A 72089-nucleotide genomic window follows, 5' to 3' on the forward strand; every position below is an offset into this window, starting at 1 on the left:
ATAGTAGAACGAAACAAAAATGTCCCAGCACTGAATTGCAGCACAGCTTCCCTATTTGTACCCATAGTTAATTACTTGCAGCTGGTGGCCAATCAGGAGAAGCTGCTGGGAGGGAGGCCCAGAGTTCCTGCCTGCCCTCCAAAATAAAACCCCATCCTGACATTCACAGCAAAAATCCTGTAGTAGACACTCACAGAAATTGACTTCAGTCTGCACGCTTTAGGCAATAAATATCACATCAAAAGAAATTAACGATCAAAACGCTTTAAAAAAAAAAGCCTTGAAAATAACTAAATGTTCCTTTTCTGTGTTTTTTATGCCTTCAGCCAATTTCATCTATAATTCATCACATTACTGATTAAATACATTTGTAAAGTTCAAATAACTGTTTACTGTTAAAAGCATGAATGAGGTCTTATTTCCTCCATAGAGCCCCCAGTGATGTGATGTACAGAGGAAATAGAATGACAGAGCAAAGCAGCACGTCCTGTGTGTGTGTGTGTGTGTGTGTGTGTGTGTGTGTGTGTGTGCGTGCGTGCGTGCGTGCGTGCGTGCGTGTGTGCGTACTGGGTGAACCTATGTGCTCCTGCTTGGTAGTAGAGTTGTCTGTGAAAGGAAAACACAAAAGTGGCAATGAAGTGGACTTTTTGGAAATTATTTTTTATATAGTTTAATTTGTTTTGTTTTGATGTGTTCTGAATGTGTTTCTGCTTATGCTTCAATGACAGCTGAGGTTTGTTTGTTACTTTTTTTACAGTCTCAGTCAGATCTTGCTGCTGCTCTACAAATCCACTCACATCTAATCATAGCGTACACTTACGTCAGAATTGATAATTACTGAAGCTTGCGTGAATATGGTCGAACGTACTAACAGTTGATCAATGAGGGCCAATGTGATGAGTGAACTGTGAAGCTGTTTTCAGGATTTAAAGCAGCTTAAAGCTGCAGCATGTACGTTTTTTTTGGCTTCATTTAGTAAAAAACCCAACCTAACCTTTGAGAATTTTGTAATTCAAAGTGTTCTGAGAGGACGCTTGACCTTCTCTTGGCTTTATAAATCCAGGAGCGTGACGCTAGATGTCAGCCAATCAGAGATTTTTCTACAAATAGAGTGCTCCATCAGCTGTTTTGGGCATTACAATTGGCTGCTCGACTGAAGTCTATGCACGTTCACAAACCATCGATAGTAAAAGTTCAATGGCGGATCTTCCTGCAAGAGATGTACCCAATAGTTACGCGGTAAAGCACGCAAAAAAAGCAAGACTGAAGTATGAAGCAACAGTATAGTAAGGGACAAAACATGGAACAAATCTCTGCTAACATGCTAACACAAGTCATATTTATGTGCTTCAGGCCACTACTGCTTTATTCTTTTTTTTTTGCATTGTCTTCCTGTTGTCATTCCCTCTTCCTTTCTTTCACCTGTCACCCGAAGGCGAGCCCGGGTGTTTTGTTCTACTTGAATGACTCAGCGCTACCTGCTGCTACCTGACCTAGTTCAGAGGTCTCCCCTCTGTTCTCCTCCAACGCCACCAGCAAAGTCAGAAGCAGGCGAGTAAAGAAGAAGCTTTGGGTGCGTTGATCCAGACCATAAAATAAACTCCACAGTTTAGCTTTGACCTCCAGTTTTGAACTTGGTTTAAAAGCACCAACCGGTTGTCACAAGTAGAGATGTTTGATTTTAGCTTTTTGACGATATTCCATAAGACGATGATACATGATCCATAGAACCCCTCCCTCCAACCCACTTTAGGTTTACTTATATCCAGTGTAACAGGTTACATCAGCACATGTGTTGAAAACATTGTGCCCACAAAATGCTGCAGGACATATCCTAATCAAAAACCCTGGATTAACTGTGAAGTGCGGTCCATGCTACGTGCCCGCTCCACTGCATTTGCCTCAGGCAACGCTGAGGACTAGAAGAAGGCCAGATATGACCTACGGAGATCCATCAAAGAGGCCAAAAGGCAATACAGACTGAAGCTGGAGGGATTCTATTCCACCACAGATTCCCGGCGAATGTGGCAAGGCCTGCAACACATCACAGGCTACCAGCAGAGGAGCGGGGGGGCCACAACCAGCCAACCCACACTGCCAGACGAGCTGAACGAGTTCTACGCACGCTTCGATGCTCTCAACACCTACCAGCAGAGAGGGACTTCGACCACGGAGCACACACAGGACTCTTCACTCACGGTGACATCAGCAGAGGTGCGCACGGCTCTGAGGAGAATAAACCCCCAGAAGGCGGCCGGCCCAGACAACATCTCCGGGCGTGCCCTCAGGGTCTGCTCATCAGAACTGGCTGAGGTGCTGGCTGACATTTACAACCTGTCGCTGGCACAAGCTTTGGTGCCCACCTGCTTCAAGACAACCACCATCGTGCCCCTCCCAAAGAAAAACACTGTGACCTGCCTGAATGACTATCGTCCCGTCGCACTCACCCCGATAGTGATGAAGTGCTTTGAGAGGATAGTCATGACGCACATCAGGAGGACCATCCCAGACACCTTAGACCCTCTACAGTTTGCGTACCGTGAGAACCTGTCCACGAACGACGCAGTCAACACGGTCATCCACACCACCCTCCACACTTGGAGGGTAAGGACACATATGTCAGACTGCTCTTCATCGACTACAGCTCAGCATTTAATACGGTTATCCCACACAAACTCTCTACAAAACTCCTCACTCTTGGACTGACACCTGCTCTCTGTAACTGGGTACTGGACTTTCTATCAGACAGACCTCAGTCAGTCAGAGTTGGAAAACACACATCAGGCACAAGAACCGTAAGCACAGGGACCCCCCAGGGCTGCGTGCTGAGTCCCCTGCTGTACACCCTCTTCACATACGACTGTGTGGCCTCCCAGAATAACACCAGCATCGTCAAGTTTGCGGACGACACAACAGTCATCGGACTGATCACCGGGGGGGGCTGAGGCGGCGTACAGAAGAGAGGTGGCGGATCTGGTGGCATGGTGTCAGGACAATAATCTCTCCCTGAACGCAGACAAAACCAAGGAGATGATTATTGATCCACGAAAGAGGAGTGTGCAGCACACACCACTATTCATAGATGAGACAGAGGTGGAAAGGGTGAAAACCTTTAAATTCCTCGGAACCCACATTAGTGAGGATCTCACCTGGTCTCACAACACACATCAGAACATTAAAAAAGCCCAGCAGCGACTGTACTTCTTAAGAAGGCTGGGGAAATTTGGCATGTCATCCAAAATCCTCAGCAACTTCTATAGATGTACAGTGGGTTTAAAAGCACCAACCGGTTGTCACAAGTAGAGATGTTTGATTTTAGCTTTTTGACGATATTCCATAAGACGATGATACATGATCCATAGAACCCCTCCCTCCAACCCACTTTTAGGTTATATACTGTATATCTCCATGTTAAGCCAACTTTTAGTGCGATGTCCAACCAATAAAAATCACCTGTACAAAATAAGAAGTCGTAATGGTGCCGAACTATTTGTTTGATGTTAAATATGTACAAAACAGGGAATAATGATTTGTATTCCTGTTATTGGGTCACGTCACTGGAGTAAATTTGGGTAGAACTGGGCAATATGAACCAAAACTCATATCTCAATATTTTTTCTCATCATGGGGACATACAACATGAATATTTTTAACTCAATCAGAATCAGAAATACTTTATTTATCCCAGGGGGAAATTACGTTGGTACAGAGGCTTGAGAAATATAATAAATGAAAACAACAAACACTAAACAAACTATTAATGATTATACTTACCTTTATAGGCAAGGCAAGGCAAATTTATTTGTATAGCGCATTTCATACTCAAGGCAACTCAATGTGCTTTACATGATAAAACATTCAATTGTTTAAAATCAATAAGAACATTTAAAATCATCAGTAAAATCAATTAAAATCATCAGTAAAATCATCATGACATCAACAACATGACCAAAAATGTCTCTCAATCATACGCAGTAGAGAAAAAAAGTGCCTTTAACTTTGATTTAAAAATGTTCACATGTTTGTTCCACTTCTTTGCAGCATAACAACTAAAAGCAGCATCACCATGTTTACTGTGAGCTCTGGGCTCCACTATCTGACCTGTGTCCATAGATCTGAGAGACCTGCTGGGTTCATACCTGACTAACATGTCACTGATGTATTCTGGACCAAACCCATTCACAGATTTATACACCAGCAGCAGAACTTTAAAGTCTATTCTGAGGCTGACTGGGAGCCAGTGTAAATATTTAGAGGTTAAGATTATAATATTATGAGTAAAGATTATAGGTGTTATTGTAGTTTTATATTTCGCCAAAATAGAAATTGTGATATATCTTGAATCTCGATATATTGCCCAGGCTGGGTTTTGACAGGAAATGTCCCATATTGACAGGTCAGGATGAGAAACTCAATAGATAAACTTTTCTACCACTAGTTGGCGCCGTAACATTATTAACAAAATGTAAAACAAGTTAATTCATAAAACATTGGTTTTTCAATATCAGTGGAAGAAACAATCCTGGTGTTATTGTCCGATAGTATCAGTGGACCGATAACATTGTATCATAACAGTGGTTGATGGTTTCCACGACTAGATCAGCAACATTGTGTACAGACAGTTTTCTGAAAAACAATGAGAAACATAAGATCCTTTGACCTTCATGGAACCGGCTGTGGGTTGTTCGTTGTTCCACTTCTTGCCTTTGTTTGACCTTTCAGTTTTTAAACTGCACTTTTAAAAGGCGAGAGCACAATTGAATCCTATTTATAACACTACAAACTCCATTCTTTGTTTTCCTCCCATTCACAGGAAACCCATTTAAGGAGGAAAGAAATCTGTCATGTCATTATAATAACCCTCAGCAAATGAGACCATTGCTCAGACGACAGGCACTCGCTTTTCTAAAAGGGCCTCGCTGTTATTTTAGTTATTTTGAAAGCTCTGGCTTCATCCTCAATCTTCATTATATTACGAGGTGTTTTTTCCACATCAGGTGACCCGGTCAGAGTGATTTTGTGACCCTGTAATCAAAAAGCTGTTAGTGGTGTGGTTAGCATTAGTGATCCCAGCGCTGTCATCCAAACAAAGATATTAGGAATGCATTTGTCTCTTCAAAAGAGAAAGAAATAGCTCAGGAGAAGCTGTGACTGAAGCTGTTCATTAAAAAACACACAAAGCTCTCAAACGGGCAAAAACAATAAAAATCAATACAAAATCTAACTCTCATCATATGAGTGTACAACCCTTTAAGGTCAGGTTTAAAGTAACACAATAGTTGTATTTAGAAAAGCTTGATGACATCAAAATACTTCTTCTTCTTCTTCTTCTTCTTCTTCTAGCAGAGTTACTGTGTTTGAATAGTGTACTTTTCCCTTTCTGGGGCTCTTCACCCTTTGGTGTTTGTTCACGATCAGGTATGCTGTTTTTTGTGTTTTGTGAGTGTGTTTAATCACCCCCGTGCAGGGTTTGGGAGGAATGGCATCTGGCAGCGAGGCTCGTCCCTCCGGACAACCCTGTTACTGTGGAGCAGGTACTCCTGGCAGTTGGTGAGCAAGTGGGACAATAAAAACATCTGTTTTGCGTCCTGGATGAATAAAGTTTTCATTATTTTCCTTAAAACTGAGCAGTGTGTTCATAGTTTAGTGGAGAAGGGAGTATTTTGTCAGTGACACTTTTGTGCAGTTGTCACAGCAGAGTGCACCCTCGACATGGATCACCGTCTCCTGTGTTCCACCTTTTATTTCCAGTGAGCTGCTGAAAAAAGAACTGCGCAGGTTTGGGAAGTTGGCCAGTGGATTTAAAGTAATCACCCAGGGTTTCAAAGATGTGAAATGAAAGCATGTACATGTCCTTCAGAGTAAAATACGAGGAAGCTTTGTACATGGTGTATGCTAGCTCTGGTCAATTAAAATGCTTTGAGTGTGGGGATGTTGGACATAAGCGCTATGCTTGTCCTCACAAACGTGTGGCTCAGTCTGCGGAGGCAGCGTAGCAGAGACGGAACCAAGCTCTGTGTCACGACCTGCCCCGGTTTCTGTGGTTGGTCCGTTACGGATCAAGGAACCAGCTCAACTGCTTCTGTAGGATCAACAGGAATAGATGAGACGCCCAGGGAGGAAACTGTGACTGAAACTGTCGCCCACTGTGGGGCTGACGGAGGTCAGGGGAACACAAGGAGAGAAAGTAATGAAAGTTGTAGCCACCACTAGTGGCGATGGCAGGGAGAGAACTGACAGTGTTTGTGAGAATGAGCAGATCATGGAAGATCTCCTCAGTGGTCAGGGAACAGATGGAGGACAGGATGAGGGATCAGACTCTGAGTCTGATGGTGCACCCGTTAGTGAAGAGGTTAAAAATAAGAGCTCAGATCTTTATACTTTAGAAGAGATACATTTTTTTTTTTATCTTACTTTTTACAAATCTGTAAATGTTAGGGATCATTTTGAGGATACTGAAAAGTTTATTTGGACAGCAGAGGTGTTAAAGAAATCAGTTGGTCTGGATTCACTTGATGAACAAAAGCATTTTGTCTAATGAAGAATATTACAGCATTAAGAAAGGTTTCTACACGTAAACAAGTAGAAAGACCAAAAACCAAGATGAGGCAATGCATCACTGGGTGTTGGTCTCTATGTACTGTGTTACACTATTCTCTTTTCTATTGGTCCTCCTTTCCAACCCTCTTATGATGAATAGCGTGTAGGATCCATCAGTATGAGGGGAGGGAGGGATAGAAATAAAAGGGCACTAGTCAAGGAGATCATTTCACAAAAAAAGATTGACATTTTATTTCTACAAGAAACACATAGTGATCAGTCAAATGAGGGGGACTGGGGTTTATGGTGGGAGGGTCTATTTGACACCTGGAGATGAAAACACCCACATGTTCAGCAACATACATGGGTAAAGAGTTGCAGAAACAGGATCAGTGCTGCTAGATTTGCAGTGCTGCAAACCTTAAAGCCAAGTTAGTTGATAGTACAATATCTCTACTCACTTTTACAGATCATCACTTGGTCAGTGCCAATTTACTTATAACATTAGAACAAAGGACATTTTCTTATTGGCACTTTAATAATAAACTGTTGCAGGACAATGTTTTTTGCAAAAGCATGGAAACTTTATGGCAGAATTGGAGAATGAAGAAAAGTAGTTTTAGCTCCTTAAAAATGTGTTCCTTCTGTCAGCAATACACATCACACACCACCACTGCTATTAACACAGCTGTTTGGTCTCTTGAGAAAAGCATCAGTGACACTGAGCTCAGAAGCAGTAGTGATAGAAATCCCAGAGCTGGAGAGCTTCTACGTCAGAAAAAGCTGGAGCTGAGGAACTTTATGAACCATTGGGTGAAGGGGGCTTGGTCAGGTCACGCTTCATCCAATTAAAGAACATGGTTGCTTTCAGCTCTTTCTTTCTATCTATGGTCTCGAACGAGATGCTGGACACAAAAAACGAACTACTTGCCTTCCACTTCTGGGAGGAAACATCTCCTCGAACCAAAATGAAATGAGGTCTCACACTGTTGACTTTTACTCAAACGTCAAAGCTGAATCCTGTGACGTGGAGAGTCAAAAGCGACTTTTGGCAGGTCTGCCCAGGATTACATTGGAGGAAAAAGCGAGACTTGACTGCGATCTTACCCTTGAAGAGCTGTCGACAGCTGTCAATCACATGGCCTCTGTGCGTGTACCCGGGATTGATGGACTTTCTGTAGATTCTGTATGTGTTAAAGCTGGATCACTTCCCGTTTCCTGCCAGAGAGCAATTTAAGCCTTCTTAAAAACTGGAAACCTGTGGTCCTTCTTTGTACTGATTATAAAGTCATGTCTAGAGCCCTGTCAAACACACTGGGAACTTTGTTGGATCACTTTGTTCATGGAGACCGATCATACAGTGTACCTGGAAGGTCAATGATGGGCAATATGTTTTTCATAAAGGATTTTCTTCACATATGCAAACTGTATAAGGATGACGTTGGGATTGTTTCTTTGGATTTGAAAAAAAAATATTTTAATAGGGTAACAAAGCTCTTCCACAGGACTTACTTCTGAAGATGAAAATCACAGAAGGCGGTATGACTTTAAAGATCCAATATTACAAACACATTTGAAACAATTGTGCTTGTCTGTTGCTGGTGTAAAAGTGTGGCATTCTCAAAAGAAAGATTCTTATTGATTTTTGATTTTCATTGAATGTGTTCATTGTAAAAATGCTTAAATGAATATTACAAAGTGTGTTGGAGGGAACAGCGATAAAGCCATCTAATATTATCTTTGTTAAAAAGGGGGACAGATAAATATAAGAATATTATTCTTCCATCTGCTCCTTTCTGCTCCTTTCCATGTATAAAACACTGAAAGTGTGAACCGTATGTGGCTTGTACAACTATGGGTTTTCATGAAAGGAACAAAAAAAATGAATGATTAGATCACAAGTGCTTGTTTTCTACACTAAAGAGTTTTGGTTTCGGTAAAAGTTTTGTAGCTTGGATTAAACTGTTATACAGTGCATGGTTAAAGTAGGAACAGGATTAAGTCGGCCTGTCCCGGTAAAAAGGGGAATAAGGCAAGGCGGTCCCATTTCAGGGCAACTTTTTTTAGCCTGGCCATTGAACCCTCTTTATTCAAATTAAGAGATAAACTTTCTGTTCATTTCATCTCTGTTACTATTAGTGCTTCTTTTGTTCTGCCTTTAATATCAGCTTATGCAGATTCAATTCAATTCATATTAATTTGTATAGTGCAAATTACAACAAAGTCATCTCAATGAGTTTATCAAAATCTAAAATTCATAATAAGAAAGAAAAAACCCAACAAGATCCACATGAACAAGCATTTAGCGACAGTGGAAAGAAACAACTCCCTTTTAACAGCAAGAAATCTCCATTAGAACCAGGTTCAGAGGTGGCAGCCATCTGCGTCTACTGGTTGGGGTTAGTGGACAGAAGGACCAACTCTGTCTTCCTGTCTGATTAATGGATAAAATACCTTTAAAAACTGTACACACATGCCTCTAAAATTAAGCTTTTACTGCTGGGAAACAAAACACAAAGTCAAAACAAAAATAAAATGTCCTGTAACGGCTTTCAGAAAAATGTTTGCACTGCTAAAATACAGCTGAGTGGAAATACAACATCCAGCTTGTTCTACAGAAGAGAGAACAGGAAACAAGGGTTCAAATTAGGTTAACCTTTGTGATAAACCAATTACAAGGAACTGAGCATGACAACATGTTCTGTCTCAACCACACGTTCTGCTGCTTCTGCAGTCTACAACAGGGCTCTTTATATTTACGTTTATCTGCTCGCTGTTGTGGCTGAAAAATGTGCTAAACGCCCTCGATTGTAACAAAAATCCTGAGTCTTTGAGGTTTACTTTGATTTCTTGCAAGAAAAGCGAAGGAAGGAAATTCACAGGTAGTTACGATGTAATGAAATGTCTGACATGGGAATCTCTCCTCTAGACTTTATACACAAACAACGCATTCACAAATAATGTACAATAACCAGCATTATCAGTGTTTTCATGAATGAGACACACAGTGTGTTTGCAGTTATTAGTTTAACTGTGATAGATTTTATTTTGTACGACTCTGCATTCATATTTGGAATATTTCTATGTCCTTACAGTTATACATCAGGCTACAATCTCACTTTTTTAATTAAATGTTTCATGAATATATATTTTTCTTTTTAATAATGAATGAATGAATAAATGTGGGGGGCTAACCTTAGATAGCAGACATGAAAACATGGCTCTAGGACGTCTAAATGACTTAAACACTTAACACACTAAAACATTTCTAGTGTAATAGGGGAAGATGCTCATTACAAGTAAAAAAACTAATATTTTTGGGGATTTCAAGAGACTGTAACCCAAGAACTAATGAATATATGTAACTAATCATTAGTGATGTGAACAGTCTATGTTCATAGCTCAAAGCTGATCTAATTACAGGGAGCTGAGACATATGCTAAGTAGTTTACTGAAGGCCCAAACATGTTCCAGACCCAGACAAACACTAACTTTTTTCCAATTTTGAGGAGCTGTCATGTCCACCACATAGGATGTATAGCAGATATGTTTCTATATTCTGAGAGAGTAGGTGGAGCTGTATTAGAGTTATTGAAAGCTGAAAATGGAAGAAAAATAAGGACGCATGAAAAACGACACATACCTCCTTCACTAAATTGGCCATATCTCAAAAAGTATTCATCCAGTCAAACTAAAAATGTACAGTGTGACTATTGAATAATCACAGGACAATTGGTAAAAAAAAAAAAAAACAGTGCGTGGGATGTCCTGAAAATGTGTTGAGATGACATGGAATGACCAAGTGCCACATAAACTGTTCTTCTCTGGTGTTTCAAAAAGTACTCAACCATTACCAGCTCTCTTTGTCTATTAAAATATTTATAGAGTTTGGTGTTCTTCCTCACTGTGTAAGAACTTATTTCTACAGAGTTTGGCAAACACTCTGGTATGGAGAACATTTGGTGTGTGCATGCTGTGAAACAGTGGAGAAGATGCTCCGATGAGTTGGCGGTGGTGGAATGTCCTTTATCCCTCTCTCTACAATCTCTCTCTCTCTCCTCTCTCTCTCTCCTCCTCTCTCCTATCTCTCTCTCTCCTCTCTCTATGTCGTGCTGCTGCTGTTCTGCTTGTTCCTCTGACACCTGAGGAAGTCAAAGGGCCATGTGAGCCTGATAGAATGCAGAGGAGGAACGCTTTGCTGCAAATTGAAAACATATTGATTCTCCTCATGCTTTTCAGGGTGAGGGGTGAGAGGTTAGAAGAAGAAGAAGAAGAAGAAGAGAAGAAGAAGAAGAAGAGAGAAGAGAGAAGGAAAGAAGAAGAAGAAGAAGAAGAAGCAGCAAGAAGAAGAAGAAGAAGAAGGAAGTAAGAAGAAGAGAAGAAAAGAAGAAGAAGAAGCAGAAGAAGAAGAAGAGAAGAAGAAGAAGAAGAAGATCTTGGTGTATTTTCTTTTCTTTAATGAAATCAGATATCATAAGTGTGGACATGTATTTTTGTTCCTGTACAATCCAGGATGGTTATTGATTTACAAGAATACTTTTAGTAAAGGCATTAGATAAATGACAATGGCCACGTTTACATTACAGCTTTTAATTTCCTCTTACTTCAGAATAAAAGTTTGTTCTTCAGATACTCGGCCAGTTGCGATGATGCGCTGGTGACAACATAATCCAAAATGGCGGCCCTGACGAGAGCTATTTATTTAATCAGACATCGGCAAACGGAACAGGCTTCATCGGAGGGGTGAGACTAAAACCTGGAGATGGAATATTTTCTGCCCCGTACTGCATCACAGGTTGTAATATCAACAAGTTTATTATTGTACCTGTTGTTAGAGCTACTATCTTTATCAGGGATCAAATATTTATTCCTGTTTATTGTTTTCTGGAGTTTTCCTGGGCTTTATTTAACAGTGATTAGTTCTCCTGCTCAGCTGACCAAAGTGAAACCGTGTATTATTGTCGAGCTGTTGCCTCAAAACTACAATCAAAATAATGATGAAAACAGTTCTCATGAGGTCATCTATGTTGTAGCTGACAATAAAAGTTTTGTTGTGTGTTTTTTTCCCGATAGACGTAAATACGTCACATGTCCAATCCGACCCTGCCCAACCCTCAGACCTAAAGCAGAATTAAAAAATAAATAATAAACCTGTTTTCCATGTAAACCTCGATTCAGAATGACTATTTCCATGTAAACATGGAGTAGAACACTTTATTTCTGAAAAGTTTAGTTCGAAATAACTAATTCCATATTTAAAAAAAACATCATGTAACTGTGACTATTGTGACGTTCTTTTAGTTTCATTTTTGTTCAGGAAATTTGTTGTTTTTTCACCACGGCAGATGTCACTAATCTTCACCGCCGTCTGATTATTGTCACCAAGTGGAAGTGCGTTTGATTGTCTAAACAACTGGATGGTCTTTCCCTAACTCCTTTAGGAAGTCTCCTAACACTGTGGATGGGTTAAGGAAAAGTGGATAGGAAAGGAGATCAGAGGGAGCGACTTAGCCTTAGCCTTAGTAGCTGCGTTTACATTCCCTTTGGAAATGCACAAAATCTAAATAGCGTAATAAAAACAGATGAACACTTGAATTTCGAAAAACACTCAAATATTGCTCAAATGTTTTTACGCTTTAATGAGGAGGTTTTTCAGACCTTTTGATATTGAAATGTGTCGCAAAAAAACATGGAAACACTTTTTCCGCAAATACACGTCACAAGACGTGACGTACCTGGTCACATGACCACTTCTTTCCGTGAAATTTTGTAAACGGAAGAAGAGACAGGGACATTATACTTTACCATTATTAGTGCCACATGAGACGTACAACAACAAAGGAATGCAGAGTGTTATAAGGAGGTTCTGAGCATCCATCTTTCTGCAGAGAAGTCTTGCGGGATGAGATTTCACGAGTTACGAGGCTTTTGCCCAAAACAACATTCAATGGAAACACATTCAATGCACAATTATACTTTGTCGACATTTAGAAATATCGCTTTTGCTAAAATCTGTAATGGAAACCCAGCTCGTGTCTGTGAGTGGTTTTGGCTTCCTGGTCTTTGCAGGTTTTTACTGTTTTTCTGACATACAGTAGGTGTCGCAAAGACAATGATTGACTGTGAAAGGTCGCTAGTAATATAGAATAAAACAGGAAATGGAACAGACTAGAGACACATGGACACACGCTGCTGTGTCCGGCCACGGCGCAGGAGAGGCCGCAGGATGCCAACAAGAGAGGACAGCTGCACACAACACGTACAAATGTGCTGACTGCACAGTTTCCATGGGAACAAGCCCCCTTTCCAACTATAACCCCCCCATCCTCGTCCTCCCCACATAGCTCCTCATTGCTCTCACTTTGCCTTTGTGTGTGTGTGTGTGTGTGTGTGTGTGTGTGTATGCCTCTGGTGTCAGCCATAACTCCATCTTGGCTCTGAGCATGTTTTTGGTACATTAGCATGTGTGGGTACATTAGCATGTGTTAGCATGTGTGGTACATTAGCATGTGTGGGACCATTAGCATGTGTGTTAGCATGTGTGGTACATTAGTATGTGCATTAGCATGTGTGGTACATTAGCAAGTGTGTTAGCATGTGTGGTACATTAGTATGTGTATTAGCATGTGTGGTACAATAGCAAGTGTGTTAGCATGTGTGGTATATTAGCATGTGCGACACGCTTGTCTCATCCTTTAATCATGGATGAAGGTGAAGACAGAGTGGCTTCCTCTTTGATGGAATGAAACGCACACAAGGACTGATTTACTGTACGTGCATGTGTGTGTGTGTGTGTGTGTGTGTGTGTGTGTGTGTTAATAAAAAGAAATTAGCTCTTGTATTTATCAAAGCTGCCATCTTATGGTTGAAGTAGCAACTGCACTCCTGGCATGCTCACGCACACACACACACACACACACACACAACCTGTTTATACAAATGTGTAACTACCACTTTTCAAGGTAACTATTTTACCAAATAATACGAGAACTATCACTAATAAAACACTGCAGTGTGTGACATTTAAATGTGAAACTACACATTTTTTTCAACTGATATTGTGTGAGTGCAAATTTATTGATCCATTGGATGCTGACATTGGTGTAACTTAGAAATAATTCTACATTTACTTCTTTATAATCAGCTGGATTTGGAAAATGAGCTTAGATTTCTCATCCTATGACGTTTCATTGGAGGCTATTCTTGATAAATGAAAATGTTGGTAAGCAACTCAGAGGAAGACCCAAGACACACTGGAGAGACGATGGCTATTTGCTGGACTGGGAATGCCTCGGGATCCCTCGAGAATAATTGAACGAAGTGGCCGGGGTGAGGGAAGTCTGGGCCTTGCTGCTAAGGATGCTGCCTCCGCGACTCGAGCACAAATAAACGGCAGAAAATGAACGTAATCAACTTATTCATCCATGTTGTTTTTTTTAACAGCATGGACGATTTTCCTGATGATTTTAATAAAAAGCAATAATGTACAGATTATTTCATTCCTGGGGAGAATTATGTCAAATCTAAATCTAGATTTTCTTTATAAAGTGAGTTATCTGATCTGCTAGTTTGTCTGACTTTTAACTAACACTAAATTTTGACTTAATGCCCTTTTTGTTCAGTGTTTCATCTCAGTGTTAAATTCTCTTACATTGACACTGAATCACATTAAAAGAAAAACTCACACCCTGCACTGCTGCAGATACTTTTTTATTGTGTGATTTCTTGTATTTTTCTTTTTTCTTCTCATATCTTAGATTGCTTTTGTAAAAAAAAGTAATTTGTACTATTTGTTAATGTATATAAACAAGGTGACATTATGGTATCTAATAATAATAATAATAATAATAATAATAATAATAATAATAATAATAATAGATTTTATTTGTATAGCACTTTACATTAAAGAAATCTCAAAGTGCTACAAAAAAAAGCCTCAGACCTATAATGAACATAACCAGGCAAGGCAAGGCAAATTTATTTGTATAGAGCATTTGATACTCAAGGCAACTCAATGTGCTTTACATGATAAAACATTCAATTGTTTAAAATCAATAAGAACATTTAAAATCATCAGTAAAATCAATTAAAATCATCAGTAAAATCAATTAAAATCATCAACAAACACATTACATCAACAACATGACCAAAAATCTCTCTCTCATATGCAGTAGAGAAAAAAGTGCCTTTAATTTTGTTCACATTAGATGCTGACTTCAGCTCTGCTGCAGTTTGTTCCATTTCTTTGCAGCATAACAACTAAAAGCAGCATCACCATGTTTATTGTGAGCTCTGGGCTCCACTATCTGACCTGTGTCCATAGATCTGAGAGACCTGCTGAGTTCATACCTGACTAACATGTCACTGATGTATTCTGGACCAAACCCATTCACAGATTTATACACCAGCAGCAGAACTTTAAAGTCTATTCTGAGGCTGACTGGGAGCCAGTGTAAAGACTTTAAAACTGGAGTAATGTGCTCTGACCTCTTTGTTCTGGTTCAGACCCGAGCTGCAGCGTTCTGAACCAGCTGTAGATGTTTGATGCTCTTTTGGGGGATTCCTGTCAGAAGACCATTACAATAGTCCAGTCTGCTGGAGATAAAAGCATGGACCAGTTTCTCCTGATCTTTCTGAGTCATTAAACCTTTCACTCTGGAGATGTTCTTTAGGTGGTAGAAGATGTTTTTGTGATAGATTTGATCTGACTGCTGAATGTCAGATCTGAGTCAATCAGAACACCTAGGTTTTTGACTTGGTCTTTAGCTTTTAAAGATCCAGACTCAAGATAATTGCTGACAGCAGTCCTCTTTTCCTTGTTACCAAAGACAATCACCTCCATCTTGTCATGGTTTAGTTGATGGAAGTTTTCACTCATCCAGCAGTTTACTTTTTCTAAGCAGTCACACAACACCTCAATGGGACCATAGTCATCTGGGTTCAGTGATAGATATAGTTGTGTGTCATCTGCGTAGCTCTGATAATCAACCTTACAGTTCTGTAAACAGTAAACAACTAGTAAAACAGTTTAAAAACCAACAACAACGAGGCATAAAAAAGGCTACGGAAAGGCCTTTGTAAAAAGATGTGTCTTTATTCACAGTCTGTGGAGCTCTCAGATGGTCTGGGAGAGCATTCCACAGTCTGGGAGCAGTCGAGCAGAAGGCTCAGTCACCCATGCTGTGCAGCTTGGTTCTGGGGATCTTAAGGAGGAGAGCTTTGCCGGAATGGAGGGTGCGCGAGGAGGTCTGGGAGATAAGAAGTTCCTTTAGGTAGGTCGGGGAATTTACTACACACTGGTGGGTGAGGAGGGAGATCTTATATTTAACTCTTTGTTCCAGAGGGAGCCAGTGCAGTGATTTCAGGATGGGGGTGATATGATCATATTTGCGCACCCCCACCATGATCCTAGCAGCGCTGTTCTGGATGTATTGAAGCTTGTGAATGCTCTTGCTTGGGATCCCGATGAGGAGAGCAAAACAATAGTCTAGCCTGGAGGAGACAAAGGCATGTACCAGTTTTTCAGTGTCGGGCAGAGAGAGTGTGGGGCGGAGTTTGGTGAAGTTCCTCAGGTGGTAGGAGGAGTTCTTTCACAGATGCTTGATGTGTGTGTCAAACATCATGTGAGAATCTATTCTCACACCCAAGTTGGTGAGTGGAATTTCCTGACCAGCAAAGGGGTTAGAAGTTATGGGGGATGTTTGAACCTGATGTGGAGTGCCGACCAGCATGGCTTCGGTTTTGGAACTATTGAGTTGTAGGAAGTTGAGATTCATCCACACCTTAGTCTCCTCCAGACAGGTTGTCAGTGTGGCTAATGATGAAGATGTTGAAAGGGCTGTAGGGGTTGACGGTTCCACCCTGATGTAGAGCTGCGTGTCATCGGCATAGCAATGGAATGACACGCCATGCCTGCTGATTATATGGCCAAGGGGGAGCATGTATAAAGTGACTGGAACCAGCTCAGGGCCATGTCACGAAGACCAATGGTGCTTTTTATACGATCCAGGAGGATGACATGATCTACTGTGTCAAACGCTGCTGATAAGTCAAGGAGGACAAGAAGGGATGGACATCCAACATCCGCCGCCATCAGCAGGTCATTGGTGACCCTTACTAGGGCTGTCTCGGTGCTGTGAGCTGACCGAAACCCAGACTGAAACTTCTTGAAAATGTTGCTGTCTTTGAGGTGGGTTTGGAGTTGTGCAGCAACTACCTTCTCCAGCACCTTGGAGAAGAACGGGAGGTTGGAGATGGGCCTGTAGCTACTGAGGGCTTCTGGGTCCAGAGTTGGTTTCTTCAGGAGGGGAGTGATGATGGCAGTTTTGAGAGCTGACGGAACAAAGCCAGCATGTAAGGAGAGGTTTATGGCACTGGTGATGAGGGGAGCGATGGCACGGATGTTAGCCTTCACCACGGTTGTGGGGAAGGGATCCAGGGCACAGGTAGAGCTCTTCATCCTCCCTATGATGCGCTCAACATCTTGCTGTGTGGTGATACAAAAACCACTGAGAGGCTGGAGGACTTCGAGCTGTGGAACGACAGCTGGTGCAGGGGGAGTAGAAGAGTCATGGAGGAGGGAGCGAATGCCATCAACCTTAGCTCTGAAAAAAGACATGAAGTCATTCCACTGCTTATCTGTAGTTTCTCTGCATGCCTGAGTTTGGGGTTTTAGGAGATTGTGTATAGTTGAGAAGAGCTGTTTGGAATTGCCAGGGCTGCTACTGTTAAGGTTGGACTAGAAACGGGACTGTGCATCCTTAAGTGTTTTGGAGTAGGCCTTTTGGTGTTCTCTGTAGGCTACTCTGTGCACGGTGAGTCCTGATACCAAGAGACGCCGCTCCAGGACACGACCGGCCACCTTCATTTCCCTCAACTCACTGGTAAACCAGGGGGCAGAGCATGAAAACGTTACCGTCCTAGTCTTCATAGGGGCATGGACATCCAGGAGGGCGCTCAGGGTTGTGTTGTAGAAGCCTACTGAGTCACTGGCTGTTGAGAGGGTCGGAGGGGAGAGTTGTTGGAAGTCCAAGACCAATGCATCCTGATTGATGTTCTTAACGTTCCTGAAGCAGATTTGGCGCTTGGTGGTCCGACATGCCCATGTCATACACCAGGAGGTTGGTAATAGGGGCGGCAGAGTCAGTAATGACTAGGTCAAGGGTGTGCCCCTTGGAGTGTGTAGGGACGTCCACATGTTGTGTTAAGTTGACACTGCCCAGCAGTTGTATTAACTCGGATGCAGGGTGACAGGAGGGAGTGTCCACATGAATGTTCAGGTCTCCGAGAGTAACCACGTTTGTGGATGTTGAGCAGAGCATGGTAAGGAGGTCATGTATCTCAGGGATAAAGGCTGGGTTTGGTTTGGGAGGTCGGTAAATAACCAGTATTGTCATGGGGTAGGGTGGTTTGCACTTGTGGCAAGGCACTCGAACGAGGAGAATTTTGGCAGGGGGAGATGGGTCAGTTCCAGATCGGCACGGTGTAAAATGGCCGGACCACCACCACGGCCAGTGCTGCGTGCTTTCTTTTGATAGATGAAACCAGAAGGGCAGGCTTCATTCAAAGCTGAGTAGACCTCAGGTCGATGCCAGGCCTCAATGAGACACATGATATCAATCTCTTTATCTAGAATGTGATCATAAATGAGGCTGGCTTTATGTGTGAGGAATTGTGCATTAAAAAGTTCAATTTTAACAGTGGTTGGGGTTATATGTCTCAGTAGAGGCCGGAGCACTTTGAGATTCGCTTTACTCTGTTGCCGGGTGTCACGAGCTTTCGCGATGTTCCCAGCGCTATTTGGTCTCAGAGAGCGATGCGCTCTGATGATGTGGAAGTAGTGCAACGGTGGGGATTGCACGACCAGGCTGCAGGACCTCATGTTCCGTGTAAACAGCTTTTCTCCGGGAGCTCCTGTGAATATACCGAGGCCTGGGCATGAGGTTTAGTTGTTTGATGGCTGAGAGACACGCTGGAGTGCTGGAGCAAATAAGTCTCAGCAGCTGCAAGAAGGAATATTTCCGCATTTTGGTGGAGGGAGGTCTGGGGGATGATCCTCGATGATGGAGAAGCAGTTGGGACAGCCAATGATCCTCGGCATCGGCTGGTGTACAGAGGACACGGAGGCAGGTAGGAAAAAAACAACCGTCCGTCAGTGTCCAAAAAAGCAGTACAGCAAACCAAACTTAAGGCTAACACAAAATAAATGTAACTCCATATAATAATCAAAAAGTAGAGCAAGCATAATGGACTGGCATCAGTCGGAGCGGCGTCAGTCTCGCCAGCGTCCCCAAGTCAAGACCATCATTAGATGGATCTACAATGCATTGCAAAGCCCCCCCCACCCCCCCCACAAACACACGCCCCACCCACCTCACCTCCTAATGATTGGACAGTACCTACTCTCAGATTGGTTGGGCGACTTTTATCCTAAATTGTTATAATGTGCAGTGCATTATTTATTTATTTTTAATTATTCTTGTTAATTTAGTTTTGGACTATTTTCTATCATATTTGATATATTTTAAGGCAGGCACTGTGTATCAGAATCAGAATCAGAATTGCTTTATTAATCCCAGGGGGAAATTGCTTATGTTACAGCCACAGAAAAGAAATGTTTAACAAACACAAAAGAAAGAAAAAAACTTTAAATAAGTTTATTATTAAGTAAAAGACTGTTAAAAAATAGGGATCAGATACACACACATTACAGAAGTAGAAAATAAAGTAGGATAGATATTTCTAATTATGATAATAATAATATACAAATTATTTACAAATATGTTACAGATATTTACAAAAATATAGATGACCTGAGGCTACTGAGGCACTTGAAAGTGGTCGCTATAGAAACCAACTGCCACTATAAATGTGTGTGTTTCTTAAAACCTGCATTAACAAACCAACTTTTAACTGAAAAGCAGCAAAACATCAGTCTCCAGTGTAGAGAACCATCTTTCTTCTGTTTTTCAGCTTTTAAAGAGAAAATCAGCCTTGATAGTGTCCATCGCTCACTGATATTTAAAATAGTTAATATTTTTTTAAAGCATCAGCAGCAAAACATAAACGTTTCCAGCCAACTCACAGTAAGTGTTTTTAAAGTGAAATAATGTTTCCAAACTTAATGTGACAGTGACCTGATTCATATGGTTTCTACATAATTACCATAAGTGTTATCAAATATACATCATTTATCTATAAATGATCAATACAGAGAAATATGTAATGTAACAGTGATATGAATGAGATTCTTTCATCTCTGCTGTGGTTAACATGTAGTGTGGTGAGTTTTATTATTACACTGCAATAGATCACAGTTAGTGTGTATTAATATTTCTATTTGTATCAGAATAATGTGTTTTAGTAGAAATAACTTTACCATTTGTTACTAATACATGTCACTGATCTGCTCACTGAACCTCTTTCCTCCCTCAGAGTATGGAGGATATTTTATGTCTCAATGATGAGCAGCTGTGGACCGAACTGCAGGAGTTTGTTCAGCTGGTAAGAACCTGGACAAGCCCCCATACTGTTCTTCTGTAGAGTTCTCTACTTAATAATTCATGTTGATGTGTTTCAATGGTTCCTAAAATATGGATGCTTTTCTGCTTTTCAGGAACAAGTTCCTTTTTATTGGCCTGAAGAGCACAGGTACGGGGCCCAACAGAATGGGGGCCAGCAACATCAGGGCCCCACAGCTGATGATTGGTATGGGGCCTCAAACAATGAGGAAGTCAGAAGCTTCACCACCTTGTTGGATGTCGAGGACTGGCCCTCACAAAATCCTGTTCCTTCAACCATTGCCCCCATTCCTAATGTGGTCCCACAATGGATTGACCTCCAAACCATTGACCTCCTGGCTATCACTGTGCCTGCTATGACAGTAAGATCTTTGTTTATCACATGTCTTCATGTATTTCTGTAGATCTTTGTATTAATACCATGCAGGGGTGGGGTCAATTATAATTGTAATCGCGTAATTGATAATTAGTTACAATTATGACATAATTTTAATTGTAATCCTAATTTTAAAAATCTGTTGCTGTTCTAATCATAATTAATTGACTTTGTAATTGTAATTGCCTTGAAAATTCTATAAAAATGATAATTTAAAGCTAAACCTGTGAACTATGTTACAGTTCTATGTACAGTTCTACACATATGTAGTTAATAATTATTGAAATATGTTTCATATCAAGCTTTCACACTTTTTACCATTTAAAACAAAATGTAATCTAGGGGTATACTGACACAAAAAGGCTCAGACGCCCACACTAAAAATATTAAAACCTATATTTTCAATGATTATGAAGCCTAACAAGGAAATACATTAGATGATTGATATTTGTTATTAGTGTATTTTACAGCTGATTTAGGACCTGTTAGCATTAGAGATGCTAACAGAAAGCTAACACGAGGAAGGTTAACTTTTATAAAGTTATTTATTTCAAGCTTTGTAATTGTGATTAATTCTAATTGAACTTTAGTATTTGAGAATGTAATTGTAATTGACTTTCTGATGATAAAAACAATAATTGTAATTTAATTGTAATTGGAAAAAAATGCCGGTAACTGCAATCATAATTGAATTGCAATTGAACATGGTTAATTGAAAATGTAATTGTAACTGAAAAATGTAATTGACCCCAACCCTAATACCATGACAGGGTGTTTAACATTCACATGTTTCTGTGTCTCCAGTTTGATGGAATCCCAGTGCACGCCCCAGGGGGTCATACAGCCCCCGCTTATGGAGTAGAGTAAGTAAAGCCAACAAACAGACGAGATCAAACACTGACGTTAGTTCACATGTGACGTGATTTCTGATCCAGTGTGTGTGTGTGTGTGTGTGTGTGTGTTTGTAGGAATGGGAATGACTTTGTGCCCCCAGTGCAGACAGCGCCCCCAGTGAAGGCCCCAGTCTCACAGTGAGTTGTTTTAATCCTACATGTCTTTCTTGTGTCTGACTCTGGGTCGTGCTCTTACACTGCGTATTTATGTTTCCTTCCTTCAGAAAGGTGAAGAAGCCTCGGCAGAAGAAGGTGGCAGAGGGGCCGTACGTCAAAAAGCCCCTCAACGCCTTCATGCTCTTCCTGAAGGAGAACAGGAAGTCTGCGGAGGAGGAGCTGGGCAAGAGGACGAGCGCTGAGGTCAACAAACTTCTCGGTCAACGGGTGAGTTAGTTTGTTCCTCCATGAATGATCTGTGATCTTTAAACTCTCGTCTTCAGTGTGTGTGAGCGACACTTTTCTTGTTGTCCATCCAGTGGAAATCATTGTCTGCAAAGGACAAAGAGAAGTTTACTGTTGGGGCTGAAATGGAATCTTTACTCCACTCCGTTGAGTTCCCCGACTGGACCAGCAAAACCAACTATGTACGTGTACTCTCTGACATGCTGACACAGCAACCTTATTCACCGTTATGAAAAACAAGTATATTTAAGTGTGCTTAGAGGATACTTGTTTTAAACTGAAAATTATAAAGTATACTTTCAGTTTACATTTCCTGTACTTATCAGAAATACACTTAAAAACACATCACTTTAGTATACTTGCAGTGCACTGAAATATATACAATAAAGTACAAGTAAATTTACTTCATACTTGCATTTAAACTTTTGATATACTTAGTACAAGTATTTAAATTACCTTTAAGTATATTCAGCTTGTGAATGTGCAGATCTTAGTGATTGCAGCCGAATAAATACTTTTCTCCCCACGTCCATAATAGCTTTATAGCAATAAAATGTGAATTAATACTTTTTTATTAAAAAATCAAAACACAGGTCAGTTTACAAGTCTACGAGAAATAAAGTTAAAAGTATATCACACAAGAAGAGCTCATTTAAATGAAAGTGGGTTAAATTCTAGTATAATAATTCTAGTACAGTATTTTTGTACCTATAAGTTTATTTGCAGTATAAAATAAAGCTTTTGATAAACTAAAATTGGGCCAATTTAGTCCCAAGAAGTATTGAATTAGTACATTTTGAAGTATACTGTTAGTATATTAGGTAAGTGTACTTGGTACATAAAAGTATACTGAGCAAAATATACTTAAACTATACTTAAGTATACTTAGTATAATGCACTTTAGGTATACTTCTGTTTGGTAAGGCTAAAGGTGACGGTGAAAGTGTTTTATCATCTGACTCAAAGTTTCATGTGTTTGGTTTTAGGGGAATAAGAGGAAACGAAGTAAAACCAAAGTCTGAACCATGGACACCAACCAACGACACTACACAACATCCTGTTCCTGAACTGTCCTTGGTTTTGGTGGAGTTGATGGTTCATCCCAACTGGTGTCAATATCATGTTTATTGTACATAATGTTAATAAAGTTTGTAAAATTATTATATTCAAGTTCTTTCATTTAAAAATATAAACTTGTGAACACACACACACACGCGCACACACACAGACACGAGATCTATAGAATTTTTTCAAGGTTTTATTATTTTCTTTAAAACTTAAGTTCATCACACACACACATAATCATAACACCAAAATCTGCAGCATGTTTAACAACATTTTGTGATATTGGAACAAAAATGTTGCAATGTTTCAGTGAAAATAATGTATTTAAAGATGATTAGTTTGATACAAAACTTCTTAAGTGCAGCAGAATTGAACGAAGGCACGGTATTTATATATTTGTGAGTTTGTAAATCAGATTTTTGATGACTTCTGGTGCTTGTGATCACTGTGACCCCTGCAGTAGTGCCCCCACTTTACCTAAACTCTAATTAAACACACACCACCTGACAGGCCATGATAACTCCAGAAATAATGCTCGACATGTGACAACGTTTGATAAAGAGGAGCATATTTATTTAGATTTGTTACATACATTTTTTCATAAATGCTCAAATGTTTTAGGTTTTTTTTTTTTAGGTTACAAGACCTTTTCCACCTTATGGTTGACCTGCTTATCTTGAAGCCTCCCTTTGATAATCTGTCATCTAATAGATGTTCAAGACTATGCTAGCAATTGTACGAGGAGCTAAAGTTTCACTTTCGTTTTAGTTTTTTGATTAAAAAAACATGGATTTTTTTTTTCTTATTTTTAATCATGTGGCCTAAAAGCTTGAAGAAGGAAAAAAAAAAAACAAGGTTCTCCATTGTGTTACACATGTTTTTCTTCTCTGTGTTTTATTCTCTGCAAACCAACAGATTATTAATACAGCACCAAATAAAGAAAAAAAAAAAAAGCATTTAGTTACTGAGGTCTACACAAACATTGTTTTGTGCATTATTTCCTTAATATATCCTTTATTTTATTTTAAAGGGGACATCATACTAAATCCACTTTTTTAGACATTTTGCCGTTTTTGTCTTTGAAAAGACTGTATTAAAATGCATTTTGTGATGTTAGCTTGGCGCTAGCGTTAGCTCGGTGCTTGTGTTAGCTCACTTGTTAGGGTTCTGCAGGTTCATCATCTTCATTCTCATCTCGCTCCGCTGGGTCAGACTCTGGCTGGAACATGTAAGGCTGGATGGACAAGTCTTCTGTTGTTGACATTTTGTAAATAACCTCTGAATAAAAAGTTTATGCACCGCTACATAGCCGTATCTCTTCTATCAAACTACAAAAATGGCCGAGCAGGGTGGAGTTGAACCGAGTGTCACCTGAAGAGGGGGCGGGGTATGAAGTGTCTCATTTGCATTTAAAGAGACAGGACCAAAACGAGTTGCTCTCAGAAGCACATCAGAAAAGGGGTAGAAAAGGGGTGGAGCTATAATAATGAGGAATTCAGACCCAAGCGTTGCAGTTCCGCTTTATATAAACCACAACTGTATGATTTATATCTAAAAAGAAAGGATTTAAAACCATGATTTGTCCCCTTTAAATTTCCTGCTCATGATGGAGCTAAATTTACAGATTTTATTGTTGCTTTTTAAACTTTTGTTAATTGTATACATGTATTTTCTCTTTTTTCTTTTCCCCCACTATTTTACTGAATAGGTTGAATTTTACTAATTATCTCAATGTCTTACATTTTTAGACTGTGAATTTATTTTGCATACTAAAGTGCATTAAGAACAACATGTGTATGATGTTTTTATTGTGATCTTAAGTCCTAATCTTTGTGCTATTGCTGCTATTGCTGTGTTTTGATTTGTTTTTAGTTACACATGCCTTTGGGACTGTGGAAGAAAATTAGGTTTGCTATAATTTGATATATTTACATCTATTGCTTTTTAAACGGATGTTCATTAATGTGCACCATCAAACAAACAAACAAACAAACAAACAAACGGATGCACATTTATTTTACTGATTAGGTTGATTTTGAAAATTTATCACAATGTTTTACATTTTTTGGTCTGTGAATTTATGTTGCATACTAAAGTATCACATGTACAACATTTGTAATGTGTTTCATTGTGATCTTAATCCTAATCTTTATCTGTTTTACAATTATGGTTGTAAATTAGCCTTTTTGCTATAATTCTGCCTATTTACGTCTCTTGCTTTTTTATCAAACAAACTGTCCCTATCAAACAAACAAAACAAACAAACAACTATATCGTAACTATAATAACAGAGACTGAAATTTATATATATATATATATATATACAATTTTTAATTTCATTCTTTAATTCATTATTATTATTTTTAAAAACAACAACAACAAAAATGTGACAATAAGGTGCTTTAAATATTGTAAATGCTTTTCTCATTATTGCAAACAAAATATTCAAACTAGTCAGGTCATGAACAGACTCCTTCAAAAATAGACATATTATACAACATAATAAATAAATAAATAAATAAAACACGTCAATAACACGAAGAAAAATACATACACACAAAAAAACACAATAAATGTGTGCTATTGACTTTATAGCTGGTAAGTTTAATTAATTACATCATTTTTTTTTTTTTTTTTTTGAATGTATTTTAACAAAAGAGGTGATAAGAGCGCGCACATGGGAATAATAGATTTACGACAGTCACCCAAACACGGTCAGTTTACGGCAGTGTGTTGCTAACGGTGTGGACGGAGAAGAAGGTAAATGTAACGCACGATTATACTTAGTGTGTGTGTTAATCAAACGTTTGGTCGCTTTTATCATTATTAGTAATAAGTAATACTTCATTACCTGTCAGTGTGGCTCTTTAATGAAGCTGTGCTGACGCTGTGTGATGCTAACAGTGCTAACAGCTAACATAGAATAAACGGGCTGCTGCTCCGTAAACAGTGACTATGGATTCAAACTTCTGCTCTGTTTTTAACTTTAGCAGGATTATGTTTAGTCAATTAAAGGCACAAAACATCTGCACAATGTATTTACGGAAATAAAAGTAAACTAATGTACGTAGAAAAGTCTGAAAACACTTTTTGGACAGTGCAAGTAAAGCCCAAAGATACAATGTTTGACTTAACTATGGAAAAATGTCTGGACATAAATGTGATATTAATTCAGTAATAATCATTATGTCTACTTGTTACACAAAGTTGTCTACTGCGGTGGTTCTCAACCTTGGGGTCAGGACCCCATTTGTGGTCACAAGACACTAGGAGGGGGTCGCCAGATCCCTTCAAGAAACTAAGAATATTTTTTTTTAAGCCCATTTTTATCCTTTTTCTGCATCTACACCAAACTATTTTCATCACTTTTCTTGCCATATTTTTGCTCCTTTTAATGTATTTTTGCATTACATTACTCCCATTTCTGACACTTCTCCATCACATTTCAATGCATTTTTTGCACTTTTTTTTTTCTCACTTTCTAGACATTTTCAGCACTTTTAAACCCTTTCCACCACTTTTCCACCTAATGTCACATATTTTGATCCATTATTGTCACTTTTAAACTCTTGTCATCGTATTTCATGCTTATTTTTGCCAATTTAACCACATTCACGATTTGTCATGCCTATTATTTGCCAGTTTAAACTAATTTGACACTTTGAACCCTTTTTAGCACTTTTTCTGTCTGATTTTGGCCACTCTAATTTGCAAATTTTAAACCCCAAAGTAAAGGTCCCAGAGAGCGGGGACCCCCACTGTAGCTGAAGGTGGTTGAACACAGACATGAACATTGAAGAACAGTCATGTGGAGACAGGACCATCTATAAGGGGGAATAAAGGGGAGAGATTTTTGGGGTCCATCCATAAAGTCAGTAAAATGATGGTCCATTGTTCTATGAATCTGTGATAACCACATTTATTTATTTATCTGAATAATATCCACTGTTATCCAGGAACATTTATTATTATTTGCACCATAGTATATAGTCATCTTAAAGATGTAAATCATTCTTTTAATCAGAAATAAAATGGGTTAAAAGTGACCATGAATGGTGAAAAGGTGGTGAAATGGGATTTTAAAAACCACAGAAATTGGTTAAAAGTTGCAAATTAGAGTGGCTAAAAGGAACAGAAAAAGTGGTGAAAAGGGTTCAAAGAGTCAATAATGGCTTAAAAGTGGCAGAAATGGGAGGGGGTGGGGGGGGGGTTGTGGTAATGTAATTTTAAAAGTTGGGACAATTAGTATAAACTGGCAAATAATGGGCATGAATGTGAATATGGTTTTATTGGACAAATTAGGCATGAAATATGGTGAAAAGAGGTTAAAAGTGACAATAATGAGGTTGAAAAAGTGGTGGAAGGGGTTTATAAGTGCTGAATTAGTCTTTAAAGTGGAAAAAAATGGGCATAAAAGACATTGAAATTTGATGGAGACAGAGACAGAAATAAGAGTAATGTAGCAAAAATGCATTAAAAGAAGCAAAAATATGGCAAGAAAAAGTGATGAAAATACTGTAGGTTGAAATATTACAAGTTTGGTGTAGTTACAGAAAAAGAGTAAAATGAAGCAAGAATGGGCTCAATTTAAAAAAATATATATATACTGTATATTCTTGAATGCATCTGGCGACCCCCTCCAAGTGTCTTGCAACCCAAAACGTACCAGGAGACTGTTTTTTCTCTACTGGTCGTACTGGTAGACCTAATGTAAATGAAGTGGGGGGGTTGATGGTTGATTTCTTGCTCGTGTCGTGTGTTTTCAGACGGCTCGTGTGTGTGTGTGTGTGTGTGTATGTGAGCTGCTCAGGAGATGCTCATTGGTCCGTCCCTTAAAGCTTGTGTTTTGGTGAGTGTGTCACGTCACCACCTGCACTAATGACCTGGTGCTCAGCTTCAGTCTGACTCCTCCCCCTCCTCCCCGTGTGTGCGTTTCCTCAGACGCTGCTGCTGAGTGTGTTGATGTTCCAGCTGCTGAGGACTGTAGGTCTGAGGTTCTTCACTATGGCATCAGAGACGTACTTGTCGGGGACGCACGCCGCTGCTTTCGTCACCTGTCCTAACGACACCGTGGCCAAAGACCTGGCTCGGTCACTTTCATCACTCGTTGTTTCATAAATCAGAATTGAGTCTTTTATTGGGTTTTAATCTCTGATGTGCTCCTCACAGTGGGATTGTAGAGAGGAAACTAGCTGCTTGTGTCAACATCATCCCAGCCATCACATCTGTGTGAGTGTTACGGTTCTTCTCCTGTGTCATCCTCATATGTTATAGATATGTAACAACAACCTAAAAGTAACAAAAGTGCTGAGCCCAAAACATTTATTTATTATATACTGTATTAAGGCTGTAACGATTCATCCATTAGATCAATGAATCCATTTATATTCCTGTGATCCAACTCCATCAATCTGTGCTCGGCAAGCTGTCCTTCCTGATGGCATTAATTGATCTGAAATTGTTTGAAAAGATAATCAATAGATTGTATGGATGAATAACGCATTGGATTTAAGCACAGCAGACTTTATATGGATGTGTTTTAAAAGTTATTTTAATAATAAATACTAGAGGTCGACCGATATGAGATTTTCAAAGGCTGATTCAAAAAAAAAAAAAAAAAAAAAAAAAAACAGCCAATGGTCGATATCTAAAGCCCATATACTTTTTTTTAAAGCACATTGATTGTGAAAGACAATTGAAACACTCATAAATGTATATATTTTAAATTAAATACACCAATAGAACTCTTAACATTTATTGAACTTTAAATTTTATTTTTTTTAAATTTTATTTCATTTTTTTTTTAAATATACCCGTACAGGACGAATAAGGAGCAGTAAAGCACAACAACAATATACAATATACAAGTAGTGGGTTTAAACTAAATACCAGTTTTAAGTATAACCAGTTTAACCACTCACTCCTTCCCTCTGTTCACCACCACCACCATTATACCTCAGCTTCACACCATATGCACAACATCACATCTCACTTTAAAATAATCAACTCTTCCCCACCCTAAACATTTCCTACCTCTCCTCCCTGTTCCCTCCCCCCCACCCCCTCACCCAGGTGTAACACTGCCCTCTCTTTTTATATCCTCCCTTTAATAAAGTGTTTTTTTATTCTTCCAAAGGACGGCTGGTGATGGTAAAAAATATTTTTTAAATTTTTTTTTGGCCGATCTTGACAAAAGTCCATATATCAACCAACCTCACGGATAAATACGTCTGTGACGTCACACGGCAGCAGACAACAAACAACACTTAGAAGTTTGTTTATGTTCATAATTAATTTACAGATGGTTTCCCTACAAGAAACATCAGGAATTTATGAAACCTTTACTGTACTGTCTAGTATTTAGGTATTTATTTCACACTCACACTGGTTACATTAGTATTGTGATTAAAAAGTTACTGAATCAGTTTTAAGTCACTGCATCGATTCAGATGGAATCGTTCTAAATTCACTAATATCATCCATGTATCCAATTATTGCTTAAACCAATGAATGTCAAGGTTCTCCAACTGGTTTTATTATTATAACGGAATCTTATATATTTTAACTTTTTTACAGATGCATCAGAAATAATAAGTGTTTATCTGGGTTACAGAAGAAACACCAAAAAAAGACAACATACATAATAATTAAATAAGGATTACACACAAGTGCACACATTACAGTAAAATATAATACAAATATACAAATGCAATATAAGAAAAAGATGTATATATATACTGTATTTACACAGACACATGTATTTGCACATACGCATATGATACTACTCTCTAGATTGAAGCGATAACATCTTTAATCCATAAATTATTGACTCACTATGATGTAAGGAAATTGTTACATTATTAGGGGAAAATATTTTTGTTACATTATTGACCAGTTGTAACATTTGTTTTAAATAACAGTTGAGGTGTTTGTTACACATGGGACTGTATTAGACCCACCTATTCATCACAGAGCGCTGTTATTTAAAGTGTGTGATTGGCTCCTTTTTTCTTCTTTGGTTTAGATATGAGTGGCAGGGGAAGATAGAGGAGGACAGCGAGGTACTGCTGGTGAGTGTTGGACCACAGCTCATTGAATTCACATCAGTCAATCCATCAAGCAACAGAAAGTGGCTAAAATATGCCTGTAGATAAATAGTACCTGGGGTGCACCTGTCAGCATTCTTTGTGTCAGTTCTTATGTTGAGGCTCTGATATTCGGTTTAAAAATTCACAAGGTGAGCTCTGTAATATCACATCATATTTTGCGCAAGAAGATTTTTCCAAAACATACAGGTAATTAAAGGTATATTCAGCATCAGATTGAAATTTACCCTTTGTGTAAAAGAAAAAAAAAGAAAAATATATATTAATATTGGCATTTCCATTTAAGGACGTGATTTTCCATTGTTTTCCTCCATGTGGAGCCCCTTAGACCAGTGCTTTTCAACCTTGGGGTGAGAACCACAATTGTGGTTACGAAACACTGGTGTGGGGTCGCCAGATGCCTCCAAGAAACTAATAAAAAAATTTTTTTAACAATTTGAGCCCATTTTTGCTTATTTTTACACTTTTTCTACACCTACACCAAAAATTCCATATTTTAACCCATTTTCATCACTTTTTCTTGCCATATTTTTGCTTCTTTTAATACATTTTTGCTACATTTTTTCCCATTTCTGACACTTCTCCATCAAATTTCAATACCTTTTTCTGCACATTTTTTTCCCACTTTCATTTTCAGCACTTATAAACCTTTTCCATCTAATGTCACATATGTTGACCCATTATTGTCACTTTTAACCTCTTTTCACCATATTTCATGCATATTTTTGCCAATTTAACCACATTTACAACTTGTCATGCCCATTATTTGCCAGTTTAATCTAATTGTTCCTACTTCTTAAATTACATTACCTTAAATTACCCACCATTACTGCCACTTTTCAGCAAATATTGACACTTTGAACCCTTTTTTGTTTCAAACAAGGATTTACATCTTTAAGATGAATATAAACTATGGTGCAAATAATATTAAACTTTCTGAATAACAGTGGATATTATTCAGATGAATAAATAAATGTGGTTATCACAGATTCATAGAACAATGTACCATCATTTTACTGACTTTATGGATGGACCCCAAAAAACTCTCCCCCTTATCCCCCTTTATAGATGACCCTTGTGTTTGCCCCAAAAACTCAGCCTTCTGACACTTTTCTGGTGTTTTTTTTCCCGTATCTGAATCTGGCTGTAATTGAATGTGTGATGATGTCACTGGAAACAAACTAGAACAAAAATTGAGTCGAGCCAATCACAGTCTTCCTTGCTTGTTGAACACAGTGAGAATTATGAAGTAAAAGCACTTATGTGCATTTGTCTACACGACTCCACATCCCACAATGCAATGCACCAAACGTGTCAATTGTCATTTGTTTTTGAGCAAATGATCTTTGATGAATGGATCTACACTGTGTATTTACATCATATTGCATCAGATCCATTAGCTCCGTCTTAATCCACTTATGTACATTGTATTGAAGAATGAAACTCTATCTGTGTTCTTGTGCAGATGATCAAAACAAGAAGTTCCAAAGTGTCTGAGCTGGCCGAGTATGTCCGGTAAGAACATTTAACATTTACACTAAGAGTTAGTGACATCACAACTTGTCCTTTCCTGACTCCATGTGTTTCTCCTGCAGTTCCAACCATCCGTATGAAGTAGCTGAGGTCATCAGTCTGCCCATCGACCAGGGAAACCCGCCTTACCTCAAGTGGATCGGAGACGTTGTTCCTGAATAAAAACAAACTGAGCTCCAATGAACCCATTGAGTCCAATATGCTATAATTTACTTACATTTAAAGATTAAAGATCACATTCGTCACAATACCAAGGTTGGCCTCCAGAGGGCAGCATTAGACAACCTCTTTTTGTTTTCAAAGGCAATCTGATGTTGGTTCAAGACATAAACCACCCACTGCCACATGTTTCCTCATCAGTTATTTAAAAGCATATATTTTTCAATTTAAATGAGATTTTTTTTACCTTTGTTTTTTTTTTTGCCTTTGTTTTAAAAAAAATAAAAATTCTGTATATCAATCTCATGACAAACGTGATTCTCGGGTCATTTCAATACATTTTCAGGACATCCCACACACTTCAGTCTAGTGAAAAACTAGAAAATAAATAATTTTAAGACACAGAGACAAGCTACAATGGCCTCATGTAAATGATTTTCAATAACAGTGAGTGGTGAAATAACCTAAAGTTGGGTTCCAAGATAAAAATCAAGAAATCTCATAAAGAAAAATGTTTTTACAACCCAAGAAAGAGCAACCTTTATACCAGCGATTCTCAACTGGTGAGTCGAGACCCAAAAGTAGGTTGTGGACCTGTACTGCATGGGTCGCAGACAACTGGTCAAAAATAAATAGATACTTAATGTCTCATGTTTATTTTGATATCAACTTTTTCTTTTTTGGCAGGAATGCATGAAATACATGTATCACAGGAAAATATATAGATTTGTTTTAAATAAAGATTACATGTGTGTTTTTATAAGCTATTTTTGAAAAACAAAATCAGATGAACTATGGCCGGGCCCGCCAAACGTCTCTGCGATGAATAGTCTGTACCACGTTCCCGAGGATCAGTCGAATGACTCGGTTCCACCGAGTAAAGAAAGGTCTCAGAGAGGCTCTAGACATCCGCTCATAGAATATGTCAATTTACAGCCAGATTAAACGAGCATTAATGGAGTAGTCATTTGAAAAATGGGATCCCGTGGTACATACGGAGTAATGGGCCCCATTCACTTATTGGTATGTGCCAATGATTCGGTGCCACCAACTGTCGTAATATTTGACTCACAAATAAATGAGAAAAACGACTTAAATGGAAACTGCTGAAAAAAGTGGGGTGGGCCCCTAATGGAAATGTGCAAGGCATAATCGTAATCTTTGTTGAATTTTTTTTTTTTTAAACGATTTATCACACGACTATGTTCCCATACATTTGGAAATGGGGGGTGGGCCCCTGGGCTCCATTTTAAAAACAGGGCTCTGAGCGTCTCATATTAATTCATAGAGTATTCATACCAAACTGCAAGGAACTAACGGAGGAGTAGTCATTTGAAAATGGCGCCCCCGTGACCCGTACGCAGTATTGGGCCCCATTTATATATTGGTATGTGCCAATGATTGGGTACCACCAACCGTTGTAATATTTAAATAAATGAGAAATTAACTTTCGTTTTTTCTTTCTTTAGGGGCCCCTTTGTCAAAAATTGGGCTCCGAAAGTCGATGCGTACACAGCCATAGATTATAGCTACCAAATTTCAGCCCGATCCATCCACGAATAACAGAGGAGTTGTAATTTTAACTAGTGTACACAACAAGAACAAAGTGAGTGGTGTTTTGAGTCTGGTAGCCTGGCCTAGAAATGACTAATTAGAATAAGGTTTGCGATTCAACCACCGTGGCAAAATGTGGGTCCCAGGGTGAGACCAGTTGAGAACCCCTGCTTTATACTAAAAATTTAAACCGCGATCAGATTATTTTCTTACATTCCCACATGCAGTTATGGCCTAATGAACAGAGGAGCTGGCATGTCCACTAGATAGAATGTATAACAGATATTTTTGTATATTCTGAAAGAGTGGGTGGAGCTGTATTACTTTACTAAATTTTAGTTTCCTATGTGATGCTGTTCCTAAGATATTGGCCAAAATTTTAAATTAAATTGGCCAGACTGTAGCTAAAAAAGTATCCATCCTATCAAATTAAAAATGCACAGTATGTGCTTATTGAATAATCAGAACATTTAGTAAAAAATTCACCATTTGTGAAATGTCAAGGAATGAAATTCTTGATTTGATCAAAAAACTAATAACTCAGATTATATCACCTTTAGATTATTCAGTTTCATCAAAACATCACTTTGGGAAAATCACAGTTTTAATGTAAAGAGAAAAATATGGTCATTTGTTTCTTCAATGAAAACCTTGTGAAATAAAAATAGTGTAGTTTTTATTTATATTATTTAAGTAAACATTAAAAAGAGGTTATTACGCTCTGTGTCGCTGGTGCTGCAAAGAAAAAAAAAAAACACTTAACACGTTTAACTTTTTACACAAACAGCATCAGGGTTTATTTAATCACGACATGATCAAATATCTACGCCAACAAACTGATGACACGGCAGCACAACATTGATTATCGGCCCCTGAACAACAACAACAACAACGACATTACACTGATGAAGCAATTAAAATATCAAATCTATACATTTAATACCAGACGTGAATTACAGAGTTACATTCACTGCATCTCATTCCCTTTTTCACACTGACCTTATCAGCAGTATGAGCACTAAATAATACATTTTTAATGATAATTAGATTTTAGTTGGATCGGTCAATTTGATGTTTGCACAGAAAGTTGTTTGCCAAAAAGAGTCATTCCATGTCATTTTAACAAAGTTTCAGGACATCACATACACTTATATATATTTATATAATATTCTGAGATTTTTACTGATTGTTCACCAACAATTTTTATGCGTCCTAATTTTTCTTCTATTTCCAGCTTCTAATATCTCAGGAACTACATTAAATAGGAAACTGAAATGTGGTATAGTAACATAGCTCCGCCTACTCTGTCAGAATATACACAAATATCTGATATACATCCTATCTGGTTTGTCAGGGTTTGGGTCTGGAACATGTTTGGGTCTTCTGTAAACTACTTAGCATATGTCTCAGCTCCCTGTAATGTGACCAGCCTAGAGCTATGAACATAGACTGTTCACATCACTAATGATTAGTCACAGATATGCATTGGTTCTTGAGTGACGCGCTCTAGAAATAAAAAATAAAATAAAAATACTTTTTTTTAACTATTTTTATTGGCCCATAACTACATGTGAATGAAAATGGGAATAATATTTTTGTTTTAATTTATAGTTTACTCTTTCTTGGGATATAAAACTATTTTTCTTCATGTGACTTTTTATTTTGGACCCCAACTTTGGGTTAATTCACCACTCACTTATAATAATTTATTATACTGTCAGGGTGTATAACCACAACATTGACAGTCAATCCACAGACAACAGTCAGGAATTCTAGTGTGTAAATGTATATATTCTGTTTTTTTTAAATTGTTTTTGTATATTTGTATTTGTATATATTCTGTTTTATTGTTTTTATTGTGCAAATTCCTTCCTTGCAACATGTCTTCCCTCTTTTTATCTGTACTATGTACTGTGTACAGGCCCATGTACAGTATATACATTTCTATTCCTATTTATCTGCTGCTAAAAGTAAAAGTCCCCTTTGTGGGATGAATGAAGGATATCTTGTCTTATTGTTCACTAGTAACACAGAAATTATACAAACATGCCACATTTCAGTTTTCTATATGACGTAGTTCCTGAGATATTGGAAGCTGAAAATGAAAGAAAAATCAACACATTCCCTCATCACTAAATTGTCCATATCTCAAAAAGTATTAATCTGATCAAACAAAAAATGTACAGTGTGTCCATTGAATAAACACGGAACAATTGGGGAAAAAAATCTGATTTTTTTAGACTCAAGTGTGTGGATCATTTGTTTGAATGACCCTATACTGTGTGTGGTAGAAATAACAGAAGTTGACACAAAGTTTCCCTCCTGCTGATGTAAGGACTGATAAACCTCTCTGCTGTGGCACTAAAGCTGAAATCGCCTTAAAGTACAAAAATGGTCATTAAATGTCATTTGCCACTGGCTGTGATTCACACAGAGCAGCTCGAGATGTTCTTGATCCGAAAATGTGTTTTTTTTTGGTTTTTTTCTACGTCTAATTGTCTGCAGTTCACGTGCAGAGGAAATGACTGTGGTTTGTAATGGTTGAAGGGGTTTAAGACCAGTATCAGCAAAAATGGGCATTGCTACTGTTTGTCAAAGCCTCAAATTCAGTATTAAACAGTATTAAATAAGATTGTAAGATAAAATAGATTCAACGATATATCGCAATATTTTACCGCGCGTTTATCGTATGGATTTAAAAAAAAAGTCCAAATTGATTTTTTTAATCATGTTTTTTTAACAAAAAAAATAAAAAAAATAATAATAATTTAATTGAACTAACATATGCATAGCAAGTTGTAAAACTACCACTCCTCAATGCATGTTAGCTTTGGAAGTTGTAAACTTTATTTTCATAAAACATACTGGACATAAATGTATATGTTCCTTTAAAAAAAAATAAAAAAAATTAAGAACTAACCAGAATCAGAATATGTTGTAGAAGCAATTGTTAAACTTGTTTGAAAAATATAATTTGACACTTTGATAAACATAATAATAGCTTTTTTATATTGGTACTTGAATTACAGATAGTTACCATTTACTAGTTCTCGCAATTTAAAAATAATTGTATTTCATACTATTTTGTTCTTGCAAGTGTGAATTTGTAAGTATTGATATTGCAATGTATATTGTATTTAGTTTAGTATCAGGATATATTGTATCGTAACACAAATCGTGAATTGTATTGTCAGTTTCATTACAATGCACACCCCTAGCCTAATATTGAATATGTTTAAATCAATAATAATAACACATTTTAATATAACCACTTTAAAAAAAAAAAAAAAAAACTGAGACGCTTTGCAGTTAAAAATTTACACACAACTTGAAAAAAAAAAAAACTAACAACAACAAAGGTAAATACAGATATAGAAATATGCAAATATAGAGTAGCTTTAACTGGAAAATGAAAAATTAGTTGCTCTCCATTTTTTAAGGATCAACCAGAGATGTCCAGAAAAAAAAGTAGTAGACTTAAAAAAAAATAGTAGAAGGATAAAACTTTGCAAAAGTGATGCTTTATGGTGGCTTTTGGTGCATTATATTAATGTAATTGTGGCTTTTATTCTGTCCATTTTACTTTTCTTTGCATGATGTATTTTCTCACTTAGTTTTTGTAAACATGATGCATTTCCAAGTTGAAATCTGGAATCTATGATAATGATGACAAATAATTGAGCATCATTATCAGTTTACCTCTTTCCAGTGTAAAATGTACCAACTTATAGTATAGCAGTAGTATGGGTGCTTGGTCTCTTAGTAGTCCTCTGTAGAATGATGTCTGGTACTGTAACATATCTGCATGATTAACATCATTTTTGTGTGGTTTGCTTGTAGTTGGTTTTGGTAATATATTTAGTTGCATCAATGCACATTAATAATCATAATATATCTAACACATGCATATTGATATTCATAATATATCTTACATAACATTTGTGATTTTCGTTACCCAGTACCCTGGAGGCAGGACTTTTAATTCATGATGATATTGATCATGAATGTTTAAAAAAAATAATTAAAAACCCCTTCAAAATCTACTTTTTTAAAAGTTGGTCTGTCAATTATTCTGACCAGCGACTCTTTTTTGTTGTTGAACCTTTCTTAAAGATAATGATTATTTAAGTTAGTTGAATTCAGTAATGTTGTGAATGTTAAGATGTATTATATTATTGGGGAAATGATTAGAGAGAATGATTGTTTTCTTTGAGTTGCAGCCGCCAGATACTAATTTCGACCAGCAGAGGGCGCTGGTAACCCAGTGTTCAGTTGGGATGCAGCTATTCTGCACAGTGAAGAAGAGATGCTAATAGAGAACGTGATTTTTTTTTACAGATATTCACATGATATTACAGATATTCTTTCAGTGCTAAAGGGGTAAAGAATAATTTATGAACATGTTTAAGAGTAGAAGGCATCCAGAAAGAGAGTAGTAGGTGATTCCGCTCGTCGCCTACGCTTCTGGACATCCTTGAACAACTGTAATTGGGTACTTGACTGTTGAGCTGTTCCCTCATGATTTAATGTTGAAGCAAAAGACAAAAGGTCTGGAGTTTGTGTCAACTTTGGTATTTGTGTGTGAATTTTGGTGGATTTTGGTTGCAGTTCAGTCCTCAAGTGAGCTCAGAAATCACAAAGAATATCAATATTAACAATATTCATTACAACCTTTTGTACAAAGTAGTAGCTTGTGGAGGTTTACATAAAATAGTAGAAAGATTCACTCATTTTTACAACAGAAACACATCTATAATAAAAATACTTTAAACTAGTGATGCATGATATTTTCAGCACATTATCGCTATCAGCTGATGTCAGCTTTAAATACAGTATAGTACATCGACCATTCCACTAAAATAATCAACTAATAAAATGAGACTTTTTTTCCTCGATTGACTCATAGACATCATTTACGTAGACGCCTCATCGCCCGTGGAGAGGCGGGGCTAAGAGCAGCCAACTTGTGTGTTTAGAGCAGGCTGAAGCAGTGTTTGGTAAGATATACTGTTTAAAATAGGACAAGTTGAAATTATCTTCATTGGTTTAAAAACATGAATAAATATGACATGTTTTACATAATGACGTAAGTTGAAGTATTTTTCTTATTTTGCACAGGGAATGATTTACTGATGTTACATGTTTTTCAGCTTTGTCTTATGTGTGCGTTTGCCAACGGGATAAGGAGTGTGCAGAATAATTATGTTTATTAATTCCACTACAAAAACCAGACAATCTCTACAATCAGATGTGGGGGGAAAAGAACATCTGTATCGTTTATCTGCTAAACGAGACGTGAAATATCGGCAATAAATGTGTCAATATTGTGGATCCCTACTGTAAACCGTTCATAAATTGCACTTACAGACCTCTCATTGATGTCCTTTGTTTTTTCCTAATATGTCACAACCTATTTTTACACTAAACAGCCACAAAACGTTATTCTTAAGTTTCCAAAAAGCACCGACTATCATTAACAATCAATGCGTGAGTAATGTACAGAAGTGTTTTGGCAAGGACATGAATTCCTTTTTATACATAAATACAGTAAAATATAACACATAAGTTCAAGATACAAACTTGTTCAATGTATCAAATATATAAAAGTATGTTTGAACTGTACGCTCTCTTTAATAGGGAGGTTGGTTTAGTTTGATCTTTTACATTTGCTTCTTTAGAGCTGCTGGGGATGTCAAATATACATATTTTTTTACATTCTAACTGTATTTCATCTAAAAGTTGTTCTCATTTTGAGAATGCGGCGGAAAGCGAAGTGAAGTCACAACACAGGGAACTCGATAAACAAATCAGAACAAAAGTGACTTCCACTGAATCCCAGTGAGAGTGAAGTCAAAACATTCCTGTGGCATCTTTGCATTTTTCTATGACCTGGGTTCCCAAATTGTGGTACAGCTTCCACCAGGGGTACGCAAATTGTCATAGGCGGTATGTGAATGAAAATTATAAACATTGTGACAACACTGGAAACTATAATATAAATAGAGCAGCAGTCAGGAGCATACCTGTCAAGTATCCCGTTTTGGCCGGGAAACTCCCGTATTTTACTCCTCTTTCCATATTTTACCCCATCTTCACGTATTAGTATTTTCCCGTAAATATCCTGTAATTTAAAGTAATAAAATCTAAAAGGTGTCTTACTAAACTGAACGCTGTCACTAGCCTCGTGAGAACTTAAACCTGAAATGGTCTGAGTGTCAGTTCTCGTGAGATTAGTGCTGACTGCGGCAATAAACCCAGAAACAACTCAGAACAGAGATGATGGATGACGATGTTCTGGTGAAAAAAAACAAAGAACTGGTGTAAATACATTGTAAAATGTGACATAGTTTATCTTCATAAAGACCATCAGGATGTGACACAGTTACACGTTCTGTTAGATTAATAACTGATATTATAACGTCTACCACAGCAGAAAGAACCACGTAAGTCACCATGAAAAATCATCCAATCACAAGCTCCACAAATATACACTGTTTATAAAGTGTTAAATAATGTAAAGTCTGTAATAAATGTGTCTAATAAGTCATTAGTGAATACCAGAGAACCACATGAGTGAGCATGAAAAATTATAATAAATATATAATGACTAACTTAAAGACAAACAATGTGATATTAACAATAAATTTGCAACATGTTGACTTGTATATAAACTGTAAGTAAATTAAATAAACATGTGCTTCATATACACATTTATGTTTTTATTTAGGCTGTTTTATAATTTAGGAATTAGGGCTGGGCGATATATCGAGATTCAAGATGTATCAAGTTTTCTATTTTGGCGATATAGAAAACTATAACATATATATGTATATATTATAGCTTATTATGTATCAAATACTAGTTTTAGGAGTCGCTGCTTTTACTTCTCAGAACAACATGTAAAGCTCAGTTAGATGATTAATGAGTGTCACATATTGATCAGCTGTTTGTTAATAAATGAGCCTGTGTAGCATTTTCATATCAAGCTTTCACACATTTTACCATTTTCAAAAAATTGAAATTGAGGGTGTACAGACATAAAACGCTCAGACGCTCCCATTAAAAATATTAAAACCTATATTTTCATAGAATATGAAGCCTACAAGGAAACTAAGAGATAGGAAAGAAATTAGATGATAGATATTTGTTTTTAGTGTATTTTAAAGCTGATTTAGGACCCGTTATCATAACAGATGCTAACAGAAAGCTAACAAAGTAAAATTAACTTTTATTATGTTATTTATTTCAGGCTCACTAATTGTGATTAATTATATGAACTTTAGTAATTGAGAACATAATTGTAATTGACTTTTGGGGATAAAAAATAATTGTAATTGGAAAAAATGCTGGTCACTGTAATCACAATTTGATTGTAATTAATAATGGGTAATTGAATAAGTAATTGTAACTGAAAAATGTAATTGATCATTACATGGCCAGTCGTCCTGCTCTCACAGACTTAGGTGAAGCTAATGATTTATTTCCATATTTCACTCATTCCATCGTGCACAGCTACCCAATCATAATAACTGAGATACATGTCCTTCCACATGATGCTACCACTAGTCAGTCCTCAGTTGAAGCGTTTCCTGCCAGCGACAGCAACGTGCACTATTCAAGGTGTCAGGCGGACCAAAATGCTAGCAGCGCTATACTTGTGTATAGCTGAGCTACTAGCATGGCCATGGACAGCAGTGAGGAGTCACATACAGAGCCACTGACGCAGCCTCAGGACAATAATGTTATCAAAAAAGTGCAAATACAAAATTCAGAGATTTGTTTCTCACTCAAAATGCCTTTAGGCTAATTAATTAAATTAGTGGTTCTCAACCTTTTCAGCCCCCAACCCCCAAAAATAAAGGTGCCAGAGGGTGGGGACCCCTACTGTAGCTGAAGGTGTGTGAATACAGACAGCGGGGAATAAAGGGGAGAGATTTTATTTACTTATCTAAATAATATCCACTTTTATCCAGGATGTTTATTATTATATGTGCCATAGTATATAGTCATCTTAAATATGTAAATCCTTGTTTTAATTAGAATTAAAACGGGTTAAAAGTGACCAAAAATGGGCGTAAAGGTGGTGAAATGGGATTTTAAAAAATCACAGAAATTGGTTAAAAGTTGCAAATTAGAGTGTGCAACAACACAGAAATGTGGGTGGGTGGGGGTTGGCTGTGTAATTTAAAAAGTAGGAACAATTAGTTTTAACTGGCAAATAATTGGCATAACAAATCATGAATGTGGTTTAATTGGCAAAAAAAATAAGCATGAAATATGGTGAAAAGAGGTTAAAAGTGGCAGTAATGGGTCAACATAATAAAATATCAGGTGGAAAAGTGGTGGACAGGGTTTATAAAGGTTGAAAATGTCTTTAAAGTGAAAGTATTTGCAAAAAGGCATTGAAATGTAATGGAGAAGTAGCAGAAATGAGAGTAATGTAGCAAAAATGCATTAAAAGAAGCAAAAACATGGCAAGAAAAAGTGACGAAAATAGGTTAAAATATGGCAAGTTTGGTGGAGTTGTTCAAAAATAGTCTTAGTTTCTTGAAGGCATCTGGTGACCCCAAATGGGGTCCTGACCCCAAGGTTGAGAACTCCTGAATTAAATAAAGCGAACAAGGTTTGATTCTGAAAAAGATGTTTTCTTGTGTGCTTCAGAATATTATTATTATTTAAATTGTTTATTATTCCTCAACAAGATAGGTTACAATTAAATTTCACTGTAGGGCTACGTTGTATTTGAAATGACATTATTATTTAGTTTTTTAAGTGTGCAGAAGTAGAGGGTACATACAGTAAGTCTTGATCTGTGTTATAACAAAATGTAAGTTATCGTCCCCAGCAGCTTTAAAAGTAGGACCATTAACACATTTAAAATCATTTGTAGTTTCTTCCACTGATATGGAGGAAACTCAAGGCTTGTTTTCTATCACTTTTCTAATGATGGAATTCTTGCTGACTGTTATCAAACACAAAGTAGTATCACATTTACACACACACAGACGCCCTCCACCTCTAACACAGCGGTCTGTAAACCTGGGGCTCTGAATGCCAGGAGACAACGTAGGAACCTTTGTCATGTCCCTGGAGGCGTTCCTCAACAGTGTTATATCGACACACTTCAGTCATTAGGGAATACCGTTGCTAAGGACCGCCGTGTGCTAGCTCCCTAAGTTGTTTAATTACATCGTATTTGTAAATTTAAAATCCACAAAAATGCCAGGCTTAAAGCTGCAGTTTGTAAGTTTTTTGGCATCATTTGGTCAAAAATCCATACTCATCTTTGAACATATTGTAATTCAAAGTGTTCTGAGTGGACAGTGAATCTTGTCTCCTTCTCCTGGTTCTGTAAATAAAGTTTATAAATCCAGGAGCGTGACACCCCTGGAATCTGGATGTCAGCCAATCAGAGATCTTTCTACAAACATGTATTCCATGAGCTGTTTTGGAGTTACTATTGGCTGTTCGATTGAAGTCATGCTCGTTCAGGAACCATTGGCAGTACGTTCCAGCAGAAGTCCCCATCACAGCGTTTGGAACAACAGTTACAAGGCAATTCAAGCGGAAAAAGGCAGACTGAGGTGGAGAAGTAACAGAATAAAATCACAAACACTGGAGATGAACGGAGCGCTTTCGCGTTGAGTCCTCGCGAACTTCCGTGACTGCGGAGGGTTTGCTGCACACACACACTGGTGGAGAGTGAGAACAGATGGGATAAATCATGTGTAAACCTAAGAGAAGCTTATTCAAGGTGAATTCATTTTACAGTCTGGATGTGGCTGCCACTTAGTCAACTGGGATCATAGCCTCCTCTGTGCGTGTTCTGGCAGGAAAGAGCTGAAGACAGCAGCCGCTGCTCGGGACAGTAACTACAGAGTGATACGCACGTTCACGTCAGAGTCTCTAAAACACCAGCAATATATCCACTAACAAGATAACGTCCCAATATTTTTCACAAGTCTCGATTGAGAAAAAAGTCGGTAAAAGCGGTCACAAAATATACCGGTAAGGGAGGTTGGGTTTTGGTCTCAAAACTGAGCAGAGAGATAATTCTACATACTGCAGCTTTAAATATCCTCCAGAACAACATTGTTTACTAGCTGTTTGTCTCAATCCAGGTCATCTTCGTGTGTGTTGTCTGCTCATGTTATCCTCACTATCCTCTTTTAGCATGGAGACAGTTATTGCTAACCAAATTCAAAACATATTTTTTACATTTGTGAAGCAGTAGCTTCAGTTTGAAATATCTCTTCTCTTCTCACCAATAACTTCACTAGTTTTTGGGCATACACGTTTTATAACTCAGTCCTGTTCAATATCCTGAAATGTATAGCCTGAGTTTAATATTTCCTACCAACCAATTACTTGTTAGATACTTTGTGTGACTGTAACGGGAGCTATCACCGTTAGCACGTTAGCTCTAGTTACAGGTAGCTGATGTCAAGCACAGAGTGTTTCTCACTGTGTTCCTCTGGCTCGTCTCTGCCGATTCTAGTTTTGTGGCTCATTGGAGACTCTGACTGAGCGTGTTCCGGCTCAGCGTCACTTTCAGGTCCAGCCTGTGTCCTCACACTCCTGTTCATCCCATTGCGCTTTCCGTTTTGTGAGGTCTTACACATCTCCGTCATTGATACGCCGTTATCTGCTTTGTTTGTCTCAACATCGTCGTTCACTTCAACACCCACTTCAGTGCTCTTCTTCCCCTGAAGCACGATGCCGGCCCATTCCTCCGTGGGTCGCTGGAGCTCCGTGGCCGTCTTGTCGTTGCTCTTCACCCTGCGCGACGTGCGGCACAAGGCTTTCCTGAAGCCCCTCTTGAAGTTATCGGAAAGAAAGCCGTAGAGAATGGGATTGGCGCAGCTGTTAGCGTAGGATAGCACCACTACAAAAAAGTAAAGCCCCCTGAAGTCTCCAGGCAGGATCACGAGGAGGTTGAGGATGTTGAGAGCGTAAAAAGGGAGCCAGCAGAAAACAAACACCGCTACCACGACGACCACCATGCGTGTGACTTTACGCTCCGACTTACGGCGTCTTGAAGACGTGGCTTGGGCGCGTTTTCCAACGCGCCGAACCTTAGAGAGAGAACACAAATATTGCATCAGTGTATGAAATACCCAAGGAAGTGTATGGCCTTTGTCTATACTCATAAATCTGGAAAGGAGAATGAGAAGCTGAGAAAATTAGCTGGAAAAGTTTAGTTTCTAGATCGAGATGAATGATCCTTTATTGTTGTACATGAGCATTGCTAATAATTAGCACACATTAACAAATGATTGGATTGAACAATTGTCAACAAACTGTCCCCTTTTGTTTCTACTAAGAGGTAGGGCTGGGCAACAGAGATTCAAGATATATCGAGTTTTCAATTTTAGCGAAATAGAAAATGACAATATCGCCTATATCGAGATATGTCTTCTTGTTTTTATTTATACAATCACAGTAGTACACAAGTACAAATAACATCATACAAGTATTTAATATTATTCATAGAGTACAGTCAAACAGTGTCCTTAACAATTTTTCAATATTTCTGATATATATATATACAGTATATTTTAATAGCTTATTTTGTATTAAAATACTCAATTTAAGAGTAGATGTTTTTGCTACTTCTCAGAACACCACAGTTAGATGGATTTCTGAATGAGTCCTTACTTCCCCTAAACAAGCCACACTACAAAACTCACTCACACTTGCTGTCCCTGAGAGGAGAAAAAGTCAAAAGTGGCACATATTGTGCAGCTGTTTGTTAATAAATATGCCTTTGTGGCATTTTGCATCAGCAAATTTAACCCAGAATTGTCTTTCTGGTCAGACTTTATTGAATTAAAAATATTGAGATTGCCCAGCCCTACTAAGAGGTATAAAGCATTTGAAGTTTTCCAAGTTTTGTCACAGCCTGCTATTGATGGAGTTTTTGGTTCCAGAACCACTGCTCTAGTGTACTTTTTCATCTGTGAAATGAGATACTTTTGAGACTTTTTCAGGTATATAAGTTAATTGCTTTGAGAATGTCTCACCTTAATAACAATGAGAAGGTAGCACAAGCAGATGACCAGCAGGGGGCAGAAGAACCCGACAGTGCAGGTGTACACTATGAACGAAGTCTTCCACACCTCTGCTGGTTCAGGCCACACGATGCTGCAGTTCCCATCGTCCTTCAACACGTCCGCGAACACCACCACTGGTAGCACCACCACGAAGGACCCCGCCCACACCGTACCGCTGATCGCCTTGGCCACATGGGGGCGTCGCCACCACGAGGACCGGATGGGATGCACCACCGCTAGGTACCGGTCCACCGACATCACGGTCAGACAGAAGATGCTGGTGAATTGGTTGATGGCGTCCACTGTCATGACCACGCGGCACATCAGGGAGCCGAAGGGCCAGAAGAGCAAAGCGTTCTGTACCGCCAGGAAAGGCAGACCCAACATAAAAAGCTCATCGGCTATGGCTAGATTAAGGATGTATATATTAGTCACTGACTCATTTTTGGTGTAGTTGACAACAACATGGATAACCAGACTGTTTCCCACCAGTCCAACGATGCATACGATTCCATAAATGAGCGGGATGAAAATTCCGGCCAAACCAGGGAGCGATTCAGGGTTACTTTGACTGCAGTTTAGACATGGGCTGTTAAAAGGAAAGGAAGCGTTGGTTGGGTCGATGGTGAGAAGCGGTTCCGAGGGAGTGGTGGCAAGCAGGAAATGGGAGTAGGAAGGGAGTAAGATGTTGCTCCAGGTTGCTATGGGCACTTCCTGTGGTGGAAAAGAGGCCTGAGTTGCCTGGAAAAGCTCCATTGAGGCTTTATTGAATGTCAAACCATGGGAGTTAGTGTTGGTTCATTAACAAGCCCTAGAAACAGAAGAAAGAAAAATGATGACCAGTGCCAGTGAGTTATTTTGTCATGAGACACTTAGGGCCTATACTACAAAGCTAGATAATTATATCCTGGATTTATCTCTGTTAGCGGGCTTCACCTAGCCAAACATTCTCCATCAGACAGACACTGTCCTACACATCTAGATTACAACTCACTAGGTCAAGCGTGTTAATTCCAGCCTGGCTATGTTCACGCTCTTGTGACAGAGGAGGAGATTACAGCGTCAGACCAATCACACACATGGATAAACTGTGGAGAGCAACTTATTTCACAATTGAGGAATAATTTTTTAAAAATCTGAAGAACTAAAATCCTTAATTCAGACCAAAGTAATTAATGCAGGAATTGATGAGTGTTAATGCTTAAATTATTGAGATTATAAACAGAGAATAAACAGACACTCTGATCAGTTTCACTTTCACCTTCTGATGCTGGGTTCATACAGATCAGCCTACATTATAAGGTGGACTATATTTTTTATTTTATATTATCTTACAGGACTGAGGCTCTCTGTAATACCTCAGAATACATGAATTAATTTATTAATTTATTGGTCTGAAAGCATCCGAGGCACACAGATTTTATCAGTCCATCACATATAAATCTATATGTTTCCTATAGGATGTCATTGTTAAATGAAAGGATAAATATTCTCTCTCCTATCAGCGTCACATCAGATCCACACAGAGAAATGTTCAGACAATGATCCTCCTTTAATTGGACAGGTTGTTGTCTAGGAGAACTGATTGGTCAGAAGGCGGGGCTTTAGTACTCACTCAGATACTAGCGAGAACAAAACCTGGTTCTGACCATGTTAGTCGTTCAGCCTAAGTTACCATGGTGATGTAGCTCTGTAACACTTTCGCAGCTTCATAGTATACAGCAGAAACACACAGATTAAATCACAGAGATTAGGACGATAAGAGGAAATCTAGCTTTGTAGTACAGGCCCTGAATGTAGAAATGTATTCTCAGAATTCCTTCATCCTGCTGTTGCCAAATCAAAGCTCTGTGTGTTACCAGTCAGCTTTGTTACAGTTGTCTTTTCAAGGTTCAAGTTCTCTTTTATTGTTATTTTCAATGTTTCCATTAACACAAGATTTGTACCTCGAGGCCAGCTGCAGTATACAAGAAGATCAATATTAACGGAAATATAGTGCTAGATAAACATAATACAACAGAAATAACTAATAAAGAAAGTACACACAATAAACACAAGTACAATAATTATAGTAATTGTATGTTTGCATGTACAAAATGTAAAATGAACTCCTGAGTCTGAAATAAAGAAGGACGATGATGATGAAGCACATTTTATAGGCAAGGCATATTTACATGTAATGTGTATGTCATACACTGGATTAAGGGTTGTTTTATGAGCATCATATTTTGACTGTAAATGTACTTTGTATTTTTATTGTAATTCTGTGAAGCACCTTGTGACTTTGTAAAAGGTGCTACATTAACATTACTTACTAAAGTGTTTATGTATTTATTAATTTCATATTTTCCTTTAAAGCTTCCTGAATACTGATCTGCTAATTACCAATCCTCTCACACAATAAAAACAGGCTCGCTTCAGAGCAAAAACAGGATGCATACGCTGCTTATAATACACAACATGTTTATGTAGCCATTTTAATTGGCTTCATGCTGTATGTACACACACACACACACACACACACATACCTAGATTCTACTCAGAGCAATTCGTGGTACTGGGTTTGGTACAAAATGTCCTAAACTGTGGTAACAAAAACAATGGAAACTCATTCCACTAATGCAGAGACGAGGATAACGAGAGGAGAAACAGGGGAGATGATACCCCACGCAGCAGGACACAACGGCATTATTTCATTATGAAGTGTATACGGACAAAAAACCTCAGAGGAGTTTTATAAAGATGGTTAAAGTCTAATATTTTGGTAACAAATCGTCTCTAAAAAAAATGAGGATCGGTAAAGTTACATTTACACACGCGAAACCTTTTTTATAGAAGTCACATTGTACCAAATTGTAACAAAAGCAGCATATAATTCTAGAATTTGCTACAAATAAAACAAGCTGTATGTTCTAAACCACGTGTTAAACCTAAGACCCGGGGGCCAAATCCAGCCTCTTCACAGCATCTGATTCGATCTCCGCTAAATTATATAAAAATTAGTCAAAAACTAAATAAATCAAAGGATATTTAAGTAGCTGTCCCTTATTGCTTAGATATTGTTAACCTTTTTCTGCAACTACACAAAACTTGCCATATTTTAACCTATTTTCATCACTTTTTCTTGCCATATTTTTCTCTCCTTTAATGCATTTTTGCATTTTACTCCCACTTCAATGCTTTTTCTGCACATTTTGTCCACTTTCAAGACATTTTAGGCACTTTCCACTACTGATTTGATTAAAGGGTCTCGCTATGAATAAAAAAAGCTGTATGTTCTAAATCACGTGTCAAACTTAAGACCCGTGGAGACAATCCAGCCCCTTCAAAGCATTTGATTTGCCCTGCTCCAGAAAGTGAAAATGACAGAAAAAACATAAATGGTTGTATAAATGACCAAATAGTTCAGTTGTAAATTGTTGAAAGAAACTCTAAACTTCTCAAAATCCTGCAATCTTTCTCTAATTATTCCAGTAAATCTCCCCAAATTATATAGAAATTGGTCAAAAAGGATATCTCAGTAACTGTCACTTATTGCTTAGATCAGTGGTTCCCAAACAGGGGTACGTCTACCCCTAGGGGTACATTAGCACATTATAAGGGGGTATTCAAAAAGATCAACAATTATTTAAAACAATAATCGGCAAAGGTTCCTCGTTCCTTTTTAGGTTAATTTTGGATAAATTAACCACAAACTAACAGTATTATTGCTCAATAAAATACTATGAGTTTGTAATTTATTGAGTATTGTATGCTGAATAAAGGCCATTTTATCACACTTCTGACAATAGGAAACAAGAATTAGTACTTACTATTCAAGTAATCACATAAAAGTACATAGTATTTAGAAAAAATAAAAATCCACTTTAAATTACACTCATTGTTTTAAATTTTTAGATTAAGCCTTTGGGAACCAATGTTCTAGACACAGACAAATGAAAAAGCATATGAAATTATGGAGAGTATTTTCAATATGATATTTATTTATTTATTTATTTATTCATTCATTTATTTCAAAATTTTAAAAATAAATAAATAATCAGTCTTAGCAACAAAACTTCCAAATCAACACATTTTGAATGAAAAGGAGCAGAAGAGAAGATTACTCTTATAGTATCTGGCCCTTTGTCGCCTTTAAATACTTTGGATTAGTCTATTCATAATAAACCTTTTAAATATTTTCAGATTTCTAGATATTTTTAAGCATTTTATGTTTCATATTTACAATATTAACAAAAATATTCACAATGTTCCACCTAACATCTCATTGTATTTATATCCAAATCTAATTTTCATACTTTGCAGATTTGATATTTTTCTTTAGTTTTAGCAGAGTTCCTGACTCTTTTATTTATTGCTGAAGTGCATTCATAAACAAATTCAGTTTGTTCCATTGCTTTTGAGTTAGAGCTGTTTTTTTAAGATTCATGTTCCTTTCTTGGATGTTCTTTGGCCATGGTTTTTTATTGGCTTCATACAAAATCTGAAGAATATTATAATCAACAATATCATTCAATTTTAGTAATTCACATTCGATAAATAGTGGGTTTGATGGATCTCTATATGTCTAATGTTATGTATAGTTTTCAGAGCCCTTTTTTATATGAACAGTGGCTGTATGTATGTTTTACAGGTCGAACCCCAAATTACCACAGTAAGTTAAATATGATACAATCATTGTGATATGAAGAGGGGGTACACATGGTTTTACTAAAATGAGAAGGGTGTACACGAGACAAAAAAGATTTGGAACCACTGGCTTAGATATTGATGATGCCTTCTATATTTCATGTGTAATTTATAACTGCAAGTTCAAACTTTGGCATATTAAAGTTGAAATTGTTTGTTTTCCCACCTAGAACCTGAGGCCCTCTTGGGATCGGACTGGTCTGTATTTGGCCCTTGAACTAAAATGAGTTTGACACCCATGTTCTAAACCCTGTATGGTGTATGTGGATGGTTTCATTTCCTCTGTTCTCCACCACCTGCCTCCTGCTCTCACTATAGATGTCACTGGAAGCTGCAGAAAACCTTTTAACAACCTGTCTGTCACTGTAGCTGAAGGACACAGCTGATCTCTGATGTAGTCCCCCCACCACCACTCAGCCAATCATCCAACAGTTCACCAGTGACCAGAAGTGCAATTTATCTTAATCAGTTGGACCTCAGAGACACTCATCTACTACTCCTAAATTAAATCAATGTGTCATTATCAGGCTTCTGCAAAGCATAATGATTAGTAATTCATTAGAATGAAGTACTGTATGTCAGCTCAACAGTAACCAGGGCTGTGTTGGAAATGTCACACTCTGTATAACACACTACAAACTCAATGAGTCTATAGTATGAGTATGATTAGGATGATTAACGTTCCCACCAGCGGTGTGCATTGCCAATGAACCTGATGATATATTTCACAATACATTGCAAATCAATAATTAGAAATAACAAGTAAAAAATGTTATGGAATACAATATATACGTATATATATATATATTTTTATCCACAAAGGAGATGAGTGGAAGGCAGCTTTCAACACACCCCTGGGCCACTTTGAATATGTTGTCATGCCATTTGGACTCACCAATTCCCCTGCCGTTTTTCAGAACCTAATGGATGATGTTCTTCAAGACATGATTAACCGTTTAGTTTTTGTCTACATTGATGACATCCTCATCTACTCCTACACTCCAGAGGAACATGTCCTGCACGTTTGTCAAGTTTTGGAGAAGCTCCACGAGAACAGGTTTGTGAAGGCGAAAAAATGCGAGTTCTCCATCCCCACTGTTTCTTTTCTGGGATACATAATCTCTCAAGGGGAGGTGCGGATGGATCCCGTTAAGCTCTCTGTCGTTATGGATTGGCCTCAACCAGAGAATCGTAAACAGCTCCAGCATTTCCTGGGCTTCAGCAGTTTTTGTCGACGGTTCATTCAGAGTTGTAGCAAGGTTGCTGCACCTCTCACTGCTCTCACATCCACTTCTCACCCCTTTATCTGGACCCCCCGAGGCTTCCAGTGCTTTTAAGGATGTCAAGCTCTGCTTCATCCCGTCCTGACTCAACTCAACCCAGGTCTTTAGTTTGTGGTGGAGGTGGATGCTTCTGACTCCGGGGTAGGGGCTCTACTCTTCCAACGGTTCCCTGCAGATAACAAGCTTCATCTATATGCGTTCTTTTCCAGATGCTTAGCCCCAGCGGAATGCAGTTATTACATCGGCAACTATGAGTTACTGGCAGAAAAACTGGCCCTGGAGGAGTGGAGACATTAGTTGAGGGCGCAGAGCAGCCTTTCATAGTTTGAACTGATCAAACCTAGAATACATCAAATCTGCTAAGAGACTCAACTCCCGCCAGGCCCGTTGGAACCTGTTTTTAGTCGTTTTCAGTTTTCTATGACCTATCGCCCAGGATCTTGTAATATAAAGCCTGATGTCTTATCCAGACAGTTCTCGGTGGAGGAAGCCTCCTCTGAGCCAGTTTCAATCCTTCCTAAGACCTGCACATTGGTGTCTCTCACCTAGGAGGTGGAGGCCTTGGTCCAACAAGCACAGATCAGTCAGTACGACCCAGGTAATGGTCCTGCTAACTCCATGTTGGTCCCTGATTGTGTCCGTTCCCAGGTCCTGCAGTGGGCGCCTAGTGGTTAAGGAATTGGGCTTGTAATCGGAAGGTCGCCAGTTCGAGTCTCACACGGGCCAACACTGTGGGATTTTGAGCAAGTCCCTTACCCCCAACTTGCTTGGAACAAGACCTCCAACCAGCCTAGCTCCGGTCTCCTCCAACTCCTGCCAAAAACTTGCCGCCTTTGGTCACACATTGCGATGGATTTTGTCACGGGACACCATCCAATGGTAAATCTGTCATTCTCACTGTTGTGGGTCATTTTTCAAAGGCTGCACACTTTCTCCCTCTGACCAAGCTCCCTACAGCCAAAGAAACTGCAGACCTGCTGGTGACTGAGGTGTTTTGGATTCATGGAATCCCCTCAAAAATTGTCTCCGACCGAGGTCTACAGTTTAACTCAGAGCCTCCAATGTCTTTGTGTTTTAGATTCACTTCTACTGTTGTTTTTATACTGTTTTAGCTTAAATTTTATTGGGGTTTTATAGTATGCTGCTGTCGTTTTATTATGTACTGATAAGTGACCTTGGGTGACCCGAAAGACGCTGATGTTCAAATAAAATGTGTTATTATTATTATAAGTCTGGAAGTCTTTCTGCACCGCGCTCAGGGCCGAGGTGAGCCTCTTGTCTGGTTTTCATCCTCAGTTGAAAGGCCAAGCTGAACGAGTCCATGAGGTGATGGATACCTTCCTCATGTGCATCTGCTCGGACAATCCCTTGACTTGGAGCACCTATCTACCTTGAGTTGAGTACGCGCACAATACACTCATCAGCTTGTTCTCTGGCTTGTCTCCTTTCCAGTGCTTTGTGGGGTATCAGCCTCCCCTGTTCCCCTCCCAGGAGCAGGATCTGGCTGTACCCTCTGTCCAGGTTTTCATGAAGCGGTGTGATAAGGTGTGGAAACAATCCCAGACGGCTATTCTTCGTTCCTCTGTAAGGATGCAGTGTCAGGCCAATAAAGGACATGTGTCAGCCTTGGCTACGGGCTATTGATCTTTTCCTTAGCTTCGAATAGTGTTGTGGTGGTCAAGACCGGTCTTGGTCTCGAGACCAAATTTTAAAGGTCTTGGTCTTGTCTCGGACTCTGAAGCATTTTGACTCGGTCTTGTCTTGGACTCGGGCTGCCCGGACTCGGGATTTTCCGTCAAGACCGTTCGAGACCAGCACTAATTCCTGCTATTTTTAAACTTTTTCATAATGTGATAATAACACGGAGAAGAACGGGATAAAACAATCCTTTAGTCATTCTTTAATCCACCCCGTATAATGACCACAACCTTCCTTAATGTGACTGAGTGACGTGTGTGACACTCATACGTGTGTGACTACGGTGTCAGTTTGGACCGCGGAGCGCAAGGGAGAAATGAACTATTCACCGGTAAAAATCCCAGTAAAACTCCAGAAAACAATCACCAGTAATAAATATTATCTCCCTGGTAAAGACAGTAGCTCTAATAACTGGTAAAATGATAAACTGATGATATTACAGCCTGTGAAGGCTGGATAGGGGACGCACTTACTCTGCTTCTGGGTCCTAGTGCCAGCCGAGCGGTGAAGCCTGTTCCGTTTACCGTGTTTACTGAGGTCCGTGTGTGTTTAATAAGTCTGTGTGTGTTTAATAAGTCCGTGTGTGTTTGATAAGTCCGTGTGTGTCCGTGTGAAAGTCTGCATGTTTATGCATCTGTCCATCCACTCTTCTCATTATATCCATGTCTTTTAAGGCTTTATTACATAATGTCGGCTGTAGTCCGGGCCGCCGCCATCTTGGATTATGTCGTCACCAGCGCGTCATCGCCGCAGAGTTGCACTAGCACAGAATGACTCAAATAACTGTAAAGAGGTCTTATATTAGTCTATTTTATTTTTAAAGTGGTGTTTTTTTTGTGGCTTCAGACTCTAATTACATTTATGTATAAAATATGTTCCCCACAATATAAACAGGTTCACAATATAGTTATTATTTATAGTTTCTGTTTCCACTGTATCCAGAATAATAATAATAATTCTTAACAAGAACTATTGATTGATTTGTCACATGACTGTTCCAGGGTTTGAGTTTGTTTTATTTAGTTTCACATCTACTTGTAGCTCTATGTTTTTTAAACTGATGACAACTTTTTTGTAGTTTTATTTCAGAAAGTTTCACTTTTACAGTTACAGTTGGAAACCTTTGTTAATTGAATATCCTAGTTATATTACAGCAACCAAATTAAACTATATCAACTAAGTGAATTAATAAAAATAACCTGTTTAAAGGCTTTTTCAAACTAAAAAATTATCTTGTGAAATCTGTGACCTGTTGACCTGAACAACTGAAAGAATCAGAATCAAGAATCATTATTTCTTGGCAGAAATGCTGTTAAACACTTGCTGTACATTCAGCTGACATAAAAATCTTGTTTTCAAATATGTAGAATAATTGTGATTTTATCAGTAGTAGTGTTAATATTTTAGTTAATTTTTTTGCAGGCACCTTTTTTGTCCGTCAAATGTATTTAAAATAAACTAAAATTAAAGAGAGAATGTTATTTAATTGTTGAACCTTGCCATAATTTTATTTATTTATAGATTTTTTTAAATTGAAAAAAAAAAATGTTTATGGTCTTGGTCTTGGTCTCGGCTTGTCTCGGTCTCGGCCTTGACTCGGTCTCGGCTCCTGAAAGTCTTGGTCTTGTCTTGGTCTCGGTGCATTCTGGTCTCGGATAGTGTGGTCTTGAACACAACACTAGCTTCGAGTCATTGAAACTCACTCCTTGCTACGTTGGACCCTTTGGACTCTGCTCTGCCGGTTCCTAACCTCCAGCTCTGGCCCCACAATTAAGCCTCTCTGCTCTTCCAACCTTTTGTTTAGTCTAAGTTTTCCCATTGGTTCTCAAGTTTGAGACCATGTTAGTAATTTTCAATTCCGCCCAGTAGTGGTAGTTTTCGGTTAGTAATTTTTTTGTAGTTTTAGTTTTTGTCAGCCTCCTGTTTTTTTCTTACTCGTTTCAGGACATCTTATTTTGAAATAAACCCTTCTAAAATTAATTACCTTGTTCTGTTTGCTTTTTGCACCCGAGCCTCAGACCTGCTCACCAACAACATTTAGTAGCCGTTATACCACCTTGTATCTCCTTTATACGATTACCTTTTCATTTTTGACCCAATGCGACGCAGTGGTTGGACAAAACAATAGACTATCGTCTTAAATGGACTATTCCTGTGGTCATAAGAGGCATGGAGGATAAGAAAGCGGCAAAGCAGCTCATGTGAGTGTTTGAAATAAATGACTCAATGATGGGAGTTTACTTCTCTACGGCGCAGAGTGAGTGGTTACAATTAGTTGCATTTTTAGTAGCCATTGTACCACCTCGTATCGCTTTTATGGGATGATCTGACATATTTGTGACCCAATGCGACATTGCGGTCGGACAAAACAATGGACTATCATCTTAAATGGACTAGTTCTGTGGTCAGAGGAAGAGAAAGAAGACTGTTAATGATTTACTGCGGCTGTTGTGATGAACACACTGCTTTAGCGTGTGTTGCATGTGAGTTTACGCCCACTCATGCATATGCATGAAGGCCCAAAAAACTGCCTGTTTTTAGGAGCGTTCTGAAAGTAACTTTTCAGAGTGCCAAAACTCGAGGAAACTGGCAAGTTTGGGAAAATAACCCTCAAAAACAATGTTGTTGGGGTTCTTAGAACAATTGGAGATGGGTGAAATATAGCATAATGCTGGACCTTTAATAAAACTGATTAAAAAAAAAAAAAAAAAGCATAGTAAAGCCAGTAAAAGTGTTGATATGTGAGAAGAGTGAGGAATCATGTGTGTGTCACATACAAACACAAAATCTTGATATAAGGAAGAACTGGAGCGCCCACAGCTCAACCACAGCTGTGCGACAACTGAAAAGACACGATGCAAACACAATGGTCACAGCAGCATCATACTCATACTCGTTCTTGAAAAAAGTGGCATCATTAACCATTACTATACCAGTGCTAACCAGCTGGTATCAGCACCTCTGAATGTCCCAGTGGAGAAAAGCCTTCCCACTCAGACACCATCCAACGTTGGATATCTTCCGCCCAACGCGCTAATCTCAGGAAAACACAACAGAGCAAAAAGACAATCCTTCTTCTACTAAATGCACCACCCCTTTTGTCTGCCATTGTAATGTCCACACTGAGGAAGAATCATCACGAGAGGGGTTGCCATGGTGACATAAGGCCAAGAAAAAAAAGCTTAAAAGGCCCAGGGGAGAGCGAATTAATGAGTTAAATGGGAATGAATGAGGCTTGATGGTGGAATTAATGGTTGTTGCAATGAATATCAAGGGAAACAATTGGTGTTGTTTCTTTAACTTTAATAAACACTTGATTTTCATTTTATATTTCTAAAAACAAAACATGAAATGTTAGAAGTTTTCAATATAAGAGTGTCTGAGGATAGTGCTGTGTTTCAGGGAAGAGCACCAAAATACGTTTTATGTGTGTTTTCTGTAGCCCAGGATGAAATGTCTGGAATGTTACTCACATATTGTTTGACATGGCTAAACAAGGCTCGTCATCTGCAGAAATCTCTGCACGCATCACACCAAAGTGGAGGTTTTTCTGCCATCATGTCTAAAACACACTGTTTTTTTTAAAACCATACAGATCAATACCCAAATTATTCCTTTCCTCCACAGCACCATCCTGAAGCATGATCTTATTGAAAATATTAACTCCCAGGCGCACCATTAAAAAAATATTTTTCTTTTTTGAAACAAAAAATGAAAGAATGACACAAGATAAAGAAATGTCTTTAATTTTCCATCTTAGTTTTAAAATGAAAATCAAATCACTACTCATTCTTTGTTTTTTTAATATCCTTTTCTCAACAAAATAAATCCAATAACTGAAACATACACTGGATATACAATTAGGAACAGGTTGGCACAGAGTGCTGCATATATTACAATGTAGTCCTAGGACTACATTGTAATGTTTCTACACACTTCAATAAAGGTTTTAAAGATTGTTCCCAGTGCCTCAGAATCTTTGGACTTAAATATACTGAATATAACTGGATGCTCTAAAGCAAGGCTCGACAGCCAAACTCAGCCCTTTAGACCATCTATCTTCCTTCTCTATCTTCTTTAACCTGCTCAGCTGACCAAAGTGAAACCGTGTGTTATTGTGCTTCAAAACTACAATCAAAATAAAAGTGAAAACATTTCTCATGTCGTCTCCTATGTTGTAGCCGACATTAAAAAGTTTGTTTTGTGTTTTTCCTAATAGACGTGAATATGTCACGTTCGCCCCCTGTCCAACCCCCAGACCTACAGCGGAATTAAATAAAGCTGAATAAACCAGTTTTCCACGTGAACCTCAATTTGCAATTACTATTTTTATGTAAACAGGAAGCAGAACACTTTAGATCCCAATAATTAATTAATAACTTTTATTTTGGAATTAAACACATCATGTAACCGTGCTCAGTCTCTCCCCTGTCAGCAGCTGAAGCGTGTAACTCCTTCAGATAGTCGTAGGTGTCGTCTCTGACTAGTCTCCAACTAACACGGTCACTCAGTTTACGAGGACGTCCTGATCTCTGCAGATATTCACATGGGCCATATTCCATCCACTTCTTGATAATTAATTTTATTGAACTCCAGGTGATGTTCAGTGTCATGGAAGTTTTTGTGTATCCATCCCCAGACTTTTTCAAAACTCTTGGGGTGTTCTTCTGTCTTCATGCTGTAATGTTAACCAGGAATACTAATGAACCAGCCACTGGACCCTCTAGACCATAGGTTTCCAAAATGGGGTATGGGTACCCCCAGGGGTAATTTTCATAGGAAGTACATGAATAAAAAAATATAACATTACAACTAGAACATAAATCGACCAGCAGTCAGGAGCCTCCATGCATTGCCACAAATTACACATTAACCGATGTAAGACTGCCCCTCCTTACAGATTATTACTTTTTTTTAAATTATTACATGTATTTATTATTCCTCAACAGGATAGGTACTTTTTAGAGACAAATTTCACTGTAGGGCTACATTGTATGTGACATTTTCATCAGTGGTTCCCAACTTTTTTCGGTCGTGACCCCATTTTTTTAACATTACAAATTGTTCTTTGTTTCTAGAATTAGTTTTTGATAGTGTTTGTTGTTGTTGACAGGATTAGTGACAAAGTAACAAGAAAAGCCAGCACAGATATTTGCAAACTGCATTTTATTTGAATTAGATTTAGATTTGAGAAAGTGAAAGTATAGAATACAGTTGTTTAAGATTGCTTTGTGTGTGGTGTTATAATTTGAAAAAAGAACAATAATTAAAACGTTTTAAAAAATACATTTTATGTCAGTTTATTTTGTTTATTTTTTATAAATTATTGGACAAAACATGTCGTTTTTTTAGGTGTGCGGCTGTGGTAGGGGTACATGGCTTCAGGTTAAATGTCTGAGGGACTGTGGAAAGTTTGGAAACCACTGCTCTAGACACAGGTGTTTTATACCTCAATCACTTTAGACACACCCACACCACTCAGGTGATCCTCGTTTCAATAATTGTGAGACTTGGCAACAATAAGATTGTCCTCCATTGAATTAGACTATATTAAAACAGTTATTTCCAGTTTTTTTTTATCACAACTTATTTATCAAAGCAATAACAGGGTAGATCAAATCGCTCAAAGTGATGACGACTTATGATAGGCGCTGTAGCATAAATATTATTGTCCTACACTGCATGTGTAAGCCTTTGCATTGAATTTATTTGCTTCTGATAGGAACGTAAAGTTTATTTGTCTGCAGGCACACGTGCTAACTTTTAGCAACAATGCGTCCCCTGCTGAGAGCCTCACCACACGACTCTGTTCAGCTCAACAAACGAGGCCTCTGAAAGCACAGCAATCAGCGATTTTCTGGCACGAAAAATAGCAATTATTGGGGACATAGTAACACACACATCTTCTGAGTTGCTCTTGAAATCACTTGCACCTGCTGTGAGCTTCAGCTGTTTTCTTTCAAAGAACTTCTTAGCTTACAACAATGAAGGTTTGTTAAAAAAAATGAAATCAATTGAATGCATGAATTTTGGATGAAGTGTCACTAACACTGCATGTTGTCAGTCACATTTTCAAAGGAGAAAAAAGGTGTGTCTGGAGCTATTTTGACCTGTCGGGTAGCAATAAATTCCATTTACTAGGCTTCAATAAAAAAGTTGCTCTGAGTTAATGTGAGACGTAGAATTAAAAGAAAACATCTGTGCATCCTGTCTGCATTGTTGACTAAATAAAGTCTTTTTCCTGTTTACTGCCTCTCATCATTGCTAAGTGTTTAAGCAAGAGGTAAGAAGAAACAATCTGAACCCAACAGGTTATACTTTTATTACAAACAAACCATTTCATTTCATTATCACTGAGTCAGAGACATGCACTAGAATTGACGTCAGAGGAAAGAGCTAAAGAGATAATGTCAGCCATCTCTATTCTTTAACTCCCGAAAGTGTTTAAGTGGCGGCCATGATATGGAGCGTTCCAATTCTCTAAAAGCTAAGGAAAGGAGGTTCAATGCTTCCTTATATTCTCCTTTAGCCTAGAAAACCTGGGGAGACGGAGCTTTTTCTATTGCCGCTCCCACCCTCTGGAATTCACTCCCTCAAAATCTCAGAGACTGTACGGACCTTCTCACCTTCAAAAAACACCTCAAAACCCACTGCTTTTAGACTGCTTTTAATGTATAACCATTTTAATGTATAGCCATTTTAATGTATAACCATTTTAATGTATAACCATTTTAATGTATAGCCATTTTAATGTATAGCCATTTTAATGTATAGCCATTTTAATGTATAGCCATTTTATCTTGTAGTCTACCTACTGTATATTACATTGTGTTTTTATTTAAGTCTATGCCTGTATTTTTACTTATTGTTTATCCCTGTAAGCGTCTTTGAGCACTGTAAAAGCGCTATACAAATAAAATGTATTATTATTAAAACAATGATGCATCCTTTACCAAAGGCGACCACATAATGCTGCCTCACAATTCCTTCCATTTAAAGGGACCCGCTCATCCGAGTTTTCACGGAAACTCACAAAGATTGAAAAGGGACGCAGATCATGTAAGTCAGGGCTTCTCAATCTTTTCAGTCCGCTACCCCCAAGATAACTATTATCTCACCTGGAGGCACAGGGGGAGGGAGGTACGAGAGACCGGGGCGGTCAGTCGTGCGCCCACAGCCCCCCAGTGGGTTGGGACCCCTGAATTGGGAACCACTGATGTAAGTTATCAATGCAAAAATATGCCTTGATCAACTTTAAATAATCTAAAACCCATATTTTATGATACGTAAACTATATTATCAGATTATAATTGACATAAAACAGACACTCCGTTCAAGAAATAGGGATCGGAGACATTTTTAGCCACATTATGTTTTTTTAAATATGTTTCATTCACCTAGGAATGCTTTGTGCAGTTGTACATTTCTATGTCTAGAACGTTAAGGAGGCCTATGTCTTGCATAAAGCTAACAATTTCATAAAAGAAAGAGAAACCATTCTCAATGGCCACGGTTACGAATTGAAGTTTACGTGGAAAACAGGTTTATTCGGCTTTATATAATCCCGCTTCAGGTCTGGAGGTTGGGAAGGGTTCTGATTGGACAGGGGAACAGAACTAATCACTGGTAAATAAAACCCAGTAAAACTCTGGAACACAATAACCAGGAATAAATATTTGGTCCCTGGTAAAGATAGTAGCTCTAACAACAGGTACAATGATAAACTTGGTGATATTACAGCCTGTGCAGCAGTACGGGGCAGAATTTACTCCGTCTTTGTTCTTTTTGTTGATGTCAATGAGTCCGTGTAAACATCCACTCTTTTTATTATATTCATGTCTTCTATGCTCTTATTAAATAAACAGTCTCGGCTCTAGTCAGGATTATGTCGTCACCAGCACGTCATCGAGACTGGGCGAGCATGCGCAGAACGACCAAAATTAACTTAAAGCAGAATTTAATGATTACAAGATAGAGGAATTATTAATTCGGAATTAAAATCGAAATAAACCAGCCACCTACTTTGGATTTAAGTTTAATTCAGAATTACAATTGCATTAGGAATTAAGTGTTTACAAGGTCAGTTTAAAGAGGATTTAACTTTGAGTATGAATTAAAAAGGAATTAAAGCTCCCATGTAAACATGGCGGATGCTTTGGTTTCTCGTAGCCTGGTAGCCTCTTTTCCTTTGATTTACATTCAAACCTTGTGATATGTGAGATTATATCCGTGGTTAGAAGCACAGGGGAAAGTGTTATAAATGCACTTTTAGTCGTCCACATTTGGAAACTTTCCCGAACTTCTTTCGTAAGTGTCCTAACACCATGGATGGTAACGTCATAGGGTTATGGAAAGGTGTTAGGAAAGGAGATAGGAGGGACTATTCCTCAGCCTGTGTTTAGGTCGTGAGTGATTAGCTGCCTCCTGTTTGGCACCCAGGTGTGGTCTGTTCCCAATCAAGCCTTCCTCATGGTTTAGCTGAGTGTTTGGACACTGAGGGGTGGATTCACTAAAGGTTTAGTGGTATTAAGGCATGTACAAAAGTCACTTCATGCGCTAATAAAGAGTACAAAGCCCAGGGAATCAGGAGTGCACGTCTTCAGCGTGTCAGAATGCGTCCTCATTCCATTTAGCGTGTTTTCCTCTCATAAATATGTATAGTAGGCGGATCTCACAGGACGAGCAAAAATATGGGAGGAGGAAATGCAAATAAATGAATGCAGGGGGACACAATGTGATTCATGAAATCTGGAACTGTTTGCGGTGATTGTTTTCATACGGAAAAATAGTACAACTGAGAAGCAGGTGCCGACACACACACCATTTGACAGAAAACACAGCGGAGATGGAAAAACGGCTCCAGTTGTGTGTGTGTATGTGTGTGTGTGTGTGTGTGTGTGTGTGGTTGAGTGAGAGAGAAGAAAGGATCGAGATTGCTTCGGACTCACTGCTCCACTGAGCTCCCTTCTCTCCATGTTTTGACCATCAAAGTCTTGTGTTGTGTTGATGTCAGGCGGGAGTCAGCAGATCAGATGCATATAGATACATAGATACATATGAGAGTGTGACAGCGCTGCTCAGACCTACTGGATGATGATCAGTAGATCATTGTCAAATAATGCAGACTGATTGACAGACTGTGTTGCTGCAATAACTCAGATCAATGGTAGATGGTTTTCGTCCTAATGAATAAAAATATAAACCTTTTTATTTGTTTATTTAGTTTTCTACATTATCAAATGTCTCCACATTAAATGAGCAAAACGCTCATTGAAATCGGGGCGGTCTGCACCAGTTCTGCTCCTGCACTAATATTTGCTGCAATCTTAGTGAATTCCACACAGCAGGTGAGGAAACTGCGTCACTAAAGGATTCAGGGAAAATCTTCAATTTCGTTGTACAAGTCTTAAATTACATTTTGTCAGGTCTTAAATTATGTATGTTCATTTACCACTTCCTTTGTCACCCCCGTTTGTATTTAATTACTTGTTAAACTAACTAAAACTAAAAAATAGGCCAAATCTAAAATAAAACAAAAAATAAATAAATAATTTCAAGAAGTATAATAACCCTGACACACACTCACTCTCTTCTATATACCAAAGTTTCTCAAATTAATAGCAAGAAATCTATCCACGAGGCAAGAAATACTATTTCTTTCCACTTATTTACAAAATGAGATTCTTTAAAATGTGTGTTATCACTCATTAATTCCATCTTTATGATCTATAATTTTTTTTTTTACAGAATTCTGAGCAAAATGTAGTAGTTGAACATAGGGGGGTACTTAGATTGAGAAATAAGAGAAAGGGGTACTTCAGCCAAAAAATGTTGATAACACTGGTATAAACTACATTTGTTCTTGCTTGTTTATGAGTTCTGTGGAAATACATGTAGTTAGTTTGAAAGCAGTTCTGTAACTGTAATTTTCCTTAGTTATTTGTTCAAAGCTAAACAAACCCTGTTTATGGTGTTTATCTATTTTGGAGTTGCAGCCCCCCCTGGAGAAAAATGTACCAGCTGCCACTGCTAATATTAATAAATATAAAAACAGGAAACTAAAGTGTACCTCGTCTTCTGTAACCAGACTAAAACCAATCCTTATGGTTATTCAAGGACTAAAATGTTAGATATTGATCAGAAGAGGAGATGAACCCACACCAGTGTTCCCATATCTTTCTGTCCAGTCCTGGGTGGTCGTATGGCTACATCTATACATCTTGGACATTTTTAAGGTTTTATTAATTTACTACAGCAAGTACACCTCCTTGAGTTATGTTTCCAGTGTGATTCATGCAACTACAACAATCCACCTGGGATCAATAGCGTAATCCATCAATCTGTCTCTGTCTACTTATTGTTCCCCAGGGGAGAACATTTCTCATCTTCCTTCTGTTCAAATACCAGATTTACAGCCACTCCAGTCATGCTGTAACTGGCTTTGCTTCATTACATAGCCTGACAAGTTGTCAGATTGGTTGGATTCTCATTAATAGTCAAGATCGCTGCATGACCCCATGCACAAGAGGGTCAGAGATTATGGCTGAGTTTTATTCAGGAGGATTTGTAGACATCTGACCCAATTTATTATAGAAATAAACACACATTTTGTCTGAAAAATGATCAGAATTCAAGTGTAATTCCAGCATAAAACCACTTTCTTTCTGTTGAATACATACTGTACATGATATGCATGAAGCAGGTTTGGGATCAATTATAACTGTAATCACATAATTGATAATTAATTACAATTATTACATAATTACAATTATATATAAATACATTTCTGTTACTGTTGTAATTATATTTGAATTGTAATTGAGTTCAGATAATTGACTTTGTAATTGTAATTACCATGGAAATTCTATAAAAATTGCCAATTATATTTGGATTAAACACATATGTAGTTAAAAGTTATTAAAATATGTTTCATATCAACTTTCCCCAATACCTGTCAGGGAATCTTTACACCAGGGGTCACCAACGCGGTGCCCGCGGGCACCAGGTCGCCCGTAAGGACCAGATGAGTCGCCCGCTGGCCTGTTCTAAAAATAGCTCAAATAGCAGCACTTACCAGTGAGCTTTTATATTGTGGCGATCGATGCGGAGGCACGAGACACTGCCTACTGATTACTTTTCACATACACCTAAACCTGCAGGTGATGCTATTATTAATTAAGCTTCTACACGTGCACAGTGTGCAGAGTCACTGCTGCGCACACAGACCTGACACACGGTGCAAACACAACGCACCTTCTTCATTACATAACATGAAGACACAACTTATATTTAACAGCCACTTCAGAACATGGCTAAACAAAGTGCCGGAAACGACGCTCAGTGAAGGATGGTCCGCCCGGACAATGTCAGTGAGGAAATCGGGAGAAAATCAAATCCAACCATGTGTAGGGAAGTGTTTCTGTTATGGTTATAGCCGTTGTTGTATAGGCTATGTTTAATTTTCCTTTTGTTGATAATTTTTATTTCAAGCATACATTGCATAGATTGATGGATAATTTATGCAATTTATGCCTTTTTTGTTTAATTTTATGTTATTTATTCTACTATTATTATTATTTTTATATTTTTTAATAGGTACAATACAACTTTACAGAGTAACAATACTGTGGATATAACTGATGTTTTGTACAAAAAGTTTATATCTATTGCTATATAACAACAGTTGGGCTTTTACATAAGACTTTATAATCGATGCACTTAAATGTAAAGATGGTAAAACGACATTGTACACACACACAAAACCAAATACAATCATCACAACACTATATAAATAAAAAATAGTAAAATTGTAATTGAACTTTAGTAATTGACTTACATGAGAAAAATTATAGTTGTAATTTATTTGTAATTGGATATCATAATTATAATGAATTGTAATTTAACATGGATAATTGAAAATGTAATTGACCCCAACCCTGGTATGAAGTAATGTAGTTTATTGATCCAAGTCACACTCTTCATATTTTAGTCTAAGCATTTTTAGTAGTAATTTGCTATTACAATTGGCTGAGATTAGATCAGTGACCTCACTAATCGTCATTGTAGGCCCCGCCCCCTCCTATAAAAAATGGGAGGAGGGACTAGTTTTCTCCTCTCACAGCCTCAGTGAGCATTGATTGACAGCTCCTTGTGGAACTGTGCAGCGCTGTGGGGGCGGGGCTGCTGTGACTGGGTGTGTCTTAACAACTGTAGGAGCCACACCTAAAATTAAGGCAATTTTTGAACTTCCTCCTAGTGGCAGATCAGCAGAAATATGGAGGTGTACATACACTTTAAAAACATCACTCAACACAGCCTTTTTTCACAGTTACACTGGATTGTCATAACAGTGAACAAGCATAACATTGGATTTCCACTGGATGCCTAAATACTAGGGATGTAACGATTAACTTAACTCCCGATACGATTCGATTCACAATACTGGATTCACGATACGATTCTCTCACGATTTTTTTCATTTACAAAATGGGACTGTCGACAAATTTTTTTTTTTTGGAAAAAAAAACTAGAAAATACTGTATTATTTTCCTTTTATTTTTCATTGTCAAAAGAATTCCTTGATAAATTATTCAAAACAAAGCACTAAAAATAAATCTTGAATTAAATAAATAAAGGAATAATACAAATGAAAATGAAGCCTATTAATTTAAATTCTGGTTCTATAATAAACAATTCAAAACTGCGTAATAGTTCTTTTTCTTTTAAAAGTGCAACTGAAAATGTATTTTGTGCTTTAACAATTGAACTTTAAAAAAAAAAAAAAACGTCATTGCACTGATTTGCGTCATTTTTTGTTTGGACCAGCAGAGGGCGCTGGTAATACAGTGGTCGGTTGGCATGCAGATATCTTGCAATGAAGAAGAGAAGCTATGCTAGCAGACAGAGCTAATAGAAAAACGTGACTTTTACAGATATTCACGTAATATTACAGATATTCTTTCGGTGCTAAAGAGATAATGAATCATTTATTAACATATTTAAGAGTAGAAGGCAGCTAGAAAGAAAGTATTAGCAGACTCCGCCCGCCGCCAACACTTCCGGATAGCTGGTTAAAAAAAGTACTGCGATTCAATTGTCAGAAAATCGATATCAACTGTGATACCTATAAATCGATTTTTAACTGCCTTACGATTAATCGTTACATCCCTACTAAATACTATGTAACATCTTCACTGCTGCGTCTTCTGCTGTCCATCAATCTCCACCACATCTGTCAAGTGTCCCATTTTGACCGGGAAACTCACGCATTTATCCCTCTTTCCCGCACTTCATCCCGTATTTATATTATCCCATAAATATCCTATATTATAATGTAATAATAAATAAAAGATAAATAAATTAAAGCATTCCTCTGCTTCTCTAAATTCACATGCCTTGCGAGAATCTCGCGAGATTAGATTAGATTAGATTAGATTAGATTAGATTAGATTAGATTAGATTAGATTAGTGCAGAGAGCGGGACCAAACCCGAAAACAACTAAAAAGAGAGATGAATGAATGAAGACGTTCGGCGGAAAAAAAACAAAGAACTCATGTAAATACGTTGTAAAATGTAACAGAGAGTTTATCTTCATAAAGACCATCAGGATGTGACACAGTTACACGTTCTGTTAGATTAAAAACTGAGATTTTAACGTTTACCACAGAGGAAGGAACCACGTAAGTCACCATGAAAAATCAGCCAATCACAAGCTCCACAAATATACTCTGCTTTAAAAAAGTGTTAAATAATGTAAAGTCTGTAATAAATGTGTCTAATAAGTCATTAGTGAATACCAGAGAACCACACGAGTGATCATGAGAAATCACAAGAAAATATGTAATGAAACTAAATTGGTAATGTCTAACTTAAAGACAAGCAATGTGAAATTAACAGTAAATATGCAACGTATTGACTTGTATATAAATTGTAAGTTTATTAAATAATTAAATAATAAATGTGCTTTATATACACATTTATGTTTTAATTTAGGCTGTTTTATAATTTAGGAATTACAGCCGGGCAATATATCGATATTCAAGACATATCGAGTTTTTGCATATATTGATATATATACAGGGATCGAGACTGAGACCAAATTGGTTGCATATGTGTTTTTTTCAGTGTGTGCCAGTGAAAATTTCATCTGGTCGCATCTGTGCAAGTGCGTCGGGTGACCTTATTTTAAAAATCCAAAAGGAGAAAATGGGTAGTTACGCGCTGAGGCGTTCGGGCACGCGTAGCAACAGAGAGCATGGGGGACGCACCTAGCGGACGTGGGGCGTGACGGAGCAACGGAGCGCATGTGGGGAGCGTTTATCGTTTGTTCAGCTGTGGTTCTCCCAGGGGAAGAGGGTTAGGAGACCCCACTGTAAGACCTGGACCCTCTGAATTGAAATTAATGGGGTGAAGCAATGCAGATGCTAAGTTGTTCTGGTACTTTTAAGGTAATTCAAGTACAGCATTTCTGCAAAATGAAAAAACAGAATACATGTAAGCTGTTGTTATGCTTTGCTGTTAGTTTTAAGAAAAATGTTACGTCTTCTTTTAAAATTATATAAAATCAATCACCTGTTATTTCAGCTACTGCTTGAAATTGATTTATTTATTTATTGATAGAATAAAATAACAAAACAGGCTTCCAGCAACCCATCCCACCCCAACCACTCCCCCATACAGTACATTCATACCACAATCATCCACACATTCATAGTTTTGTGACAGGAAAGCAAAATAAAAATAGAAATAAAAAAGGGAGCACAAAGCAAACAAAAAGGTATAACATAACAGATGACATGGCAGCCCAAATCATCACAGAATGCAAAAACTTCACACTGGACCTCAAGCAACGTGGATTCTGAGTCTCTCCACTGTTCCTCCAGACTCTGGGACCTTGATTTCCAAATGATATGCAACATTTAATTTCATTGAAAAAAGCACTTTGGACCACTGAGCAACAGTCGGCCCGCTGTGTTTTCTGAAGTCCACAGTCAACGTAGCATCTAGCAGGACATTTTAGATCACTTCATGCTTCCTTCAGCTGACAGGCTTTATTGAGATGATGATTTCATTTTCAAGCAGAACTTGGCACCTGCCCACACTGCCAAAGGTACCAAAAGCTGGTTCAATGACTATGGTGTTACTGTGCTTGATTGGCCTGAACCTCATAGAGAATCTATGGTTATTGTCCAGAGGAAGGTGAGAGACACCAACCCAACAATGCAGATGACCTGAAGGCTGCTATCAAAGCAACCTGGGCTTCCATTACACCTGATCAGTACCACAGGTTGATCACCTCCATGCCACGCCCCATTGATGCTAAAGGAGGCCCAACCAAGTATTGAGTGCATAGAAATGTACATACTTTTCAGAAGCCTTACATTTTAGTGTAAAATATCCTTTTCTTATTAATCTTATGTAATATTCTAATTTTCTGAGACATGGAATTTCAGATTATTATCTGTAAGCCATAATTATCAAAATTTCAAAATATAAAGGTTTGAAATATTTTACTCTGTGCGTCATGAGCCTGTGTCATATGTGGGTTTGACTTTCTGAAATCAAATATTTCATGATATATTTTTTTTTTAGATGTACCTGTACATCTCTAATGCAAGTAAGCAAACATTCACTTTCTTTTCATGCTCAGTTATTCTATTTTTATTTGTTGCTAAATTAGTTTCTAGCATATACTGATAATAAACTCTATTCTTAAAGTGTTTTATACATAAATTTCATATAGTTTTTGCTTTGAAAATAATCATATTCAAAAAGCGTGTACATTTACCTTCAAAAACACGCAACAAAATATTCCGTGGTTTGATTCACAAAACAATATCCATAGACCTTAACCATGACTGTACACTGACCCAAAACTTAGCCACAAAATGGAAAAAAATGAAACAAATGCATCAGCCACTGCTTGTTGAAGAAAAACTTAATATTGACACTAAAACATTTTGCAAATATCATATCTGGAGTCACTGTCAATCTTTACTTCATACAAAACTACGGTACGACAGTTAAGTCAACTATTCATTAGCATGCATGGTTATGCTAGCCCCGATATATACAGTATAGGTTTTCCTTGCCGCCATGATGAATTCATGTTGGGTGTGGGATACATATGTATGTGTATATACGTATATATGCATATGTGTGTATCCATAAAATGAAGAGTCCGTCCTTGACTGCTCTACTGTAAAGTTTCTTGAGATACCATTGGTTATGATTTGGCGCTATACAAATAAAAGATTAATTGATTGAGTATATATATATATATATATATATATATATATATATATATATATATATATATATATATATATATATTTTGCATCAAAATACTATATATATATATGTTTTGCATCAAAATACTCGTTTTAGGAGTCACTGGTTTTCCTTCTTAGAACAGCATGGAAAGCTAAGTTAGATGGATTCCTGAGTGTGTCTTAACTAGGGTTTGGAACCAAAACGCGGTACCAATATGGCACCGGTTCCGACGTAAACGGTAGTAACCAGGCCAAATAAGAACAAACATTTCGGTGCCTCATTTCCCCCCGGTTGTTGATTGTGACGTCAGTGCCGCTTCTCAGAAGGTTCAGCACACCTGTTGCTCATTAAGAGAGGATAAAAGACCACATGGAGTTAACTTAAAAGCCGAACTATACACCGTGTTTGATAACCTACTGTACGTGACCCGGAGCCAAGCACATCAACAACATCAGCAGCCAGTGTGAATCCCGCTTCCAGTGCTGCCAGTGTGGCACACATCATCACAGATGATGACACAGCAGTCTTTCCTCTTCGGGTCAGTCGAGTAATTCAATGCCAACTAATGGTAAGCTAGCAAACACCGTTGCCAATGACAACAAAATATGAGCGATGTCCTATACTTCAACTCAGTGTCCGCTACTTTCTGTTTAATGTTAAGCTCATAACAAGTCGTGTTTGTTGACAAAATGTTGAACCTAAGTTTTAACACCAGATTTAAAAGGCACAGTTTTGCATTTACACAGGAATGTAACAGATTGGTTAGCTCAGGGGTTTACTGCAACCTGAGGCTCAGGAGCCACATGTGGCTCTTTGACTCTTTTGCAATGGCTCCCTATAGATTAAAAAAAAATAAAAAATTTAAATAGAGTATTAATGATTATTGACAAATAAAAATCATAACAATATTCATCTCCAGTATTATAGACCTTAATACAATTAAGTTATTTAAATGTTTTTGTTTGTATTATTTCCATATGTTTCTTGTATATATATTATTTAAGGTAATATTGTGTTCAATTTGGCCCTGGAAAAAGTATGAGGTTTAATTTTTTTTTTTTTTTAAGCACCGGAACCATTTTAAGAATACAGATTAGGCACCGGTATCGGATAAAACCCAACCGATACCCAGCCTTAGTCCTAACCCAGACCTTCCCCATAACAAGTTACACTACAGAACTCACTCACATGTTCTGTCCCACAGTGAAAATCCAAAAGTGGCACATGTTGTGCAGCTGTTTGTTAATAAATGTGTCTCTCTGTGGCATTTTGCATCAGCAAATTTTACAAAGAATTGTCTTTCTGGTCAGACTTCATTTGAAATAAAATGATTGAGATTTATATGGTATATCGCCATTTTGAGAAAGTTTTGGTCCATATCGCCCAGCTCTAGTAGGAATGTTCGCAGCATTCAATGTCATTAAAGGAAGGCCTACCTACAAGTGGATATTTTAGATTACTTGTACATAGGGGTGAGTATTGGCAAGGATTTTGCAATACGATACGTATCACGATAATTGGGTCAAGATACGATATTATCGCAATATATCACGGTATGATATTATCCCAACATTCTACACAGTTAATATCAAAATTAAACGTAGAGATGAAAAATCAAGTAGCTGTATATGTTCATCAGAGGATATTGATCATTCAGAGGACAAATTGAGTCAAAACTATTTACTTCAAAAAACATCTAATTTATTACCTATTATTAGTGTTTTTGTACGTTTTCACTGAAAAAAAGAAAATGCAGTGTTACACACTGCCATCATAAAATAAAGTGCATCAAATAACCATTGCAACACATTGAAAGCATTGTAACCACTGAAATATTTCACAAATTTGTCTTCTGGTCTTCGGAGAGAAAGGACGTGTGTTCACTTGCTCCGATAACACGACCTTGGGAGATTAACAGCTTACAGCTGCAGCTGGACAGCCTGAGAAATAAAACTTGGGCCCAAGACGAAAAGAAAAATGGTTAAAAAACCGCCTGCAGGCCCTACAGAACCTGATCCGGGTTTGGACGAGGTCAAGGAGATGATACGAAACCTCAAAGACGATCTATCGTCTATCAAAGACGATCTATCTGCACGGATCACAGCCGAGATAAAGTCGTTGGAAAAGACGCTGGAAAAATCACTGGAAAGCCTTCAAAGTGAAGCAAAGGTACTGAAACAACAGAATCTCATGAATGCTGAAGAGATAAAACTATTGAATGCGAGGGTTGAAGAGTTGGAACAAAAGGAAAGAGAGAAAGTTGTCATCATTACAGGCTTAAAGATAAAACCCAGGAGTTACGTGAGTGCGCTGAGACAGGCAGCGGACCCGAGTGACGAAGACACAAAATCGATTGAACAACAGGTCATTGACTACTTGGAGTCGAAGGACATTGTGTTGAACCCTGACAACATCAACTCCTGCCAACTCCTTCCAAAGCGTGATGACAACAGGGCCGTAAAAATCACCTTCACAAATGTGAAATTCAAAGGAGAACTACTGAGGCAAGGCAAGAAACTGAAGGAAACAAAGGTATTTATGAATGAAAATTTGACAAAACGAAACGCAAGCATCGCATGGAAGGCACACCAAATAAAAAAAGGAGGAAAAATTCTAAAGACGTGGACAAGGAACTGCAGGATTTACATCACACCACTGGGAGAAGAGAACTGAAAACCAATCTTCATCAAAACGATGGAAGACTTGGGAAAATACGAAGGATCCACCTAAACAACAACATTACTGATGGTAATCATGGACATGGACCCAGATCTATATAAACACTGGAAACAAGACTCAGACTGTGCTTATTTTACGGACACTGAATTCAATGTGGAAACCAAGAGTAAAAAAGTTCTGTCACTTACCCGGGGTTTCCACTGGATGTGTCTCCGCTGCGCCACGGCACCGATCCGGTATTTCACCGCTGTCCGCCGTCCGGTAAT

At 38.0% G+C, this 72089-nt stretch overlaps 3 protein-coding genes across 8 annotated transcripts; 2 read left to right on the forward strand and 1 right to left on the reverse strand.

Moving 5' to 3' along the window:
- Positions 1 to 466: 466 nt before the first annotated feature.
- LOC114463746 (protein CutA homolog) lies at positions 467 to 31619 on the forward strand. Of its 6 annotated transcripts, none has more exons than XM_028447542.1 (7): positions 467 to 530; positions 27593 to 27645; positions 27738 to 27886; positions 27966 to 28025; positions 29821 to 29866; positions 31368 to 31417; positions 31498 to 31619. In XM_028447542.1, exons 2-7 carry the CDS (start codon positions 27610 to 27612, stop codon positions 31595 to 31597), a joined length of 441 nt encoding a protein of 146 aa, XP_028303343.1. In that variant the 5' UTR covers positions 467 to 530; positions 27593 to 27609; the 3' UTR covers positions 31598 to 31619. The 6 variants fall into 6 exon arrangements, with proteins under 6 accessions (XP_028303343.1, XP_028303335.1, XP_028303328.1 ...); XM_028447534.1 differs by lacking the exon at positions 467 to 530 and adding an exon at positions 12911 to 12930 and having other exon boundaries at positions 27570 to 27645; XM_028447527.1 differs by lacking the exon at positions 467 to 530 and adding an exon at positions 21372 to 21392 and having other exon boundaries at positions 27570 to 27645.
- Positions 19494 to 22896, forward strand: LOC114463737 (transcription factor 7-like 1). Its single transcript, XM_028447506.1, has 8 exons — positions 19494 to 19625; positions 19975 to 20043; positions 20156 to 20422; positions 21241 to 21299; positions 21405 to 21467; positions 21554 to 21713; positions 21806 to 21913; positions 22718 to 22896. Exons 2-8 carry the CDS (start codon positions 19978 to 19980, stop codon positions 22751 to 22753), a joined length of 759 nt encoding a protein of 252 aa, XP_028303307.1. The 5' UTR covers positions 19494 to 19625; positions 19975 to 19977; the 3' UTR covers positions 22754 to 22896.
- An 11956-nt stretch (positions 31620 to 43575) lies between the features above and the next one.
- Positions 43576 to 45957, reverse strand: sstr3 (somatostatin receptor 3). Its single transcript, XM_028461193.1, has 2 exons — positions 45172 to 45957; positions 43576 to 44223 (listed from the first exon to the last, which is right to left on the reverse strand). The coding sequence occupies exons 1-2, from the start codon at positions 45955 to 45957 to the stop codon at positions 43576 to 43578; spliced, it is 1434 nt and encodes a 477-aa protein (XP_028316994.1).
- Positions 45958 to 72089: the final 26132 nt, after the last annotated feature.

The sequence above is a fragment of the Gouania willdenowi genome, chromosome 1 (assembly GCF_900634775.1).
Source record: "Gouania willdenowi chromosome 1, fGouWil2.1, whole genome shotgun sequence".
Lineage (NCBI taxonomy): Eukaryota > Metazoa > Chordata > Actinopteri > Blenniiformes > Gobiesocidae > Gouania > Gouania willdenowi.

Coding starts and splice junctions, on each gene's coding strand:
- LOC114463746 (XM_028447542.1), top strand. CDS start 27,610: ATGCTCATTGGTCCGTCCCTTAAAGCTTGTGTTTTG. Junction 27,646..27,737: donor CCCTTAAAGCTTGTGTTTTG/GTGAGTGTGTCA, acceptor GCGTTTCCTCAG/ACGCTGCTGCTGAGTGTGTT. Junction 28,026..29,820: donor ATCCCAGCCATCACATCTGT/GTGAGTGTTACG, acceptor TCTTTGGTTTAG/ATATGAGTGGCAGGGGAAGA.
- LOC114463737 (XM_028447506.1), top strand. CDS start 19,978: ATGGAGGATATTTTATGTCTCAATGATGAGCAGCTGTGGACCGAACTG. Junction 20,423..21,240: donor TCACTGTGCCTGCTATGACA/GTAAGATCTTTG, acceptor CTGTGTCTCCAG/TTTGATGGAATCCCAGTGCA. Junction 21,714..21,805: donor ACAAACTTCTCGGTCAACGG/GTGAGTTAGTTT, acceptor TTGTCCATCCAG/TGGAAATCATTGTCTGCAAA.
- sstr3 (XM_028461193.1), bottom strand. CDS start 45,957: ATGGAGCTTTTCCAGGCAACTCAGGCCTCTTTTCCACCACAGGAAGTG. Junction 44,224..45,171: donor ACCTTCTCATTGTTATTAAG/GTGAGACATTCT, acceptor TCTCTCTCTAAG/GTTCGGCGCGTTGGAAAACG.